We start from the raw sequence: 72089 nt of genomic DNA, 5'->3' as shown, positions 1-72089 counted from the left end.
AATAGTATAAAAAATATGTTGAAATTATGTTCGATTAAATATCCCCACACCTAACTTCTTGCGTGTCCTCAAGCATAAGACAATCTAGATAATCAAACCCCTTTTCTACTTGATCCTTGTGTCCACTTAGTTTACTACCTTAGAGTCCTAAACTGAAGCATCAGAGTGTTGTGTACATGCACTAAGGTTATCCATCCCTTTTTTGTTTCTTTTCACTAACAGTGGTTGAGAGGTGCCTTCCTCAAAAGAGAGAGAATTAATATTTCCATTTATGCACAAATTTTCTTTGGTTTGATTATGTAGCTTTTAGCACAACCTGCCCTTACCATTTCAGCATATATTCAGCTTTAGGCACTTTATTCTTGCTTGAAAAAGTCATCAACCTTTTTACGCGAAGGTTCATATTTGTGATACCCACCACCAGTTACTCAGTTGGTCATATTATTCAAGTGGCTACTAGCTCTGCTCATAGTTTTTGACTAGTGGAGCAAGTTTTAATTTGTGCTATGCACTTAAATTTTATGCTTTTCTTTCCCTTTTTGTATATATGATTTGACTGTTGTGGTTTGGGCAAATCAAGGCGCTAATTACTGCATAAGCCATTCCTATCACACACAACTTTAGATTTGCTCATCTCTCTGTTGATTAATGACAGCTATCTAAAACATGTTGAGCAAAAAGATTCAATTAAAAGGAGACTCCTAAAATGAATGCAACCCACTGCAAGCGATTCAATAGAGGATTAAAGGGTGAGCAAACAAATGGGGTCATGAGAGAGAGGCAAAACAAAATTTGGTAAAACAAAATATGTGCCATTCTGTGAAATTCTATGCATGTGTGAAAAGACAAAAAGAATTATGCATGTGTGAAAATAAATATGTGAAAGACTGTATATACAATAGTGTGTATTAGTAATATCAAAATAATATACCCCCACACCTATTCTAAACATTATCCTCAATGGAAAATAAAATATGTAGCAGGAGAGTAACTTCCCAGGGATGTGGATTTGGGCAAATCCATTGGCCAAATCAATGGCGCTGGTGAACTCCTGGCAGAAAGTGATCAACCAGTAGTTGCAACATGTAGATATGCTGAATACGAGCATCAATTCTATCCAATCGGGCATTTGTAGAGGGACTTGAAGGTGCACCAATAGGTGCTTCTGCTGGATCTACTGCTGGTGGAGCTATGGCTTAAGATGCTTCTGCCTGTGTTGCTGTATTCTTTTAAAACACACGCTCATGGCATGGCACCACTGGTCCTGCAGGTGTTAGAGAGAAAACACCACCAACCTTACAAAGCAACCCCATGTCATCTAAGATAGACAAATCTAATGGGGTTGGTTCACTGGTTTGGTGAAGGTCAGTCTGCTTAGGATAAAAAGTTTTTAGATTAACAATAAGCAAAGCCATAACATGGCCAAGAATGAGGGGACAGTGATAAGACAAGATTCCAAAAATCTAGGTGGTAAACCAGAACCCAAAGTTAAGCTTTGTCCTAAACACCATGCACCAAAGGAAATATAGTTCAGTTTTGGTTAAAATATTTGACGCGTCCTTACGTCTAAAAAAATGTAAGCCAAAAATTTGTGCAAGTATTTCAAACATGGATTGCACAAAAACAAGTCTTTTGACTTATTAGGGCAGTATGCATCAGGAGGACTATCACAAAGTTCAGAATATGCAACAACAACATCAAAATCAGAAGGGAAATAGCAAAGAGCATTTTGGGAGTCAAAACCCAGTGCAGAATGAAACTCAGCCATAGACATGCGAAAGCAATGTCCTAATAGCCACAAGCTAATAATGTCCGGTGTGTGGACAGTGAGCATAGCAGTTTTATCAAAGAAGGTGCAGAAAAACTCATGAATAAGTTCAGTGAAGGCAGGCATGTGCAGGTGAAAGAATGGTTCCCAGCCAATGCCAGCAATTAGAGTCTCTACCTCTTCCCGAATTCCCAATGTATGTAGTGTGTCTAAGTGCAGAAACTTACCTGGTATGTAAGGCAAATAGGAGATAGTGTCGTACCTAGTTCATTCAGTTTGTTTGTTAAAAGCCAGGGTCTTCGAGGCATGACCTGTAGGTGACGAAGTGGGCAAATTGTTGTTGCAGCTAGGGGTGCCATGGTTCTTAGAAAACGTGGTTTGCCCGCTGGTGGAAGAATCGATGCGGCGCCTAGTGCTGGGGCACTGGGATGAGAGTGGTAGCACAAGACACTTCTGTCCGTGCTTAGCTGAAGGAGGAAGCGATGGTGATGGCGTGTCCTAGTGTGTCTCTATGCTACCGGCTTGTGGTGTAGAATGCGGCACCATAGATGGTGCCCATGGCCGGCATCGATAGGTGTTGGTGATAAGTGGTTGCAGCGATGAAATGTTCAGGGATGGTTTAGCCGTTTAATCAATTTTGATGGTAGTGTCTGCAATGGGTTGGGGATTGACGATTGGCTCATCATCACTATCCATGGGTTCACGCACTGGTTTGGGGAGGCTTAGGCGATGCCATTGGCCTTGTCCAGTAGCGGCCACCATCTTGCTTCGCACCATGTTATTCTGGGGGGTGGTGTGTTTGCCTGAGAGAAAACTTGGTGAAGAAGGTAAGGGAGCAAAAACGAAAGTAAGGAAAATGAAATAAAACAATTTAAAGTGATAGGGGAAAGGGGTTTTCCCGGAATAATTAAATATGGTCTCACAGCCATTTAGTTTGATTTGGTTTGTGATTTGGGCAAATCACTGTGCAAATCGTCCCCACTAGGTTACGTTTGAATTTTAGAAGGAGGTGAATTAATTTAGTTTTAAGCTCAAAATGAGTTGTCAAAGGTGGGTATATGATGTACAATGGTGCTTGATCTCCCATGAGGGTTGCTAATTTACGAAGATTTCTTTCTTGTGCCATTGGAACTCTTACCCCAACATTTTCAGTTTCAAATTGAACTGCTACTGGTTCGGCTACTGCAGATATTCTATTTGGTGTTTCTGGTGCAGCAACTTATGTATCAGTTGCGATTGGATCTGTCACCTCTACGGCAGATGGTGTAATAGGATCCAGAGCTGCTGCTGTCTCTTCACTAGTTGCAGATGAAGTCGGTTTTGAGGCTTGGTTCCTTGTACTTGCTTGTCTATTCAAGTTCTTGGCAGTGCATTTGATTTCTGGATCATAAATCATATTTTTCTTACGTCTAGCCCTAGTCATGAAAGGAAATACGTTAGTTTAAAATAAATTCCCAGCACCGGTGCCAATTTTTGATGGGTGTCGAAGTCACAAAAAATAACCTATTAAATATCAACAATTATGAATTGTGTATAGGGAGAATAGGATCGAATCCACAGGAAATTGATACTAAGAATTTTCAAACAATGACTAGGAAAATAAACAATAAAAATAAAAAGGGGGTTTTGATGAGTAAAATAAAAAGTAATTAAAGAAAGCGATAATTAAAAGAGAAATAAATCAATGTAAACAAGTTCAAGTTCAAGTGTACGATCCATTTTAGTTTGGGAACTGATCATGGATACAAAAATATTTTTATTTGTTTTAATAAATTAGTTATATTTATGGAAGACGCTCCACATAATCAATCTCTCCTTATATTTAAATTAATTAAGAAACATTTGCTAATTAAACTTAGCCAACAAATCGCCTAAAGAACGTCTCTGAAATTTTATTTGTCAACTGTTTTAAGCATTAGGGAGACCTAATTCTAATCGACCTGTCGCGTGGTGAGTTTTGCTAGGAAATCCAGAGATTACTGCAATCCAAACACGCAGCGAAAAAATTAAAAATCTCTGATTTCCTTCTCGGGATCCGTATGCTTCATTTAATTCGAAAGGAAGGATAAGCTACTAACCTGTCAGACTTGACGAGAAGATACAATCCCGGACTTAAGGTGCTGCTTTTTTAACGAACACCCGCTATGGTATCCACACGAACGTCTCTTATCCTTCTAGAGTGCTAGCTCTCTCTGATGGATAAGCTATGTGCTCTCGATCTGCAACTCAAAAATGAATTCTCAAAAAACATTACTTCCACTTTGCAGAAGCGGTTTTTATTCGTTTTTTTAGTCCTTTGTTTTCCCACAACTCTTTTCGTGAAAGAGTTGTGTTCATAACTCACTATCACGATCTCGCAGATACTCAAATATCTTATGTGATAGAGTTGTGTTCATAACCAACTATCACAATCTCGCAGATACTCAAATATCTTATGTGATAGAGTCCTTTATCTGTAACAGTTACAGATAGACTGCAGATCCTTTTAAATATTATTATCTTATAATAATAAATAATTAATATTAATAATAATAACATCTTTATTATTATTAATTATACTAATGGGCTTTTAGCCCATTAATATAGCACATCAATAACGTTCTTTTGTGTGTGACCCAATAGGCTCATATTAATTGGCAATAGGCCCAGTCCCACAAGACCCATAAATCATAAGCGGCCTCTAGCAAGACATTATGACTACTCAATTAATATGAGGATCGATAGTCCGATAAAGCCTAATAAATAGAACATGTATTAATCCCTTTGTCACACGATATCTAGTTTGAACATAAGTCATGGTCAATGTCAAACTTATAATGTTCAAACTTATGATTTCTCGATCTCTAAGTAGACTGATAAATTCAAATGATATTGATCACATTATCAATTTATTTGAGCACGACCATGCATTTCTCAGTTTCACTTATCGAGGGGCCTAGAAGATATCTCTCGATCTCTAAGTAGACTGATAAATTCAAATGATATTCATCACACTATCAATTCATTTGAGCATGACCATGCATTTCTCAGTCTCACTTATTGAGGGGCCTAGAAGATATCTCTCTCAAAGAGAGGGACAAATTCCATCTTGATTGTTCAATATCCTCTACATAATTTCTATTATGCTCAATCATAACCTTTATGATTGTCTGATTAAAGACAATGTTTGGTTATGTCAAAACATAACAGTCCTTATATTGGAACCTATGACAATCTCAAGTCAAAAGATTAAGACATAACTACTTTGAGATTCACTTATGACAATAACCCATGTAATGATCTCAGTGCAGGTCCATCCAATACTTTGTTCTCTAACAAGTATCTATGATTATTGAATTATATCAACATATAGATAATCATCTCATGATTATCAATCAATAACCATACTAGTTATATTTTATTATTATCAACGTAATAATAAGTAACCAGGGATGTTAATCATTATTATGTAATATGCAAATAAATAATAATGATAGTAAAAACCTCTTTTATTAATAACCAAAACGACATACAAAAAGATTCAAGATAATGGCCTAGGGCAAATACACTAACAAGTTTGAGTTAGATTATGCAATTTCTTTATGGTTACACTAATTGTTACTTGTTGTTGAATAACCTAAGTAATTACGGACTTTAAAAATTCAAACTAACAATATATTATTTTAAAATTAAGAATAATGGGCCCTATTGATAAAATAATAAAGCAATAATAATATGAAGAATAAAATCTGCATAAATATTAAAGAATAAAGGATGAACAATTGAGTTTAAATTTCCCAATTCATGTATAAACTGAAATTTCACCCTAATTTCAATTAAAAATAAAGAATTTAGCCACTCATAATTTTCAAATAAAATATAAAAGAGAAGAGAATTGAAGATGAAGGATCGGTGCTGGTGAAGAGAGATCAGATGCTGCGGATGTCCTTAATGCTTCGTTTTGATAGGCACTTAACCTAACAAAATCATTTTAGGAATGGGAATTCTTCTTTGTTTTGAATTAGGAATTCTTCCTTTGATATGTTTCTTCTAAGGATAGAACTGATGGAGGAGAAATCACGTGGCTCTCGCAGCTTTTAATGAGAAGACTTGGTCTTCTTATTTTCAAATATGGATTTTTCTCGCTCACTGTTTAATTCTGTGCAATAGTTGATTTGCCCCAGTGGTTTGGACAAAACGATTGGGCAAATCGACTGTCTAAAAATGGTTAACTTAGCCTGCAGGTCTGGACAATCTCTAACTTCTATGCAATATGATCATTTAGAATGTTTGCCCAAATCGCTGGTCAAGTCAGTTTCAGCGCTTCTAAACCACTTTTCATTAAATCTTCTTCTCTTTTTGCTTTGCTACGAAATATGGCTAAAATTATAAAATTAGCTAGAAAAATACTCAATTACGTACTAAGAATAGTATGAAAAATGCATTGAAATTACATTCGATCAAGACGCTATTTGCCTAATTAATAAATGTTATATTTTTATTCCGTGAATAATTATATAGAATATATATAATAGATTAAAATTATTATAAAAAATATCAATTGTGATAAAGTATAAAACAATTAAAGAATTAATAGAATTAATTACATAAATATTATCAAACTAAGATTATTCAATTCAAATAACTACAAAAAAATAAATAGATATAAATAATTAAATTATAATAAAAATAAAATAGTATGTATAATGCTCTAAATCAACCGGTACAAATATTGAACAACCGAGTTATTAATCAAGAATTACTGTAATTTATTATATCAATGATTGTGATAATTTTAGTTCTTTTACTTTCCATAAAGACATAAATTTCATATGTACATTTTATATAAAATTCATTAGCATAATATTCATTCCATATACTTGTTCACATAACTTTCTCTCCTTCATTTTTAAATGGCTCATGTTTTAAACCTTTTATTTCTTATTGTTCTCTTAGTATATAGCATTGGATGTATAGCTGCATAACTCTCACTAGCCAACTCAACTATCTTGGATAGATTTGGACAGACAAAAGTTGGACGGGAAGTCATCTAGACGTTGAAATTTTTTTATTCAAATTCAAGCATGTTCTGGAGAGATCATTCTATTCTTCCTCAATAGTGAAACATATTTAGGCTACGGTGATTGTGAAACTATTCCTACTATTATAAAATAGTGTTGGCCTAACATAATTGATACATTAGATTTTATCACTCAAGAAAGTGACATACTTGAAGGGTATTATGATAAAACAGATGATTCTCCTCCTCCATTCCCACCATCATTGCTGCCATCGCCACCACTACTACTGCCACTGCCATCCACCACTATTTGAGTTTAGTAAACTTTAATTTTTTTTAAGAGTGTAGTTTCTTGAGTATAATTTGTTATTGGATATTAATAATATATGATAGTAAATAATAAAATCTTTAATTTTCTTTAATACAATTAAGTTTGATGATGTATAGCTTTGTACTTGATTAATATTTGAAAATTTTAAATTTCTTTTTCTAAAATTGAAAATTATGCATATTAGTTGGATTTCTAATTCTTTTTCATAGTTATCTTCTTTGTTTGGATGCGATAGGTTGCATATTTACTAATATATAAAAGAAGATATACTGACAAAATTAAACATTTTGTTTTGTAAATTTTTTTTATATTATTTTGAATCCCTAGTGATAAAATAAAATTTTATGATTCATTCTCCATCAATTAATGATTTTAATTTCAAAATCTATGTATGAAAGAGTAAATATTTTGCTCTTCTTAATAAGCAGAGTGAATTTATAGAAAAAATATATAATAATAATGTAAAAAAAATTAATACCCGCACTTCGGTTATATATAGGATTTAAATTTTTCTTTCCTTTTTAACTTTAATTGTAAATTTTGAATCTCACACTAGAGTTTTGTTTAACTTTCTAATGTCAAGTATTGATGTTCCAATAAAATATGAAGAGAAATTATACTTGTCCTAATATTATGTTTTGATTGCATTAACTTGGAATTGAGTATTTAATCCATGATTTGATGTTTTGATATTTGTGATTATTTAGATAGGGTTTATGCAAAGGCTAGTTATTTTACTTCAACAATCTCACATGTAACCTTTTTAATTTATTGATGCAAAATATATATGATATACTTGAGAGAAATGAGACAGAAAATTTTTGTTTCATATATTCTTAATAAATCTTAGTAAATATACAATACTAAAAAATAAACATTATCCGCTTTATTTATGTAAATAAAACTTTTGAGCCACTGGTAACTAGGGGCATGTATAAACCCATATTTTCTTTTATATCAAATGATTGCTTAAATTATGAGCATGCAAAGTACTTTAAGTTTATGAGTTGCTTAGTAATCGAGTGTCGACTTCACCAATATTTGCATTCATGTAAAAGTATAATTGATGACTTAAAGAAGAGTGTATAATAAATAGTTGCTCTAAAGAGTCAATTTTAAATTTTAGTATGCATCATTTACTAAAAATTGTTTATTTTTATGAATTACTCACCATGATTTCTATATGATAAAACTCTTATTGTTGGAGTGGAAAAAACCCGATCTTTTAGGTGTATTTTTGTGTTAGCCTATATGAATTAACATAGTTACTTATGATTGGACAACGGTGGTAATGTTTTCTAAAAAAAAAATCATAATAGCTATTGATTGTATGAAACATATATTTAGATATGATTAGATTTCTAAATAATTATTTATATATTTGTGTCTAATTATGGGTTAATGTGTTGAGTTATAGTGCAATTGAGACTTTGATGTTTGCAACCATTTCATGAGATTGTATTATCCTAAGTGTTACATTTTTTGAAGGGTCCCTTTTAATCCTTTCATTTTATTTTTTTCTGGAGGACAAGTAAAAGCTATATGTGAAGGTATTTAATGTGATAAATTCTTATATTTAAATTTGGCACTTTTAAATACAATTTTATAGAACTTGAAAAGCATTTTACTATATTTTTATATCAATTTTTATTTGATAGGCATATACTTTCAAAATTTCTAATTGTTATTTTTCTTACTTTTAGGTGAAGTTAGGGATTATTTTGAAGATTTTGAAATCAAATAGATAGAAAATCTCATGGCTAAGCCATAAGAACCAAGCGAAACCCATAATCAGGTCATGAAAAAAAAAAAGAGAGGAAGTGAAAATGGAAGATAAGAAGAACTCATAGGAGGCCATGAGAAATGGGCTTCACACATAGGGGTCGTGATGATAGTTTTTATTGGCCAAATGTTAGTAGCTCTCACGGAGAGCTATGAGGGAGAAGTTTCGTGCATAGCCTAGTCTTGAAGTGCACTAAACACTTGAATTTCACACTGTTTGTGAAGAATTTTGGGATGAATTTTTTATTCTATTCCAATTGAATTAATCTTTACAAGGTTTGAGTATTTATAAACAAAGAATCAACCTAATTTAGAAATATTTATAATAAAATTAAAATCCCTATAATCAAGCCTAATTAGGACCTTAAATATCTGAATCCTCCTATAATACCCGGCTAGATTCCGGCATCAGAATCCCTACCTTTCGGCGGAATCTCCGTTGGAATCTGGAACTTTGACGATGCCAGAGTCTTCTAGAGGGGTAAAATGTGGTTTCTAAAATGTTTTTACCGATTTCATGGTTTTAAATGAAAAAGAATTGACTTTTGAAAATAAAAGACCAATGAGACATTTGCCAGGTTCGGCCGCCGAAAGTAAAGTTCGGCCGCCGAATATGGAAAGGTTTCGGGAGTGCTTTTGGCCTCCGAAAGCTTTGTTTGAATGAACCAAGGTTCGGCCGCTGAACCTCAAGTTCGGCCGTCGAACATGCATGAGTTTAGGGGGCACATTAGTCTGCCGAAGGTGGTTCAGCAGGCCACCTATAAAGAGCCCTCATATCGGAAATGGGCGAGTTTTCTTCCCATTCTCGAGCTCAGGTGAGTTTTGGTTCTCCTTTGGTCGTTTTCATGTTTTTCTCTACCCATCCTTCAAGTTTTCATGAGATCTACCCTGGTTTTGAAGTTTTGAAGCTTAAAAGGGAGTTTTGGGAGTTTGGAGGCTTTTGGAGCTTGGATCCTCCACACCTCAGAGTTAGGGATCGCACCACCCCTCGATCTTCAAGAGGTAAGTGTAGATCCTTGCTTCCCTACTGTTTTAATGAAGTTTTAGTAAGTTTAATGATGTTTTGATGGTTGAGTATGGGTAGATATGCATGTTAGGATTTATGTGGGTTTTATGCCCAATGTATGTTTATGTGATGTTATGTTGAAGGTTTAAGCTAGTTTATGCATGTGGGAGAGTGTATGCATGATTGGGAAAGAGCAAGTGAGATTATGGGTTGTTTTGATGGTTTTGGCCTATGTGGGTCATAAGCTATCTATGTATGCTTTGGATGTTGTTTTTGGAGTTTAATCTAGTTGTTAAGCTCCTTTATACATGGTTAAGGGTTAATGCTTGGTTTTGAGAAGTTTATGCATGTCTTAAGAGGTTGGATGCATGTTTAGGATGTTTGGAGGCTTGTTTGTGCATGAGGCTGAGTTCTGGATGAACTCAGGTTCGGCAGCCGAAGGGACTTTCGGCCGCCGAACCTGCCTGTGGTGGCTTGTTTTGGCTGCCGAACCCTGCCCCCGAAAGTTGGACTTTCGGCTATGGAGGGGAGTTTCGGCCGCCGAAGGTGCCACCGAACATGCATGAGTTTCATCTCTAGAAGAGACTTTCGGCCGCCGAAGGTGCCGCCGAAAGTGGCTGAGTTTTGGCTCTGGAGGGACTTTCGGCCGCCGAACCTGCCGCCGAAAGTGCCCTGTCCAGCCTTTTCTTGAGTGTTTTCTATGCATGTTTAAGTGATGTTTTAGGGGGTTTATGGGGAGTTGTTTATGAGTGTTTAGAGTATGTTTGGCACCTCACTAGAGTCCATCTGTGTAGGATCGGACCCGAGAGACCGAGGTGTTTGGCAGTGTTAGCTGCTTCAGAGTCAGTCCAGAGCTAGCCAGAGGTGAGTGGAACTAACCTTTATGTTTTAAATCAAATGCTTTTAGTATGTTCAAGCATGTTCATGCATCATGAATGCCATGTGATATCCTAGGTTGTTTGCATTAGAATTCACGAATACGATGCATTGCATAATACGATGATGATGATGTGGATGAATATTGAATGATCCTCTAGCCCTCAGTACGATATGATATGATATGATATGACATGGTATGATATGAGATGAAAAGACCAGGTGTGGCCTAATTGCCCCTGGCAATATGTTATATGTAAGAAAAGACCAGGTGTGGCCTAATCGCCCCTGGCATAGTCGAACATGTTATGATATGAGCTATGTAAGTAAGGAAAGACCAGGCGTGGCCTTATCGCCCCTGGCACAGTTGGACATGTAACGTTACGTAGAGGGCTATTGGTGACAATCTCATCCTTGATGTGATATGTTTGTGATGTGATGCATTCCATGATAGCATATGTTAAAATGAATTGTTTTTTTTATGGTTTCTTCTCACTGGGCTTTATAGCTCACCCCTCTCCCCTAACCCCAGGCTTGCAGGGTCAGAGGTAGTTCAGGAAGTCAACAGGCTATGGCTATGGTTATGATGTATAATAGAATAGTAATGGACATGATGTAATGTAAGGTTATGTAATGATGTAAAAGAGTTGTACTGTAAAATGATTTTATGTAATATGTTCAGAGTTATAGTATTGTGCTTGGCCCGAGTTGGATAATCCCTTTGTACATGAACTTTTATATTATGTTGATTTATGTGTTGGCCCGAGTTTGACATAGGGTACGCTGACCCTAGGGGTTCTATGAGTTCAGTCATAGTGCATACACAGGTCAAACTGGGTAAAGGTAAAATTTTAAATGTTTTATGGAAATGTTTGATCATGTTTGGGATTATACCAGCTGTACAGGACGCATAGTAGGCTTGCTACGGGTCCCGGCGGCCTTATGTCGATCTGGATCCTAGCGCCGGTAGCGGTCCGATTTTCGGATCGTTACAGATTGGTATCAGAGCCCTAGGTTCACATGGTCGGACCTATAGTGTGTCGGGCTCATAGAGGTTATAGAAGGGCAAGCACAATAGGAACGATCATGTCCACTAGGATAGGATGTGGAGTCTTGTCTTGTATGATGATGTGAAATGTCATGATGATATGCATATGCATTAATGTTATGCTATGTATGTAATGTATGTGAGGTAGGTTCATGTGTTTCCACATGAACCGTATGATGCTAATGTTTATGAGATATGTTATGCTTTCAGAAGTCAAGATGAGAGGAACTCGTCGATCTGCTAGATTGACTGGAGCTCCACCAGAAAATGAGGGCATGGATGCCCATTCCCCTGCTCTGCAGAGGGCAAGATCTTGTAGGACAATCAGGGAAGGTACATCAAGGGACCCTAGAAGGTCTTTTGATGCAAGTCGGAGGAGATCAGTTCATGACGGTATATCAGCGGATGTGATGGAAACAGAGGAGGATAACCAGAGAAGAGATAGTAGTTTGGGCATGAGTATGTTAGGAGAGGATATGGGAGAGTCCTAAAGAGGCACTCAGGCCTCGGGCTTTGTTCCACTACAGTATCTACCCTACCCGCAAGGGCCAGGATATCCGATGGGAGGTACATCGGATTTCTTTAGCTATAACCCATATCCCACCTTTATGCCTTATCCTCCCTTTTACCCACCGTACCCACAATACCCTATGTTTCCATCCTCATCCTTCTACCTAGGTCCAGCAAACCCTAACCCAGGGAATGCTGCACCTCCTCCACCGCCAGCAGAACTAATAGTCCCTGATGTCCAAATACCCAAACCTGGTTCATCAGTTGGGGGTAAAGTAAAGATGACAGATTACCTTAAGTTGGATGCCCCCAAGTTTGAATCAGGTGATGACCCTTTTGAGTACCTTAGAATGGTGAAGATGATAACTGATGAATTGGGAGCAAGTGACAGTAGAGCCATTCAGATGGCAGGGTTCACATTGAAATGCAAGAAGGCAAGGGAATGGTTCAAAAACTATGTGGACCCAAAGTTGGAAGGCTTATCCTGGGAGCAGTTTGCCAATGAGTTTGCAGGATGGGCTTTTCCAGATAGTTCCAGAGAACTGAAGATGATTGAGTTTGAGCAGCTAAGGCAGACGGAAGAGATGAGTGTAGATGAGTTTACAGACAGGTTCCTGGAGCTGTTGCCGTTTGCAGGATAGGGTCTTGACGCAGACCTGAAGAAGTCTAGGAGATATGTTATGAAGCTTCACTCCAGGTATTCCTCGTTGATTCAATCAACAGAGAAGGAGAGTTTCCATGCTATAGTGGATATGGCACGGAAAATGGAGGCTAGTGCCATTGTCCAAGAGACAGTTAAACAGTATGTGGCACCGTCTTTGGGTTCCCAAATCCCGGGGACAAGTGATGGTAATCTCTCCCCTCTGAGCGAGGTTGTCACAAAGAGTAAGAAGGGAGGCAGAGGCCTCAGAAGATCGAAAAAGAGCAAGTTCTAGGATCGGATAAAGTCTGGTCTGGGATTAGGTGATGGTTCGAGCTCTGGTTCGGGTAGCTCCAGATGTACGCGGTGCGGTAGGCCACACAAGGGAGTCTGTTTGATTGGGACAACAACATGCTTCAGGTGCGGACAGGAGGGACACATGGCACGTGAGTGTCCCACCGCGACCTTAGTGACACGGTCCCAGCAGACAGTTTCAGGCAGTGTAGCTCACCCAGTAGCTCCATCCATGATGCAGGGCAGTGGTAAAGGCGGAGACAGGGGGACAACCCCTTCTTTAGCAGGTTCCCGTGGGGAAGGTCCATCAGCTCCAGCGCGGATCTTCGCCATGACCCAGCAGGAGGCTAACACATCGGACCCGATGGGATCAGGTAATCTCACTCTGGTGTGTTCTGATGTGTATGTTTTATGAACCCTGATGTTTCTCTTTTCTTGTTGCCCCGAGAGCCGTAGATAGGTTGGGTTGATAGCTTTTGGGTAAGAGTATCCCCTTTGGGTCAGTGGACCCAAGTGTGATCCATCAGTGGCAGAGTCAGTCTGCCGGTATAGTTCAGAGCATGTTGTGAGTAGATGCCTTCCAGCTGACCTAGCGGTTCTAGATTTGACTGTTTGACGTCATTCTAGGGTTGGATTGGTTCTTTTACTAGTGGTACTACCTAAGTCTGCAGAGACAAGGTAGTCAGGTTCAGAGGTTAGGATGGATCAGAGGTAGTCCTTAGAGGGGACAGAATAGGGATACCTAGAGGTTCAGTATCAACCCTACAGGCTCGTAGGTTATTCAGGAAAGGTTGTAAGGGGTTCTAGCTCTTCAGAGAGAGTTTTATGGTCGGGTCAGGGAGCCAGCCTCAGTGCCCGTTGTTAGAGAGTTTTTAGATGTTTCCCCAGACGAGTTCCCAGGACTACCACCTGTCAGGGAGATAGAGTTCAAAATAGAAGTAATGCATGGAAATGGACCAATCTCTATCCCTCCCCACAGGATGGTATCAACCGAGTTAAAGGAGTTGTACGAGCAGTTGTAAAAGTTGGTAGACAAGGGTTTCATCAAATTGAGTACCTCGCCCTGCGATACTCTATTGTTAGTTATGAAAGTGAAGGATGGATCCCTAAGACTTTGTATCGACTACAAGTCGTTGCACAAAGTCACTACCCAGAACAAGTATTTGTTACCTTGGATCGACGATCTATTTTAACCCAGCTAGCAGGAGCTGGTTGCCTTTCCAAGATAGATCTAAAGTCCAGGTACCATCAGTTAAGATCAAGGAAGAAGATGTACAGAGAACAGTGTTTAGAACCAGATATGGGCACTATGAGTTCTAAGAATGTCGTTCGGGTTAATGAACGCCCCTACAGCATTCATGGATCTCATAAGCAGAGTTTTAGTCGATTTCTGGATCACTCCGTTATTGTCTTCATTGACGGTACCTCGGCGAGTTCTAGAAATACAGAAGAGTATGCCCATTATCTGAAATCAGGATTGCAAATCCTGAGAGAACATGGCTTGGATGCCCAGTTCTCCAAATGTGAGTTCCGGTCAAGGAGCATATCTTTCTTGGGTCATGGTATGTCGGAAAAAAAAAAAAAAGAGGTAAACCCGAGAAAGTTGAAGTTGTAGCTGACTAGCCCAGGCCCATTGTTGTAACATATATCAAGAGCTTTTTTGGGTTGGGCAGGTTACTTACTGGAGGTTCATCTAGAACTTCTCTAGAGTTGCCGCTCCTATGGCCAGATGGATCAAGAAGAACCAGAGGGTTGTGTGGTCTACTCAGCGTGAAGAAAGCTTTGAAGAGTCGAAGGAAATGTTGATGTCAGCACCAGTGGTGGCTCTGTCCGCCAGTAATGAAGATGTCACAGTGTCCTGTGATGCGTCCCGGGTGGAACTAGATTGTGTGTTAATGTAAAGTGGTAGAATGATTGCTTATGCTTCTAGGTAGCTGAAGAAGCATGAGTTGAATCATCCTACACATGATCTAGAGATGGCGATGGTAATCTTTACACTCAAGATGTGGAGGCAATACCTGTATAAGGTATGATGACAGATCCTTACAGATCGAAAGAGCTTGCAATACATCTTGAGTCAAGGGAGAAGAACCTGAGGCAGAGGAGATGGGTAAAAACTGCGTAGTGGTTATGACTTCAAGGTTCAATATCCGGGTGAGGCAAATATTTTGATAGATGCCCTCAACCGGAAACCACTTGACAGCTTATCCCATCCCTTAGTACAGTAAGAAGAAGGCCAGTAGTCAAATATGAGAAGAATCAGAACTGCTGTGAGTCAGCAGGAGAGTTATGAAGTTGTCCTCAAAAGGCATGTAGAGTTACAGAAGAGAGAAGAGTTTTGTCAGAGTGGGCAGCGGAAGCATGTTGAGGTTCTCGAGAAAGTTGAGGTTTGCTGGAGGTGTCTCCTAAAGAGAGGGTGATTCGTTACGGGCAGAAGGGTAAATTAGCCCTTAAAAATACATTGGACCCTTTGAAATCCTGCAAAGGATTGGGAATGTATCCCACGAGTTAGATTTGCCCACTTCAATGGAAGAGATCCATTCGTTTTTCCATGTTTCCACGGTATATGAGTTCGTGTCGGATCCGAGTGAGGTTCTTAAAGGAACCAGAGGTGGAGATCGTAGAGGATCTCACCTATGTTGAGCAGCTAGTACGGACCACAGACACACAAGTCAGAAAGTGTGGAAACAAGGAAATCCCGATGGTGAAAGTCCCTTAGAATCACCTTAAGATGAAAAGTGCACCTGGGAGACCGAGAGTTTATACTCTAGCAGTGATCGTGTCTCTCTTTTAGGAGAGAGGTTTTTAGGTTTTGCTTGCTTGTTTATGTATGTTTGATGTTTGAACATTCGGGGACGAATGTTCTTAAAGGGGGGAAGAATGTAATACCCGGCTAGATTTCGGCATCAAAATCCCTACCTTCCGGCGGAATCTCCGTTGGAATCTGGAACTTTGACGATGCCAGAGTCTTCTAGAGGGGTAAAATGTGGTTTCTAAAATGTTTTTATTGATTTCATGGTTTTAAATGAAAAAGAATTGAGTTTTGAAAAGAAAAGACCAAGGAGGCATTTGCCAGGTTCGGCCGCCGAAAGTAAAGTTCGGCCGCCGAATATGGAAAAGTTTTGGCAGCGCTTTTCGCCTCCGAAAGCTTTGTTTGAATGAACCAAGGTTCGGCCGCCGAACATGCATGAGTTTAGGGGGCACGTTAGGCTGCCGAAGGTGGTTCAGCAGGCCACCTATAAAGAGCCCTCAGATCGGAAATGGGCGAGTTTTCTCCCCATTCTCGAGCTCAGGTGAGTTTTGGTTCTCCTTTGGTCGTTTTCATGTTTTTCTCTACCCATCCTTCAAGTTTTCATGAGATCTACCCTGGTTTTGAAGTTTTGAAGCTTAAAAGGGAGTTTTGGGAGTTTGGAGGCTTTTGGAGCTTGGATCCTCCACACCTCCGAGTTAGGGATCGCACCACCCCTCGATCTTCAAGAGGTAAGTGTAGGTCCTTGCTTCCCTACTGTTTTAATGAAGTTTTAGTAAGTTTAATGATGTTTTGATGGTTGAGTATGGGTAGATATGCATGTTAGGGTTTATGTGGGTTTTATGCCCAATGTATGTTTATGTGATGTTATGTTGAAGGTTTAAGCTAGTTTATGCATGTGGGAGAGTGTATGCATGATTGGGAAAGAGCAAGTGAGATTATGGGTTGTTTTGATGGTTTTGGCCTATGTGGGTCATAAGCTATCTATGTATGCTTTGGATGTTGTTTTTGGAGTTTAATCTAGTTGTTAAGCTCCTTTATGCATGGTTAAGGGTTAATGCTTGGTTTTGAGAAGTTTATGCATGTCTTAAGAGGTTGGATGCATGTTTAGGATGTTTGGAGGCTTGTTTGTGCATGAGGCTGAGTTCTGGATGAACTCAGGTTCGGCAGCCGAAGGGACTTTCGGCCGCCGAACCTGCCTGTGGTGGCTTGTTTTGGCTGCCGAACCCTGCCCCCGAAAGTTGGACTTTCGGCTATGGAGGGGAGTTTCGGCCGCCGAAGGTGCCACCGAACATGCATGAGTTTCATCTCTAGAAGAGACTTTCGGCCGCCGAAGGTGCCGCTGAAAGTGGCTGAGTTTCGGCTCTGGAGGGACTTTCGGCCGCCGAACCTGCCGCCGAAAGTGCCCTGTCCAGCCTTTTTCTTGAGTGTTTTCTATGCATGTTTAAGTGATGTTTTAGGGGATTTATGGGGAGTTGTTTATGAGTGTTTAGAGTATGTTTGGCACCTCACTGGAGTCCATCTGTGTAGGATCGGACCCGAGAGACCGAGGTGTTTGGCAGTGTTAGCTGCTTCAGAGTCAGTCCAGAGCTAGCCAGAGGTGAGTGGAACTAACCTTTATGTTTTAAATCAAATGCTTTTAGTATGTTCAAGCATGTTCATGCATCATGAATGCCATGTGATATCCTAGGTTGTTTGCATTAGAATTCACGAATACGATGCATTGCATAATACGATGATGATGATGTGGCTGAATAGTGAATGATCCTCTAGCCCTCAGTACGATATGATATGATATGATATGACATGGTATGATATGAGATGAAAAGACCAGGTGTGGCCTAATTGCCCCTGGCAATATGTTATATGTAAAAAAAGACTAGGTGTGGCCTAATCGCCCCTGGCATAGTCGGACATGTTATGATATGAGCTATATAAGTAAGGAAAGACTAGGCGTGGCCTTATCGCCCCTGGCACAGTTGGACATGTAACGTTACGTAGAGGGCTATTGGTGACAATCTCATCCTTGATGTGATATGTTTGTGATGTGATGCATTCTATGATAGCATATGTTAAAATGAATTGTTTTCTTTATTGTTTCTGCTCACTGGGCTTTATAGCTCACCCCTCTCCCCTAACCCCAGGCTTGCAGGGTCAGAGGTAGTTCAGGAAGTCAATAGGCTATGGCTATGGTTATGATGTGTAATAGAATAGTAATGGACATGATGTAATGTAAGGTTATGTAATGATGTAAAAGAATTGTACTGTAAAATGATTTTATGTAATATGTTCAGAGTTATAGTATTGTGCTTGGCCCGAGTTGGATAATCCCTTTGTACATGAACTTTTATATTATGTTGATTTATGTGTTGGCCCGAGTTTGACATAGGGTACGCTGACCCTAGGGGTTCTATGAGTTCAGTCATAGTGCATACACAGGTCAAACTGGGTAAAGGTAAAGTTTTAAATGTTTTATGGAAATGTTTGATCATGTTTGGGATTATACCAGCTGTACAGGATGCATAGTAGGCTTGCTACGGGTCCCGGCGGCCTTATGTCGATCTGGATCCTAGCGCCGGTAGCGGTCCGATTTTCGGATCGTTACACCTCCTAATTTGGAATCTTCTATGTTCGTCAACACTCTCCCTCAAGTTAGTACATAGATATCATACATGTCCATCTTACAAATCAAGGTGTGATAGGTCTTATTGTTGAACCCTTTGGTAAACGCATCAGCTAGCTATTCATTGAAGTCACATGATCTAATCTCAAGACACCATTTATTAACTTCTCTTTAATGAAGTATCGATCAATCTCTATGTGTTTTGTTCGATCATGTTGAATCGGATTGTGAGCTATACTGATGGCAGCTTTGCTGTTACAATACAAGAGCAATTTGTCCCTCAATAACAGTTTCAATTCCTCTAGCAATCTCTGCAACCATCGCTCTATATTCCACTTCAACACTTGATCAACTAACAACACTTTGCTTCTTGCTTCTCTAAGTGACAAGGTTTCCTCCCACAAGTGTGCAGTAACCATTAGATGACCTCCAATCATCAAAGGATCCAGCCTAATCTGCATTTGTGAATGCATATATGCGGAGGTGATCGTGCTTAGAGATTAGAAGACCTTTTCCAGGAGCAGACTTCAAATATTGCAAAATGTAAAAAACAGCTTGCATGTGAGGCTCATGCATAAACTTACCGACTAAGCTGACTGTATATGCTATGTCTGATCAAGTATGCAAAAGATAAATCAATCTGCCTATTAGCCTCTGATATCTGCCAATATTCATTGATTCACCAATCCCTGCTTATAGCTTATGATTGCTCTCAATAGGAGTTTATGCTGGTTTGCAGCCTAACATACCAGTTTCTTCCAAAAGATATAGAATGTATTTCCTATGAGAAATAAATGTTTCCTTCTTTCATCTGGCAACCTTGATTCCCATAAAATATTGAAGTTTTCCTAGATTTTTAGTTTCAAACTCCTAAGCCATAAGCTTTTTCAATCCAGTCATTTCCTCAATGTTGTTTCCTGTCATTACTATGTCATCAAATATAGACTATGAGAAGAGTAATTTTACCTTTGTGATGTATAATAAATAGAGTATAATTAGCATTGCTCTGTAGATAGCTAAAGGACATCACAGCTCTACTAAATCGATCAAACCAAACTTTGGGTGATTACTTCAACCCATATAAAGCCTTCTTTAGCCTGCACACCTTTTTTTGTATTTTTTTCATCAGCAAATCTAGGAGGAATTTCCATATATACTTTTTCCTATAAGTCTCTATGGAGGAATGAATTTTTCATATCAAATTGTTGTAGGTCTCTGTAACGACCCCAAAATGGTCTGTCACCGGCGCTAGGATTCAGGTCGGCTTAAGGCCACCAGAACCCGTAGCAAGCCTGCTATACTCTCTGTGTACCTGTAAATCTCATACATGATCATACATTTTCTGTGAAAATAAAAACTCTTTTCTGAACCAAGGCTTAACCTGTGCATGCACTATCTCTGTACTCTGTACTCTGTACTCTGTACTCTGACTAGAGCATGCTCTAGATGGGTTAACTCATACCTGTTAAGCCTGGTTTTTCACATACTCAGTAAAACATATACATATACAGATCATGTACATAACCATAGATTTACAACACAAACTACTAAGTCAAGCACATCTGTAACTGAAAACATAACTATTACATCTCTTTAACAGTACATGTCCACTCTACACTATTACAATTCTCTTTTCTTTTTCTGCACTTTGTTGAACCTTCCCTGTACACTGTACATTGAACCTGCAAGACTGGGGTTAAGGGAGTGGAATGAGCTCTATAGCCCAGTGAGTAGAACAGTAAAACAATTCATTAAAATATGATCTCATGGAATGTGTCATAACACAGACAAACCACATCAAGAGTAAACCTGTCACCACATAGTCCCAGTAACTCTATGCCAGGGCGTAGAATCGAGCACCTGGTCTTCCTTTCATATATGTATATGTGTATATAACACCTCTGTACTTACCATTGCCAGGGCGTAGTCAAAGGCTCCTGGTCTTTACTATACCTGCCAGGGCGTAGTCAAAGGCTCCTGGTCTTTACTATACCTGCCAGGGCGTAGTCAAAGGCGCCAGGGCGCAGTCAAAGTCTCCTGGACTTCCTGTCTGAGACTATTGGATCATTCAGCATTCACCCACATCAGCAATAACTATGCAATGCAACATATTCGTGGATAGTAATGCAATCAACCTATTGTATAATTATGATGCATGAGATATGCTAAAACATTCCATTGTGCAATTAAAAGAGTTAAGTTTAGTTCCACTCACCTCCGGCTATCTGGGCTGACTGACTCTGCAGGCTCTGTACACACTGGAGCAGTACTCACTGCTGCTCTCTCTGGTTCCTCTGGTCTGTACCTATACAGATAGACGCAAATGAGGGACCAAACTAGCTTATGACCAACGCTATTAAACTCCCCAAGAATCCCCTTAAACTCACTCTAATATCCATGCAAAGCATGCAAAGGAAAGCTGGACAGAACACTTTCGGCGGCAGGTTCGGCGGCCGAAAGTCCTCTCTAGAGACGAAACTCAAGCACCTTCGGCGGCCGAAACTCTGCTTTCGGCAGCCGAACCCTTTCGGGGGCAAGTTTTGGAGGCCAAAAGGCACTCCAGAGACGAAAGTCTCTAACCTTCGGCGGCACCTTCGGTTGCCGAACTTCCCTCCAGAGCCAAAAGTCCAAAAGCTCGGGGGCAAGTTTGGGCAGCCGAAGCCACCTCCTCACACCTCTTCAGGGGTTCGACGGCCGAATGTACCTTCGGCAGCCGAACCTGAGTTCATCAGCAGGGCAGAAACTTGCCCTGCCTCTCGCCTAATGATCCTAACGTGGAGTTTTGAAGCAACTCTTCTTCAAACTCTCCAAACTTCACACCTTTGAATTTTTAGCTTAAAACCTTCAAAAGATCATAAAAACGAATCAAATCTTTGCATGATTTAATGAAAACATGAAAGACTACTCACAAAGGATAGAGTTTCACCTCAGCAAGTGAAAGAAACGGTGCTCTTACCGCTTCAACCAACTGAGGGCCATTTATAGGTGGCTGGCCAGACCACCTTCGGCGGCCACACGTGAAACCGAAAGCCATGCATGTTCGGCGGCCGAACCTCAACTTCGGCGGCCGAACCTGGCTTTTCTGCCTTGGTTCATTTCACTCAAAAACTCATTTCCTTATGCTTTAAAACTACCAAAACATGTTAGAAAAAACATCACTCTAACCCATCTAGAGACGTCCGACATCCTGAACTCCATCGGAAAGTAGAATTCCGATGCCGGACTCTAGCCGGGTATTACATTCTCCCCCCCTTAAGAACATTCGTCCTCGAATGATTCTAAAACAAATAACAACACATAAAAAGGAGGAAACTAACCTCAAAACAAATATGGATACTGCTGGAGCATCGACTCTCGCGTCTCCCAGGTGCACTCTTCTAGATTATGATGGTTCCACAGAACTTTCACCATCGGAATTTCCTTGTTCCTTAGCTGTCTGATCTGCGTGTCCAGAATCCGCACTGGCTGCTCTATATAGGTGAGATCTATCAGAATCTCCTCCTCAGGCTCACTCAGAACCTGATTCGAATCTGACACAAACTGTCGTAGCATAGAAACATGAAATACCGGGTGAATTCTCTCCATAGAGGCAGGTAAATCCAGCTTATACGACACATTTCCGATCCTCTGCAAAATTTCAAAGGGTCCAATGTATCGTGGGGCTAACTTACCCTTCTTTCCAAACCGAACTACTCCTTTCATTGGAGACACTTTTAGCAATACCCAATTACCCTCCTGGAATTCTAACTGCTTTCTGCGAACGTCTGCATAACTTTTCTGTCTGCTCTGCGCTGTTCTGATTCTCTCTCTGATTATGGGCACCATTCTACTGGTAATCTCTACTAACTCTGGCCCTGCAAGCGCCTTCTCTCCTATCTCTTCCCAGCAAACAGGGGATCTGCACTTCCTCCCATACAAAGCTTCATAAGGAGCCATCCCTATGCTAGCATGATGGCTGTTATTGTAGGCAAACTCTACCAAAGGTAGATGCTGCCGCCAAGAACCGCCAAAGTCTAACACACACAATCGAAGCATATCTTCTATGGTCTGGATGGTCCTTTCTGACTGTCCATCAGTCTGTGGATGGAAAGCAGTGCTAAAATCCAATCTCGTGCCCATCGCACTCTGCAGACTTCGCCAAAATCTGGAAGTAAACTGAGGTCCTCTATCTGAGACTATAGATACTGGAACTCCATGTAATCGCACTATCTCATCCAGATAGACCTGTGCCAACTTATCCACATAATAGTTACTCCGAACTGGAAGAAAATGAGCATATTTCGTGAGTCTGTCCACAATCACCCATATAGAGTCTATCCTGTTGGACGCTGTTGGTAAACCCACTACAAAATCTATGGCTATGTTCTCCCATTTCCATTCTGGAATCGGCAATGGGTTAAGCATTCCAGCTGGTTTCTGATGCTCTAGTTTCACCCTCTGGCAAACCTCACAGGCTGTCACAAACTGCGCCACTTCTTTCTTCATGGCTGGCCACCAATAGACCCGTTTCAGATCCTGGTACATCTTGGTGGCTCCTGGGTGAACACTATATCTCGCATTATGAGCTTCCCTCATAATGTCTTCCTTCACACTGCCACGATCGGGTACACAAAGTCGACTTCCATAATGGAGGATCCCTTTGCTGTCAAATCTGAACTCTACACTGTTGCCTGACTGAACAGTCCTGGTAATTCTCATCAACTCAGGGTCCTCATGCTGTCTCTGAGCTATCTGCTCCAGAAACACAGGTGTCACTCTCATCTGTGCTATCAACGCACCTGTACCAGACAACTCTAACTGTAACCCCTCTTCTAAGAGCTTGTAAAGCTCCATCACGACTGGTCTCCGTTCTGCTGCTATATGGGATAAACTGCCTAGTGACTTCCGGCTGAGGGCGTCTGCCACAACATTCGCCTTACCCGGATGATACTGGATCTTACAATCATAATCACTGAGCAATTCTACCCATCTTCTCTGCCTCAAATTCAGCTCTCTCTGACTCAAGATGTACTGTAAACTCTTATGATGGGTGAAGATCTCGCATTTAACCCCGTAGAGGTAATGCCGCCACATCTTAAGTGCAAAGATAACTGCTGCCATCTCTAGGTCATGGGTGGGATAATTCAACTCGTGCTTCTTCAACTGTCTAGAAGCATAAGCTATCACCTTATCACTCTGCATTAAAACACAACCCAAGCCCACTCGAGATGCATCACAGAACACTGTGAAATCCTCATTACTGACAGGCAGAGCTAATACTGGTGCTGTGGTCAATCTCCTTTTGAGCTCTTCAAAGCTCTCCTCGCACTGGTCTGACCAGATAAACTTCTGGTTCTTCTGAGTCAGTTTGATCATAGGAGCCGCTATCTTTGAGAAGTCCTGAACGAACCTCCTGTAGTAACCTGCCAGTCCCAGAAAGCTTTTAATCTCAGTCACTGTAGTGGGTCTGGGCCAGTTAGCTACAGCCTCTATCTTCTTGGGGTCTACCTCAATACCCTCTGCTGATACCACATGTCCCAAGAAAGAAATGCTCCTCAACCAAAACTCACACTTCGAGAACTTGGCATACAAACCATGCTCTCTCAGTGTCTGCAGAACTATCCGCAGATGCTGGGCATGCTCCTCTGCATTTCTGGAATACACTAATATATCATCGATGAAAACAATGACAAAGTGATCCAGAGACTCACTGAAAACTCTGTTCATGAGATCCATGAATGCTGCAGGGGCATTAGTCAACCCAAACGGCATCACTAAGAACTCATAATGCCCATATCTGGTCCTGAAAGCTGTCTTAGGCACATCTGCCTCTTTGACTCTCAACTGATGATACCCGGATCTCAGATCTATTTTCGAGAAACAACCTGCTCCAGCTAACTGATCAAATAGATCATCAATCCTAGGTAGAGGATACCTATTCTTGGTAGTGACCTTGTTCAACTGTCTGTAGTCAATACAAAGTCTGAGGGATCCATCCTTCTTTCTGACAAAGAGCACTGGAGCACCCCAAGGTGAGGTACTAGGGCGGATGAAACCCTTATCTACCAAGTCCTGCAACTGTTCTTTCAACTCTTTTAACTCTGCTGGCGCCATCCTATAGGGAGGAATAGAGATAGGTCTAGTACAAGGCAGCAATTCAATTTCAAACCCTATCTCCCTATCAGGTGGTAGTCCTGGCAAATTGTCTGGGAACACATCAAGAAACTCTCGGACTACTGGTACTGTGGCTGGTTCCCTAACCTGACTGTCTAGCTCTTTCACATGAGCTAGAAACCCCTGACAACCCCTCCTAAGCAAACGACGAGCCTGAAGGGCTGAAATCATACCTCTGGGTGTACCTCTCCTGTCTCCTCTGAAGACACACTCTGACCCGTCCTGGTCTCTGAGACTCACTAGCTTCTCTCTACAGTCCAAAGTAGCACTATATGTAGATAACCAATCCATCCCTAGAATGACATCAAAATCCGTCAAATCTAGAACCACAAGGTCAGCTGGAAGGCATCTACCCTCTATAAACACTGGACTGAAACGACAGACTGACACTGCCACTGATGGGTCACATTTAGGTCCATTGACCTAGAGAGGATACGCTAACTCAGAACTGATCAAACCCAATCTCTCTATGGCTCTCGAAGCAATAAAGGAATGAGAAGCACCGGGGTCCATCAAAGCATACACATCTGAACACCCAATGATGAGATTACCTGACACCACTGTGTTCGACGTGTTAGCCTCCTCCTGTGTCACAGTGAAAATCCGTGCTGGGGCTACCGGATTTCCACCTCGGGAACCTGCTGCTGAAGTAGAGGCTGCCCCTCTCCCTCTACCTCTGCCACTACTCTGAGGCATGACTGGAGCTGCTGGCTGCACCACACTGCCTGAACTCATCTGCTGGGATGGTGCAAAAGTCACCTGAGGACAATCTCGAGCAATATGCCCTTCCTGTCCACATCCAAAACAAGCTGTAGATCCCAACCGACAAACTCCTCCATGTGGTTTTCCGCATCTTCTGCATACTGGGGCTGTGCCAGAGCTAGAGCCACTACCTATTCCCAGACCTGACTTGACTTTACTCCAGAACTTACTCTTTGTTCCTTTTGCTCTATCCCATCTTTTACTGCCTGTAGTGCCTGAACTGGGGGCCTTAGAACCCGAAGCCTGTGCCTTTGACTGTTTCTGAATATTGGCACTAGCTTCCATTTTCCTGGTTGCGTCCACTATGGTGTGGAAACTCTCCTTTTCTGCTGGAAGAATCAAGGAAGAATACCTAGGATGCAATCTCATAGTATATCTCCTTGCCTTCTTCTGGTCAGTATCATAGGCTTGACCCACATACTGAAGCAAATCCAGGAACTTATCTGTGAATTCATCAACACTCATCTCATCTGTCTGTCTCAACTGTTCCAACTCTATAACTTTCATCTCCCTGGAGCTATCAGGAAAAGCCCACCCTGCAAACTCATTGGCGAACTCTTCCCAAGACATACTGTCCATCCTGGGTTCCACATAATTCTTGAACCATTCTCTGGCTTTCTTGCATTTAAGTGTGAACCCTGCCATCTCAATGGCTCTACTATCATCAGCTCCCAATTCACTAGTTATCATCCTAACTAATCTGAGGTATTCAAATGGATCATCTCCCGTGTTGTATTTAGGAGCATCCAATTTCAAGTACTCCGTCATTTGCACTTTACCTCCAGATGAGCTAGGTTGATGTCTATCAACAACAGGGGCTACTGGTTCTGGTGGTGGTGGTACTGGTTCATTTGGCTCTGGGTGTGCTGCACTTGGATGGGTAGGGGAGGGTGGATACATAGGATATGGTGGATAGTAAGGAGGATAAGGCATATATGGCATATAAGGAGGATATGGGACAAAACTAGAGTACTCCGACATACCTCCCATCGGATACTCTGGATAGCCAAAACCTGAGGTCTGAGCGACTCCCTGCGACTCTCCCATACCTTCCTCAAATCTGCCTATACCCATGCTGTCATCTCTAGACTGGTCACTCTCCATAGCCTCCCTCCTTTCCTCTGATCGTTCTCCTCTAGCTGTTCCTCTTCTGCTCTTGTCGACAGACCTTCTAGGGTCTATTGACGTACCTTCCCTGCTAGATCTCTGCGACCTTGCCCTCGGCAATGCAGGAGGACGAGCAGCTGGTCTCTCACTCTCTGGTGGGACTCCAGTCAATCGAGCTGATCGACGAGTTCCTCTCATCTTTACTCTCTGAAAAACAACACATAACATAGCACTTAGCACATAAACATCACATATCAATAAGGTACATGCATAACTCATGGCATGAAACAGATAGGACGCAACACCCTATCCTAGTGGACATGATTTCCTATTGTGCTTGACCACTTCTAACCTCTATGAGCCCGACACTGTCTCTATAGGTCCGATCATGTGAACCTAGGGCTCTCATACCAATCTGTAACGACCCCAAAATGGTCCGTCACCGGCGCTAGGATTCAGGTCGGCTTAAGGCCACCAGAACCCGTAGCAAGCCTACTATACTCTCTGTGTACCTGTAAATCTCATACATGATCATACATTTTCTGTGAAAATAAAAACTCTTTTCTGAACCAAGGCTTAACCTGTGCATGCACTATCTCTGTACTCTGTACTCTGTACTCTGACTAGAGCTTGCTCTAGATGGGTTAACTCATACCTGTTAAGCCTGGTTTTTCACATACTCAGTAAAACATATACATATACAGATCATGTACATAACCATAGATTTACAACACAAACTAGTAAGTCAAGCACATATGTAACTGAAAACATAACTATTACATCTCTTTAACAGTACATGTCCACTCTACACTATTACAATTCTCTTTTCTTTTTCTGCACTTTGCTGAACCTTCCCTGTACACTGTACATTGAACCTGCAAGACTGGGGTTAAGGGAGTGGGATGAGCTCTATAGCCCAGTGAGTAGAACAGTAAAACAATTCATTAAAATATGATCTCATGGAATGCGTCATAACACAGACAAACCACATCAAGAGTAAACCTGTCACCACATAGTCCCAGTAACTCTGTGCCAGGGCGTAGAATCGAGCACCTGGTCTTCCTGTCATATATGTATATGTGTATATAACACCTCTGTACTTACCATTGCCAGGGCGTAGTCAAAGGCTCTTGGTCTTTACTATACTTGCCAGGGCGTAGTCAAAGGCTCCTGGTCTTTACTATACCTGCCAGGGCGTAGTCAAAGGCTCCTGGACTTCCTGTCTGAGACTATTGGATCATTCAGCATTCACCCACATCAGCAATAACTATGCAATGCAACATATTCGTGGATAGTAATGCAATCAACCTATTGTATAATTATGATGCATGATATATGCTAAAACATTCCATTGTGCAATTAAAAGAGTTAAGTTTAGTTCCACTCACCTCTGGCTATCTGGACTGACTGACTCTGCAGGCTCTGTACACACTGGAGCAGTACTCACTGCTGCTCTCTCTGGTTCCTCTGGTCTGTACCTATACAGATAGACGCAAATGAGGGACCAAACTAGCTTATGACCAACGCTATTAAACTCCCCAAGAATCCCCTTAAACTCACTCTAATATCCATGCAAAGCATGCAAAGGAAAGCTGGACAGAACACTTTCGGCGGCAGGTTCGGCGGCCGAAAGTCCTCTCCAGAGACGAAACTCAAGCACCTTCGGCGGCCGAAACTCTACTTTCGGCAGCTGAACCCTTTTGGGGGCAAGTTTCGGAGGCCAAAAGGCACTCCAGAGACGAAAGTCTCTAACCTTCGGCGGCACCTTCGGCGGCCGAACTTCCCTCCAGAGCCAAAAGTCCAAAAGCTCGGGGGCAAGTTTGGGCAGCCGAAGCCACCTCCTCACACCTCTTCAGGGGTTCGGCGGCCGAATGTACCTTCGGCAGCTGAACCTGAGTTCATCAGCAGGGCAGAAACTTGCCCTGCCTCTCGCCCAATGATCCTAACGTGGAGTTTTGAAGCAACTCTTCTTCAAACTCTCCAAACTTCACACCTTTGAATTTTTAGCTTAAAACCTTCAAAAGATCATAAAAACGAATCAAATCTTTGCATGATTTAATGAAAACATGAAAGACTACTCACAAAGGACAGAGTTTCACCTCAGCAAGTGAAAGAAACGGTGCTCTTACCGCTTCAACCGACTGAGGGCCATTTATAGGTGGCTGGCCAGACCACCTTTGGCGGCCACACGTGAAACCGAAAGCCATGCATGTTCGGCGGCCGAACCTCAACTTCGGCGGCCGAACCTGGCTTTTCTGCCTTGGTTCATTTCACTCAAAAACTCATTTCCTTATGCTTTAAAACTACCAAAACATGTTAGAAAAAACATCACTCTAACCCATCTAGAGACGTCCGACATCCTGAACTCCATCGGAAAGTAGAATTCCGATGCCGGACTCTAGCCGGGTATTACATCAATCAAGATTGGCAGCGCAATATAGAAAACTCTTATTGAATTCATTTTGGCAATAGGGGCAAATGTCTCCTGGTAATCTACTCCATTGAGTTTAGTGTATCCCTTGGAAACTAGTTTAGCCTTGAATCTTTCAATTGATCCATCTGCTTTGTGTTTCATAGTGAATACTCATTTGCAGACAACTGGGTTTTTTTCAAGTAGAAGAGATACCAATTCTCAAGTCTCATTTTTAGCCAAGGCTTTTATTTCTTCAATCATTGCTCCCTTCCAATTAGAATCTTTGAGAGTTTCCTTCTAATCCTATGGGATAGAAATAGAGAAAATAGACAAGGTAAAGACTCTATTGGATGGAGATAAAGATCATAAGAGAGAAAGTTAGAAATAGAGTATTTTGTGCAAGACTTAACTCTTTTTCTTTAAGCAATTGGTTTATCTAAATCATCAATGAACTCAAGGTTTAGAGTTGACTTATCTAATGGAGAAGAGGAAGATTCATGACACCAAATAGGCTACACAATGGCTTTTTCTGCTTTTGTTGTATCTCTTATTAAGTATCTCCTTAAATTTGATTTATCCAAATATCCAATTTTTTTTCTAATCACCAATAGTCTCTCTCTCCCTGTATAGTAGTCTCATCTTGAGTAAAAAACTCTAGAGTTATAGGACTAGAAATTATCTTCTCTCTCATTGTCCTCCTCCTAAAGAGATGATAGGGTAGTGCTGAAGTAAGATTCAGTTTATCTAAATGTAGTATCCATACTGACAAAGTATTTTCTAGATGGAGGGTGGTAACACTTGTAATCCTTCTATGCGGGAGAGTATCCAAAAAACACACATTTAAGAGCCCTCGGATCGATTTCTACCTATCCTAGTATAAATAAAACACATGCACCTAAACACCTTTGGTGGAATAGTATAAGTATTTTTCCCTTATAGCACCTCTAAAGGTTTAAAGACTCTTCTTTAAGAGGTATTTACTAATGAGATAAGCTGCGGCTAAGACTGCATCTCCCCAATAGGTTTTTGAAAAATTTATGATGAAAAGGAGAAATATGACTGCTTCCAACAGATGTTTATTTTTCCTTTCAACAACATCATTTTGGGCACTGATGTAAGAACAACTAGTTTGATATAGTATCCCATTATAATCCAGATAAGCATAAAAATTACCATCCATATACTCTGTACCATTATCAGTTCTCAAAACTTTTATCTTAGCATCAAATTGAGTAAAAACCATCTTTGTGAAAAGATTAAAAGCAAGAAAACACGTCACTCTTTGTCTTTATCAAATAAATCCAAGTCATGCAAGTGCAGAAATCAATAAAGGTAATAAACCAACGATTAACAGATAGTGAAACCATTTGAGTAGGTCCCCAAATATCAAAATGGATAGTCACAAAAGAGATCGTACTCCTATTATTACTTGAGGGATTAACATACTCACAAGCATCACAAACTAAAGATCACACTAAGTCTTGAAAAATAAATCAAGATAAAGTTTCTCTAAAACAACGAATAATGAATGTCCTAACCATTAATGCCACTGTATGATTTCTTGGTTGATATTGTGATTTCTTCCAAAAAGAGTCCGAGGTGAATTCAAACTCATATTCCCTTCTAACATATATAATCCATCGTGCAGTCTACCATAAGTAACCATCTTTCTAGTTTGAAGGTCCTGAATAACACAATAGTCAGGAAAAATTTTAATTTTACAATTAAGTTCTTTTGTGAGAGTATTAACAGATAAAAGATTAATAGGGAAACAAGGAATATGAAGAATAAAGGATTGCTTGATACTTGGAGTACAAATAATATAACTAGTTCCAAAAATTGCAGTGAAATAACCATATGCTATTTTGACAGTATCCTTTTATAGACATAGAAGATAATTAAGAAAATCTTTAGATGAGTCTGTCATATTTCTATTTGCACCAGAATCAATAATTCAAATACAACAATGAAAAGAGATTGCCCAACTAAAAGGAATACCCAGTCAACACCCAACTTTAACAAGAAATACTTTTTGCTTCTGCAATGGTAAGAAGCAACAATAAAGCCAAAAAATACTCAAAAAAGAGGGTAAAGGAGGCTGTCCACACCAAGTAAGTACCTTACCGACTCCCAACAAAGCAAGGAACAGTAGCAAAAGGCCGAAAACAAAAGTTCGAGGTCAACAGCGGCGGACAAAAGTGAAGATCCTTGCTAGAAACAAGGTCACGCACTAGCAATCAGTGACACATGAACGGCAAATGACTCACCGGAGATAAGCGGATGGCCAGCGAGGAGGCTGCGATCCTTCTCGGAGTGGTGGTGATGAAATAAAATAGTGTTTTAACTTTTAATTTAGGATATTTGATGTTTGAACCTTTTTGGGGTTATGCATTAATTTTTCTTATTAATGCAAATATCTATTATTGTGTTTAATATTTTTAAATTTCATTGCGTTACTTAAATGATGTAATTCATATCTAGTAGTAGAAAGAAATATTGTGATTTATATTAATATAATTAGCATTTTGAAATTTTAACTTGAGCTGAAGCAATATAGTTAAATCCTTGAGATTTAAAGTTATAACTTATACTTAATCTACTAATTAAGTTTTATATCACTATTGAAAAATGAGATTTAAAGGAAAAAGGTATTAAATAGATAAGTATTATATTTTCTTATATAAAAATTAAATTGATTATTAAAAATAAGTGTCAAATTTGATATTGAATTAAGTGGAGTAAATGCTCTAAATATCTATTTTATTAAATTTTTAATTCTATTATATTTAGTGTCTTTTAATTTTTTTTAGACTATATTATTTTATTAGATTTTAATTAATTTAATTCTCATTCCATTTTTATTGTCTAAATATTAAATAAATTATTATAAATTTTTGATACTTAATCTCAATTATCATAAAAACAATACTCACTCATAACTTTATTATTTAAAACAATTCCATGCCCTTATAAATTTTACACATAAATCCTCATCATATTTTTTTTCTAATAATAAGCCCCTCCTTTTAAAATGGCAATGGACTGGGTTTTACATATATTTATAAGAATTTAGTATTTTAATTCATATTAGCCAAAGATTGTAGCTAGAGTTTGAGTAAAAGGAGATTTCGTGTGAAAAGAAGGATTTTGCAAAAAATTTATAAATATCTAAAAATCAATGTGTAGGTGGGAAAGGGCTAAACCTCTAAACTTCTATTTGCAATATTTTCTAACAATACTCTCTCTATTTTTATTGCACTTATGTATTGCTTTATATATACTGTGATTGCCTTGCTTATACTGTGGTCGCTGAGTATTAATAGGAAATTATCTTTAGAAGATCTTATTATATGTTTTGTGTCAAATTTTTCAGAAACATAATTTACTCCCTTCTTGGGTTACCTTCGAGCCTTGTAATTGCCATGATAAATGTTTCTAGTCTCATGGATACCAACTATTAAAACCTGTAAAAACTGCACTAATCTCAAAATCAATATGATGGTGAGAATAAGATAAAAGTCACAGTGAGAGAAGATCATTCCACAAACAAGCCAAAACACCACCCAAATTAGAACCCCTGATGACAAATATATTCTTATACCCAAATATATACTTATTACACCTCATCCTCTCTTAGCCAACTTGAATTTTCATGAGAAAGAGAATATCAGAAACTTGAGGCAAATACAAATGCCGAAGCTTAGCAACAAATCAATAGTATTCTCAATTGAGAAAATTGAAGAGAGACAAGAGCATAGCAAGACTTGATAATAGTATCAACATATGGGAAAAGGAACAAATAGTTGAATATATTAATAGCAGCCAAGGCTAAGGAGACTTGATCATCTTCGTTTGCAGATCATTTTGCATCCTTATATTAACTTGTTATGCACTTAATATTGTGGCCCATCCTTAAGGTAAGTGTTGTCACTGTGTATCCATATACTTTCTGATTTCATATTTCCTTGTAAGACTTCAACAATCTGAATCAAGTAAGCAATATTAGTTAACAACTAGGGATGACATGGATGATAATTAACTTAAACAAATTATTTTTTTTTTAATTTCTGTGATTTTTTAGATACTAATAATTTTGCATCAACTTGCAAATTATGTATAATTGTTTTCGTATATATGAATCCTGTAATTTAAAAAATAGTAATAATATATTTAGCTAATACTTAAAAAATAATTAAAGGCAGGTCTATTGATTTTATCATACCTGACTTAATTTTGGACGAGTTTTTGCAGGTTTGTATACACAAGCCGCAGCACAATGAATCATTTCAATTATTTCACAATTGTTCTGCAATTCGACATCAATAATACTATTGTAATTATGTGTATTAAAAGCTTGTGTGAGTTGAGGTGCCACCTGAAATTTTAAGATAAAAAAGTATTAGCGATAATTATATATCTCTTATCATAGAAATATATAACTTTATTCAAACGTTAATATAAAAATAATTAAAACAATACTAACATAACAAAAAATTTCATGCCTGTTTACATGTTTAATTTCAAAATAAATCAATTACAACATTAAAATGGCAGAACTAATTTTGTTTTAAAAAAATAAAGGATAACACAAAAATTATATTACTCTTAAATTAACAACACTGTAATGCTAATATTCTATCCAATCAAACATATTTCTATTCGGTATACAAGAGTCTAAACTTAATGTGTATATTTCATCTTAGTTTTGCTTATCTTGAGGCCCTTACTCTTAAGAATCCTTATCCATAACAACAAAATTAACTCATTGATTAAATTTATCCACTAAGACAACAAAATTATAAATAATATACATCATGGAACATCATATTTAAAATATCAAATAAGTTCATCCATAACTAAAATTATTATATCGAGACTTAAAGTTGATCTCTAAGGTAAACCTAATATTATTCTCTCATACATGTCTTTAGTAACGGTTATAGGTTATAAGAAGTAAATATGTTAATATAGGAATTAAATATTGATAGATGTGTTAGTGTTTAATCTTAGAGATTGCATGATCATAGGTTTGATTTTCTTTCCTTTCTAGATATAGTTTCTCATGTATAAATATGTTGTAATCTCTATTATAAGAAGAACAACAAATATTACCTTTCTACATGGTATCAAAGCCACTCCTGTGAGATTTGAATTTTTTTTCTTGTTCTGTTTGGAGACTCAGGTTTAGGTTACTCATATAGAGTAACATTTATCTCTCGCCGTCCACCCAGGAAGGACGCTGGAGCACCGGCGAAGCTTCCCTAAAGAGCCAACGGTTGTCCAGCCGACAACTGAGTTTCATGTACCACGACAAGGTTACTAACGCCTTCCCACTCGCAGGCACGTGGAGGCGCATCGCATATCCGTTGCTACTCCGGTCACCCTCGCTGGAGTCGCCTCAAAGCCGTCTCATTAATTCTATAGTCTGTTTGCCGATTGGGTGTTGGGTAGAGGTGTTTTTGGGTTTGGATCGCATTCTGGTATTGCTCACCTCCATTCTCTGGTACTGTTTACGTCCTATTTCTTTTGATTGCTATTGCTTTTAGATTGGTTGTTTTCATAGCTGAAATTAAAAACACTGTAGCTGAGGTGATTCCAATGATGACTAAAATTATGGAACACAAATTAAATGGATCTAATTTTATAAATTAGAGTAAGACTATCCGTATTTATTTATGAAGTATCGGAAGGATCCTCCAATTGATGAAATTAGAAAAGATTGTATGAGGGATGATGCTCGATTATTTTTGCAGATCCGAAATTCTATTCATAGTGAGGTAATCAACCTTATTAATCACTGTGAATTTGTTAAACAATTAATGGATTATTTGGAGATTTTATATTCTGGCAATGGAAATATTTCTCGTATTTATGATGTATGTAAGACATTCTATCGAGCCGAGAAATATGATAGAACTCTTACCTCCTATTTTATGGATTTTAAAAAGTGTATAAGAAATGTCTTGATACCTTTTAGTACAAATGTGAAAACTCAACAAGCTCAACGAGAGCAAAAGGTTGTTATGAGCTTCCTTGCAGGTCTCCCTCTAGAGTTTGAGACAGCTAAATCTCAGATTCCTTCTGACTCTAAAATATCATCATTATATTATGTTTTCACTAGAGTGTTGCGTACAGAGTCTTTAATTCCTTCACACACCACTAGTGCTTTTGTTAGTCACAATGACAGTGGCAGATAGAATAACAGAGGTAGGCATAGGGGAAGTTTTAATGGTGGTAGAGGATCTCAGCGTCCTGGGGAAGCAGTTTCTACTTCTGACTCCAGTGAAATCATTTGTTATTACTACTGGTAAACCTGGACATACTAAGAAGACATGTTTGAAACTTCAAAATAAAAATCAGCGCTTACAAATGGTGCACATGGCAGTTGAGGCCTCTTCTGATCAGGAAATTTTGATATCTGTAGATGAGTATGCACAATTTACTCGATTCCAGACATCTCTGAAATCCTCTAACTCCTCTATCACTGCAATTGCTAAGTCATGTAACTCTACTGCATGTCTTGTATCTTCATCCTCCAAATAGGTTATTAATTCTGGTGCTACCAATCATATGTCAGATAATTCTACCATTTTGTCCAATCTTAAGTCTCATTCATCATCTTCTTATGTTACTTCTTATGTTACTCTTGCTAATGGCACTAAATCTTGTCATAGGTTCTGGACATATCAACTTAACCCCTTCTCTTTCTGTATCCTCTGTGTTATGTCTTTCTAAGTTCTCCTTTAATTTACTTTTCGTTAGTAAACTCACTCGTGCATTGAATTGTTGTATCTCATTCTTTCCTGATCCTTATATTTTTCAGGATCTTTTAATGAAGCAGATTATTAGTAAAGGGCATGAGTTAGAGGGGTCTTTACGTTTTGGATCAGTAACTACCTACATCTCTTGCATGTTCCATGAGTTTAACACCTTTTGATGTTCATTGTCGTTTGGGGCACTCTTCTCTTTTGGCTTTGAAGAAGTTATGTCCACAGTTTCACTCCTTATCTGTTTTAGATTGTGAGTCTTATCAATTTGCCAAACATTATCATTTATCTACAGTGTTTCGAGTCAATAAACGAGCTTCGTCCCCCTTTGAGTTAGTATATTCAGATGTTTGGAGTCCTTGTCCTATTATGTCTAAGTCTGGCTTTAAGTACTTTGTTACTTTTGTTGATGATTTCTCTCGCACTACTAGGTTATTTTTAATCAAGAGTCATTCAGAATTATTCTCTATCTTTTGTGCTTTTTATGCTAAAATCAAAATTCGATTCAATATTTTCATTTGAATATTGTAAAGTGATAATGCTAAAGAGTATCTTTCTGGAGAATTTCAATCTTATTTGTTACAAAAAGGGATTTTTCATTAGTTTTCCTATGTTGACGCTCCTTCACAGAATGGGGTTACAAAAACAAATCAACATCTTCTTGAAGTAGCCAGAGCCCTCTTATTCTAAATGAAAGTACTTAAATGTTTTTGGGCTGATGCTGTATCCACTACTTGTTTTTTTTATTAATTGCATGCCCTTCTCCGTCCTTCATGGTGATATCTTTTATAACATTTTATTTCCCACTAAATCTTTATTTTCTATTGAGCCACGTGTCTTTGGTTGTACTTATTTTGTTCGTGATGTTCGTCCATGAGTTACTAAATTAGATCCCAAATCACTCAAATGTATCTTTCTTGACTACTCTCAACTTCAAAAAGGATTTCCTTATTTTTTTCCTGATCTTAATCGGTACTTTGTGTCTAAAGATGTAACATTCTTTAATTCCACTCTGTTCTTTCCACCATCATCTATTTATAACACCCAGAGGAAGGAAGATAACCTCTTATTATACACTGTTTGCTCTCTGTCTCCTCAGACTCTTCCTGCACCTTCTGCTCATGTGCCAGGTTGCCCTCTCATTTTTCATGTTTATTCTATACGCTTAGAGGACTCTGACTCCGCTCTACTACTAGCTTCTTTGTCGATAGACCCTACTCCCACCGATCCTTCACCGTTTGATTTGGATTTGCCCATTGCTCTTCGCGAAGGTAAGCATACTTGCACTCGTCCTATTTCATCTTTTGTCTTTTACAATCAATTATCCTTTTCTTCTTGTTGTTTTTCCACTGATTTAGATTCTATTTTAGTCCCTAAAACTGTTATTGAGATTTTATCCTATCCTGGTTGGCATGCTGCTATAAAAGAAGAAATAATGGCCCTAGATACAATGGTACTTGGGAGTTGATGTCCTTGCCCTAGGAAAGCAGACTATTGGGTGTAAATGAGTGTTTGCACTGAAAGTAAACTCTGATGGATCTATTTCTCGCCTCAATGCCTGTTTAGTGGCCAAAGGTTATGCTCAAACTTATAAAGTTGACTATTCTGATAATTCTCTCCAATTGCCAAGTTCGCATCTGTTCGATTGTTTATTTTCTTGGCAGCTACACATTATTGGCCTTTGCATCAACTGGATATTAAAAATGCTTTTCTCCATGGTGACCTTCAGAAGGAGATTTATATTGAGCAACCACCTGGTTTTATTGCTCAAGGGTAGTTACGCAAGGTTTGTAGACTTTGAAAATCCCTCTATGGCTTGAAAGAGAGTCCTCGGGCATGGTTTGGCAGGCTTAGTGAGGTGGTCTAATAGTTTGGAATGAAGATGAGTAAGTGTGATCACTTAGTGTTTTATAAAAATTCTGATAGTAGAGTAATTCCGCTTGTAGCATATGTGGATGATATTGTTATCACAGGAAGTGACGTTGCTGGCATTATATCCCTAAAAAAATTTCTCAAAACACAGTTTCATAAAAAGGATTTGGGCTCCTTGAAATTTTTTCATGCATTGAAATTATGCAGTGTAAGAAAGGCATTTTTTTATCTTAAAGAAAATATATGCTTGATTTATTGGTAGAAATAAGAAAATTGGGTGCTAAGCCTTGAAGTGCACCAATGACCCCTAATTTTTAACTTACTACAAAAGACAATGAGCCATTTGCAGATCCTGAGAAGTATAGAATATTAGTTGGCAAGCTGAATTATTTGACAGTGACTCGTCCTGATATTGCATATTCAATGAGTGTGATAAGTTAGTTTATGTCCTCTCCTACTGTTACTCAGTGGGATGCTCTGAAATAGATTATTTGCTACTTAAAAGAGGCTCCAAGACGAGGCCTCTTCTATGGTAACCATGGGCACTCAAATATTAATACTTTTCTGATACTGATTGGGCAAGTTCGAAGGTTGTTAGGAGGTCAACCACTGGATATTGTGTTTTTATGGGAGGTAACTTGGTCACATAGAGAAGTAAGAAATAAAATATGGTCTCTCGTTTTAGTGCGAAATCTGAATATCGAGGCATGGCACAAGCCGTATGTAAAGTCTTGTGGATGCGCCAACTGTTAGAAGAGGTTAGGTTCATAAATTTGGTGTCTGCTAAGTTGTGGTGTGATAATCAAGTAGTTATCCACATTGCCTCTAATCCAGTATTTCATGAAAGGACTAAACATATTGACGAGATTAACTGTCATTTTATTCGTGAGAAAGTCCAATAAAAGATACTCTCAACCGGACATATCAAAACTAGAGAACAATTAGGAGATATCTTCACTAAAACTCGAAATAAGACTCGAGTTGATTATATATGTAACAAATTGGGCATAATTAACATCTATGCTCCAACTTAAAGGGAAGTGTTATACGTTATAGAAAGTAAATATGTTAATATAGAAAGTAAATATTGATAGATATGTTAGTAGCTTAATCTTACGAATTGCATGATCATAGGTTTGATTTCTTTTCCTTTCTAGATATGGTTTCTTATATATAAATATGTTGTAATCTCTATTGTAAGAAGAACAACAAATATTAACTTTCTACAGTAACATTACATAGTTGATATTAACTCCTTTCTTTTTTAACAATCACTAAAAATTTTTTCTTGAAATTTTATCATATGCCATTTTAACTCAATGAATAACATGTATAATTCTTCTTTATCTTCTTATAAATTACCACTAAACTTCTTAATAAGGAAATAGATTTTATTGTAAATCTATGGAATTTTTCCTACTTTTCCACTATGCCCTTTAGATGACAAATACTAATTAAGTCCAAGCAATGCTTGAAATTGCTCACAATGAGAGATTTATTCATCATATCAATTGGATTTTCTACAATACCAATTTTCTTAATCAAAATATTACCCTTACTGACAATATCACATACAAAATAGTATCTCACATCAATGTGGTTTTTCTTCTCTTGAAACATTTGATCTTTTGTCAAATGAATAGCACTTTGGTTATTGCAATGGACGACTGTAACATCCTCAAACCCATAGCTAGAGTAGTGCCATCATTAGATATGGGTTAGGCTATTTCACCACTAGAGTAAGTGGCATTAGAGGAGGTGCTAGCTTACCTCGAGCTACTTAGGGGAGGTGCTAGCATAACTCTAAGCTGCTAATAACTAAATCATAGAAAACTCAAATAAAGAAACGGACGTATCCAGAAATAAAGTAGACAGTGTGTTTAGCAAGTCGGGAACGAGTCACTTTCGGGAGGTGCTTAGGGTTTCCCGACGTACTTGCTTAAGGTGCTTGTTTAAATCCGTCATGCTTGCTTAAGTGAAAAGGACTTCTAAAGGCTAAATGTATAGTTTAGTAGGTCGATCTATGAATATTGAAAGTTTGAAAACTAAATTGAAACATGGTAAAGAGTTTAGTAGGTTAAAGTATAAATATAGAAAGTTAAAACATAAAATTTAGTTTACCCACCATGTGTCACCTAACTATGCATGAAAGAATGACAAAGCAAAGTTAAAAAAGGTGGGTTGTCTTCTCCACCCACACCATTGCCGTAGCTCACCCATTGAAAACCAAAGTTTTGTTTTGTCTTCCTTCCACCAAAGCCAAGCTAAATCTCACCCAATCAACTTATTCCTTTAACCACAATTTACCCTAAGACCAAGACCTAAAGGAACAACCATATATTGAAGGAATTGAAGAAGAAAATTTTAGGGTTCCATATACACCAAGCTTGAAAATCAAAGGTAAGTTTAGGAATGTGTAGGAAATAAAATCTACTCATTTCTTCATGCATGAATTTGAATTATAAAGCTTTAATTTATAATTTATTCAATCCTTCCCTAAGATATAACTTGACCTAGGTGAAGGAACATCAAAGGGAAAGGAGATAGCTAGAGAGTAGAGTGCAAAAGGGAAAGAAGAATTCAAGAAAGGTTTGGTGTTTGTATGATTTTCTGTTTTCCTTTGATTCTGCCATGAATAAGTGAAATTAGGGGTTGATTTTACTTGCTGAAAATGTTGCTTTGATTGTATAAATATGTTATATGAATGTTACAAGGATGGTTGAAAGGCTTAGAGTAAAGAAATTTAACATGAGAGCTAAAAGTGCAAACCTGGCAGAATAGGTTGTAACAGGCCAGCTTGTGTTTAAAACTTCATAACATATTTTGTATTTATTTAAATTAGGCCTAAGATATATCAAATGAAAGCTGAGACAAAGAGCTAAAACTTTTATGATTGACTAAATTCGGAATCTGTAGGTAAGATGATGAAAATTGCAAGTGAATCTAAACTGAACACAGTGGTAGTGCATCTAGAACAGAGTGTGTTGATTATACCATAACTAATTATCTACTCAGTGAAATTTATTAAGATTAGTGCCAAATGAATCTTAAGAAGTGTAACTAAAACTTTGTAGAAGAAACTTAAGCTTGACTTTGTATGAAAATGCATGAATCTGATATGTTTTGTGATACTATAAACAAGTACCAATACTGGACTGATTAAGACCTTATTGAGCAGCTTGTAAATAAAAATTCATAACTTAAACTAGAGTGATCAGATTTTCATGAATTATACCTAGTTGGAAAAATAAGACATAAATATACATTTTTTATGAGAAACTGAAGTCAAATTGTAACTCTAAATTGCTTCAAAAGTTTATGCAATATATGGCAGAATACAGTTTTTCTCAAATTTGAATGTTATGTTGACAACGTTTTGCAGTATTTGCCATGAGTTTCTCATCTTGTTAACTTTGACACATGATTTATGTATTTTGGAAATGAATTCAAATATCTTCAAATGACATGCATTTACACTGAATTAATGATACTTGGCCCTGGTAAACGTAATAGGAGTCGAGATTAGCTTAAGGGTATGGCATGCCATATAAAAATACAGAGTTCGTAGTACTGCTACCGATACATGATATATATATATTTGAGGTTACATATCAGGTACCTCATAAGCACGGCCACAGAGCCCTGCTATCACAGTTTTGGCCTCTGAGCCTATCGTTCGGCACCCTGTGCCTACCGTTATAACTCCTTATCTACCTAATCGACCCTACTATGTGTTTATAAGGGCTGAGAACTTAATTAAGATTGATACTTGATTTTGAGAACTTATCACTGAATGTTAACATGTCTGCATCTATTACATGTACTAAGCTATAGTGATTTGCTATAAATAGAAAATGTGCAATAAAGGAAAAAGAAGATGTTTTTATCGAATATGAAAGGAATTCTTGTCATGCACAAGGATACATATGGCACTCATATTTTATACTTAGAAGTTGACAAGTATGCTTTGTATCATGTTAATAACATTTGACTAGCTTGTAATTGTTTACCTGATTATCTGTATACGTGAACTTGTTTGCTCTATGTTGTTATTTGTTTGCTATCACCCACTGAGCATTAGCTCAGCATGTTGGTTTTTACCTCACGCAGGTTGTGGATAAAGTAGGCACGCGAAGTTCATAAGAGGTCTACATCAGATATCAAGGCCATCATCATAGCTGGTTGTTTTGAGTCTCTGAGTCATAGTATATTTTTATTTTGGCATGTACATATTAAATAGAGTGAGTTATAAAGGTTATGTAAATCAAAGAATAGTAAGATGTCAAATAACAGTTGATAATTTTGCATGTGTTTTTCATATATGCTACAGGTTGAAATGTTAATGAAACAGATGAGACTCTGCTAAAATTTTGGTTTAAAATCTTCCATTTACCTTAAATGCTTTATAAAATTTACATGGACTATCTAACACGTAGTATTTACAGATAAAGGAAATTGTTGAGTCTTGATATGTCTAAAAAGATATAGTTTGTGACAGACCTTGCTCTATCTACACTTGATAGAGTAAGGGGTGTTACAGCGACAGTCACCTGTTGACTTATACTAAGCTCACCAAATAAACCTCTTAACCAAAGATCTTCCTTTATAGCCTCAGCTATTACCATGTACTTTGCTTCAATAGCAGATAATGCAACTATAGGCTATAAATAAGTTTTTCAGCTAATAGCAGTATTGCCAAGAGTAAGCACATAACCGAATGGATATTATTTTATCCAGATCACCTGTTATCATCATTCCGGGCCAATATAAATTTGCTGCAATTCTTTGATATGTTCTAAATGCATTGGAGTGTCCTTCCGAGGGAGAGTTATGGAATTTATGCAACAGACATGGAATACAAAAATAGGTTTGACCAATTCCAAAATCCTATTCTTATAGAGAGATTCCATCTTCCATTTCATGGCAATTAACCATTTAGCTTATTCATCACAAGAGATTGCATATGAGTATGTGGAAGATTCACCACTAGCTTTTATTTCTTGTCTCACTAACATTACAAGAGGAACATAATATGTATGAAGCAGCCTGCTAGGTACTTTTTTCTGTCTTTTGGGTCTTCGACTTTCTTCTTGTTGTAATGTTTCAAAGAAGATAACTAAACAGGGCCTTGTTGTGAAGAATGATCATGTGTAGGTGCAACTCCACCTCTAACTCAATCCTGTTAACTAGATCCATTGAACTCGTGTAGCTTCACAACTGAATCTTTTAAACCTGAATCTGATGAAGCAAATGATTCCTTAAACATCTCATATTCATTAAATTAAATACGACATCTCTACTTATCACTGACTTTGATGGATCATGATCTAGAAGCTACACTTTATATCCCTTGACACTAGATGGATAACAAATAAAAATACCTTTTATAGATCTAGGCTCCAATTTTCCACTATTGGTATGAACATAAACAGGACAACCAAATACCCTCAAATAGAATAACTAGGAGAGTTACTAGACCATACTTCTTCGGAAGTCTTTAATTCAATAGTTGTGGATGGAGAATGGTTCACCAAATATCAGGCTATAATAGTTCCTTCTATCCAAAAATCCTGAGACAAGCCAAAATTAGACAACATATAATTAACTTTTTCTAACAAAGTTTTGTTCATGTGCTCTGCAACACCATTATGCTGTGGAGTCCCACTGTCTCTGAGATGCCTAATAATGCCTTCATCTTTGAAGAACTTGTTAAATTCACATCACAATACTCTAGTCCATTATCTGTGCGGAGCCTTTTAATCTTCTCACCCATTTGCTAAAAGGAAGGAAAATAAGCAAAAATAAGTCGAGTTACAACAGAGGCATCATCTGTTAAATTCACCTCTCTATGAGCATGTTGAATACGAAAGGAAAGAAAGACTTTAGATTAGCTAATTATAGAATTATGCATTGAGAAAGCCTCCATAGATATTTATCTTGGGGTGAGACCCAAGAAACTGCAACAATAGAATTAGATTCCATAAGAACATCATGCATTAAGGACCAAATATCTCGATGAGGAGCTAGAATACTTAAGGCCTTTTCTATTGGAAGAAGTTCAGCTACATTTGAGTCTACAATACTAACAGGATAGGAGAAAACACATATAAACATACTATATGACTCATGTAGCACACCTCCAATAGCAGATGACCTAACTTCCCAATAGAGGAACCATCAACATTCTATTTAATCCAAAAAGGATCAAGCTTAACCCAAAAGGAATTAGGCTTAGGCCTAGGCCTAGAGCAATAATGACCACATCTGATAGCTTCAGAAGAAATTAGAAGATCTAAACTAGAATAAAGAAAAGAAGCGTCCAAAGCTTTCATCCAAGTGGATGCACGATGGAGGAAGAAATCCATACTAAGATCTTTTCCATGAACATTTTCTCTTTTCTAGTCAACTAGAGAGACCATACGATAGCATCAGCTAGTAACGAGCAAAACTTGGTTTGGAGCTTCCCATGAGCCAAGAATTTCTATTCAGATAAAAGCAAAGGGACTGAACTTGGTTAGTAAAAGTGAATGCCCCATAGAAATCATGTACAAATCTCCCAAGAAAGATGGCAATGGATAAAAATGTGAGAAACTGATTCTTGATAGAGCTCGTATCTAGGACCACAGTATTAAAAAGGTGGAGTATTTTTACTTTGGACAAAAATATTACTATAATGTTCAATATCATGGAACTAACATTTTAACTAGGAGGCTCCATTGCAGAGGTAACCTTTCATAACCTCTAAGTTCTCAAAGCTTAGAAGTACATGATCTCCACCTAGGGATTGTTTCAATGGAAAAAAACTCCTTCCTTAGCAAAAAGCTCATGCATAATTGGGATAAGGGTTTTATCATTTGCAGTTGCAAGGGCAGATTTTGCTAACCATTCATTATTAACAGATTTTATGTTCTCCGGAATCTCATACCTACCACAGAGAATATATGAACTGCCAGTGAAGGATCTCATCTCAAGACAAATATCAAAAGGTGGGACAACTCTATCTATCTTTGTTTGAGGAATAAAAAATTGTTTGTATTTGAAGCTCCACATTGATTTTGATTATGACTACCATTAAAATTATTGTTTGAGTTACCGATCTTACCATTATTGGTAGTAATGCTGAAGTGTGACTTAAAAGCTCATAATTTAAAGGTGTTGATGCAAAGAAGATTAAGGGTTCAAATAAGATTTAGAATTACTGAGGCAATATGGACTTTTATAAAAAAAAAAAAAAAAAAAAAAAAACTTTCCACTCTTGTTTAGCTTTCTCAGGATAAAAATATTTGCAACATGAGAAAACTTGAAGATAATCTTGCGCAACAAGGCTGTCACAGTAGGTAGGTTTTTAAGGTGGATGGTGAGAAAAAGTCTCCTTAAGGAAGGGGTTGAGATGACCATTATGGGACGATTGAGAGGAAAATTAGAGTTAATAGATAAGAAAGGAATTGAGTTTTTTTCGATCTATGATAAACGTCATACAAGCTCATTAAAAGAGAAATTGAAAATCTCTTGAGTTAAGTACTCAATAACTTTTGAAAAAAATTCTATCATGTCTTGTTTATTAATTTATTGCACTTAAATAGCAAAAAAAAAGATAGCCTCTTCTTACAAACAAGAAAACTCAAAAGCATGAACTAAACATGGAGGAACACCTTCCTATGATTAAGGAATTAAAAGCAACAACTAATCAATTGGAGAACATGGTTGAACTAAACCCATATAATATGGCAACAGCTCAATCATGTTGCAAGAAAACAAGAATTTCTCAACTGCCCTGTTTAGTGGCTTTGATTTGGTCTTGCATTTCAATATTCTTCTTCCTCCATGTGTGAAACTCATGTATATTAGTAAGGGTTTGCTAACAACTAGCTAATTGGGATGGACCAAGGGTGCAACACGAAGGTGTGGAGAGGCTAGGTTGGAGGTGATGCTAGAGAAAGGGTTGAGAGGGACATTATTTTTTTTCCTAGCTAAGATTATATATATGAGAATATGTGAATAAAATATTAAAAATAAAGATTCATGAAAGTAACATTATAGCAAACATTCGTTACTACAAAAAAAGTTTATATCAGTTGTATATTGTTACCTTATATATTTTAACTGCAACCATAGATTAATAACAACAGTTTGAGAATCTGCCTTTACTACTCAATATAAGATAGTAATTTACTTACTTTTTTATAATGAATAAAAAATATAGTTAAAATTATAACTTTATTAAAAATAAAATAAATTTTATATTAAAATATATTACTAATAATAAAACTATAAATTTTCTTTATAATAATTTTAATTGAACAATTTTACACTCACTATTATTGTCTAAACTTTAAAATGATTTATTTTGTCAGAATGAGTAATTGAATTGAAAAGTATAAAAGCATGCATGCATGAACCATCTAAACTCTAAAATGATTTATTTTGTCAGAATGACTAATTAAATTAAAAAGTATAAAAGCATGCATGTCTGAAACAAATAAAACCTAATATGTGAATGATTTAATGATTGTTAGAATAAATAAATAATAGTATTTATTTACTCTAACAATGATGCATGGATTTTTGTAATCAAGAATGTATTAACCGCGATAAATTAGTACTGGATAATGGAACAAAGATATACACGTACCCAAGCAACCAAGTTCATAGAAAAAATGCCTTCCCTTATTACAGATGGTTTTCCAGTAATCAACTCTAGAAGAACCACACCGAAGGAAAAGACATCAACTTTTTCATTAATCTTGCGATCTTTGAGAAACTCAGGAGCCCCATAACTGCAATTGGGGAATACAAACATGAGAAGAACCTATTCGATATATATATATATATATATATATGCACCTTACCCACGGTTTATCTTTGCCTCAGTAGAAATATGGGTAACAAAATTTGGAAGTTCTTGGGCAAGTTCAAAACCTGAAATCTGGAATGAAAGAATTGATACAAGTCCAATTATTTTTTCAAATAACATAAAAATCAAAATACAGGCTATATTTTATATTTCAAATTGAACTTAATGAGTTGATAATTGATAAGAATTACTATAAAAGAAATTTATTATAATTATTCTAATTATTGAGAATGAAAACCATATTATATGTTTTAACAATATACAATTAGACTCAGCTGAAAAATATTTAAAATAATTTATGCTAAATGTTTCATACAATAATATTGTAGAATACATCATTAACAAAGCAAACTTTTAGTGTATGATAGGAGCATGCATCAAGTTTTATCTCCCTTAAAACTTACCTTTGGTTCAAAGTTATTGTCAAGAAAAATATTATCAGAAGTGATATTTCCGTGTATGATCGTAGGAGTACCTAAAAATACACGAATTATAAAATTAAAGTGAAACATGCAATCTCAAACATGAAAATAGAATTTGGTTTACACTCACAAAATTCATGCAAATATGCCAATCCTTTCGCACAGCCTATGGCAATTTTCTTTCTTCTAGACCAATCGATTGTTTTCTTGTGTCCTGCATCTAATCAAACCTTATAAATGAGTACCCTTTTTCTATTTAGATAAATGGAAGGCCTTTGGATAATCCTTCACATGATTATCTATCAATTTTTGTATGATACGTATAGTCAAGGACTCACCATGTAAATTAAATCTCAATGACTTGCTAGGAACAAGCTCATAAACAATAAATTTATCAGATTCTTCAATGCAATATCCTATCAGCTTGTTTAGATATTGGCAATTGTGATTGATGTAATTAACCATTTGTTCACCTCCCACCTGTGCACACACCCAAAGAGAAAGCTTCTTAATGGCAACAGGCATTCCATTGAGTTCCCCCTTGTAAAGTCTACCAAAATCATCATCGCCAATCATGCGATTGTTGGAGAAAAATCGAGTTGCAATTGCTAGTTCTTCAAAAGAAAACATTCTCGGCGAAAAATTTTGTGCCCTCTCAATGCCAAGTAGAGATTCTAGACTAGTAGTAGGCCTTCCTGTATGTGCAGTAGAAATGTTATACAAATATATAAGCATGCATAAATTTATATATGGAGTTCTAGTTGGGTTTAAAACCTTTTAATCATGGGTTGGATAAACAACATGAATCCAATGTACATTTAAGTTTAATATATTTAGTCCCTCAATTGTATCAATAATAACAATTTGATTCCGTATTTTGAAATTAGTGTATTTTTTTTATTTTACTTTAGCCACACACTTAAATCCTTCTGTCATGTGCTGTTATTTTTTTAAAAATATACTATTTAATTTTTAAATTTTGTCATTATTTACAGTTTCATTCCTTAATTTTGTAATTAGTTATAATTTTATCCCTCATATTTATCTCTTTTACCTTTCTCACTTTCTTTATCACTCCCTCCATCTATATATCTCTCTCTTCTCAATGACAAAGGAGAGAAAAGAGATAAAATAGATGAATGGAATATGAATAATTTCAAAATTAAAGAATGAAATTGGAAATAGTTACAATATTAAGGGACTATATAGTAATTTTGTAAAATACTAACACAAAATGGACGAAAGTATCCAAGTATACGACAAATTTTTTTAGTGATAAATTTAGAGGATAAATTACCAATTTAATTAAACTTGATTAAATTACAAACTTTGATTTGTTCTAAATTGGAAAATTGTCATTAGAATAAATTAACGTTTTAAAATTCAAAAATAGATAAAAAAAAATCAATAACCATAAATTTAGGGGACAAGTCAGTCATTCATTTTTAATTTGTTACCACAAAATCCTTTATCTTGGAAAACATTACCACAAAATCCTTTATGTAATTTCAAAGGTGGAGATTTTTATACAAACACTTTTAAAGATGAGAGATTTTATGTTAGCAAACTAAAGATAAGGGAAATTTGAAAAGCTATGAGTATAAATTATCCAAAATTTATAAATATTATTAAATTCATGCATTTTAATTTATCATATGTTAATATTTTCAAAAAATAGTCAAAATTAGTCAAATCTCTAATCTTGTAAACTTTATATTATTAGTTTAAGTAAAATTTTGAAAATAAAAATAACTTTTTGAAAATTTATAATTTTAATGAAAAGTCACTAATTAAAAGTAATAAAGTCGCATATATAATTTCAATTACCCTGTATAGTTTTAATGTCTTTCCAGTCTATTATCTTCTCATGCGAAATAGTTCCTTCAAGAACTCCAATTATCTGCATGACATGGATAAGATAAACTAATTCATGAATGAAACAAAATACGATTATATTAAAAAAATACAATAATTTATAATCTTATCAAATTTCAGCAAAAGACCAAATATATTTACGTGTAAAATTATTTATTTGCATAATAAGAAAGAACATTTTTAAAATAAAAAATGATAATAATTGTGCATATGTGCAATATTTAGGATAAAGAAAAGCAAACCAACAATAATTTAAATGAATTAAATATAAAAAATATTAAATAAAAAATACAATAAAAATTGTTAAAAGATTATCATAAGAAAAGAAACATGTAAAAAAAAGGTTATGCAAAAAAAAAAAAAATAATTCTACAAGTGTAATTTTTTATCAATTAAATTTAGGTGTGTATATACCTACACCTTTATTAATAAGCTAATCCAGTACTTTTAGAATCTCAACATAATACACCTTTATTAAAGTTAAATACTTTAGTCTTTCTATCCATTTAATCGCTAATATTTAAGAGAAAAACTTAAAATGCCATAATAAAAGAAGGATGTTCACTTTTAAAAATATTACTAATGATAAAATTTAAGAATTAAATAGCTATTTAATTATTTGAAATTTAACTGATGAAATTTTTTGAGAAATACTTATAAAATGGATGAAATAATTAAAGTATCTATCGAAATCAAAAGAATGTTTTCTCTAACAAAATTTCTAAACTATATAAATAAACTTGTTAATAATTCCTTATTTTTGTAAATCTCTACATACATACACACTTTACCTGTTTCATTGTTGGTCGGGAGTATGAAGGTTTATATACCGAAGCTGCTGCACAGTAAATCATTCTTATCATTTCTTCCTTGTTATACATGTCTTCCAATTTTGAATCAACAAGAACGGTATAATCATCGTTGTCCAAAGCTTGTCCAATCTGAGACCTAGCCTAAATGTTGATAATTGAAAGTATTTGTTAATTTTTTTATATCAATAAAAGCTTTTTTGAATGCATATTTAGTCTAATGTCAAGAGCAATATATGATTTGATGAATTTGAAAAATTTTATAAACTAGTTACAAAATAAATTTAATAAATAGCCTTTATGGCTGATCTTATATAAACTAGTTTTTTTTCTTACTTTTCTTTTCTTTTTCTTTTTTTTTTTTGTTCAGAGAAAAAATTATAAAGAATACGGTAATTGCATAAATCATAAGTTATTCACTCATAGAGGCAAAATTTTGATAATTTGGATTATGTGCCACTCTTTGGCATAGAGTTGATACCAATGAAAATGTGACTACATGTTTTTCCAAAAAAAAAAAAAAATACATTATCCCCTTGTTTGGAATAAAAAATTTCATAAGAAATCAATTCAATTCAATTCTTTTCTACAATTTTCTTGTTTGGAGTGGAAGAATTATTTATTTTTTAACTTACAAAATTTTCATATTCAAAGAAAAATAAAATCATACATAATTTTATAAGAATTCATTTTTATTATTTTTTTGCAATATGAATATATCAATGGAGGGGATAGGCTTGTTATCAAGAGCACACATGCAATATAGCAATGAGATTACAACCCTCGCTATTCCAAGTGAAAAGCTGCACACAAACTATGGAGAGGGCTAAGTTTGTATTCTACAATCATGTGTGGCTTGCAATACCCCACACACACCAGGCTTGACATGTGAAAGTTTGTGAATAAGGATTTCTGGTTTGTTCATTGTGCAACAAAAGTGCACTAGACTACTATGAAGAGGATGTCGCACTACCTTTAGGCAACTCCAGAGTATAGGTTGTACATAATTAAATCATCAATCTCCTAGATCCCTACTTATATAGATGCTGATTGCAATTTTTGTCTGGACGATGACAAGTTTACAACAAGGTACTCCATATACTTAAAAAATAATATTGTGTCATGGCCATCTAGGATTTAGAGAAAAAAAAAAAAAACCATTGCAGTTCATCTATGAAAATTGAGAGTTGGGCTATTTTGGCTGCCACAACAACAGTGTCTTGGATACAATAGTTGCTCCATGAAATATTTGTGCAATCAAATGAAACTTCAATATGTGATAATGTAGGTTCAACTTAAGATAACATAAAGGGAGCTACAATTTCAATACATCTCCTTGCAAGGCTAGTTGGCCAATATTCTCATAAAGTTATTATCTAAGGTTGTAATTGAATAAAACTACTTGTGAGCTATTTAAGGCTTGACTCAATAAAGATTTGGCTTAACTTGATTCTTTTTCTAAGTAAGCCAAGTTGAAGACTTAAGTTTTAGACTCGTTTAATAAACTAGCTAAAATCGAGCTTTTAAATATTTAGCTCATTAAGACTCGAAAGCTCATTTGTTTATAGATTTACGAGTCAACTCATAAATATACATATTTAACTGAAATTATTTAGCTTTAAACTAATTATTTTTAAATTAAAACTTGTTAAGGTTGTAAATGAATCGATCTTCTTTAAGGTATTCGAGACTTGGCTTATCTGAACTCATTTGCTAAATGAATCAAGTTTGAGCTTATTAATACTTAATTTGAGTTGTAAAGGAGCATAGCTCTGTTAAATAATAAAAACTTTGTAATTTCTAGATGCATGAATATAGACTAGTCTGTGGTTAAGTTCTTTGTGTCTAGCTATTAATGTGGTTTCATAGATACGCTTAATGTTCTAAAATATCAAAAGTCACCTAGAATATCAAGAGTAAGAAGTGCTCAAGAGTCACTATTATGAATCTATAAATACCTCCATAACTTAGTAAAAAGTGAGGTTAAAAAGAGAACCTCCAAAGTATTTGCAGTACCAATGGAGAATGAAGAGCCCCTTGTTATGATTGTTTAATTTAAGGCAATAGTTAAAGAAATTCTAGAAAAGTTAAGATTAACTCTAGCAAAGCATGTGTGTGAAAAATTTGAACAAAATCATCAACTAAGTTTTCTGGCAAAGGTAATATTTGAATACAAATTTGGATGGCATGAACAACATGGTTTCAAGGCATACACCAAGAAAGAAGTTGAAAATGAAGTAGTTTTGCATGTGGTAAGATATTTAAAATGTTTCTATAAAGTGGTCATTAATAATGTAAATGAAATGCAATTATACGAAGCAAAAAATAACTTGAAATATTTGAAAGATGCAAATAAGGCTTTAATGAAAATTTTGGATGAAGTTATGACTGAGCTACATAAATTGAAGGCAAAAACAGAAGAAAGAGAATCAGAGGAATCTGAAAAGTAATAAAGAGGTGTTGCCAATTTAAGCCGAAAGAAGAGTAGCATTTCCAATCTAAGTTTTTCTTCCATGTTGCAGAGGTTATGACGAAGCCTCTCATATTTGAAGATTTTCAAAGGTTGAAATCATGTCTTGAGATGAAGGAGAAATTCCAAACTAAGGAGGAGTATTAAATAATAAATAATTTGTAATTTCTAGATATATGAATGTAGAGTAGTGTGTGGTTAAGTTCTTTGTGTCTAGCTATTGATATGGTCTCGTAAATATAGTTAACGTCCTATAATATCAAACGTTAGGAGCGTTCAAGAGCCACTATTGTATGCCTATAAATACCCCATCGTATTTGTGTTTTGGTGAAAGAGTGGAGCCTAATAGAGAGTGTTCTTATTGCTTGTAACATATATATGCTTTCATATTTCCTTTCTCTTCCTAATATTTCCTTGGGTAATATCTCTCCCCTCTTCAATAAAGTTGTATAAGAGGTTTTCTCTCTCTAAGAAAGCCATATCAAAGCATTTCTAACAAATTAGTAATAAAGCCCATCTTGTTTTCCTAACGAGCTCAAATTTGTCTTGATCTTAGAAATATTATGGTGAATCTAATTTAAACTCTTCAAATCTTAACTAAGCTTAGTTCATTTACACCTCTACCATTATCAAGAATTAAGGTATACTACTCTTTAAACCAAGTTAACATTTCTAATATTGGATAGTTACACATTAAGAGAGGCATAATAAGGTGATAAGGATAACTCACCTACGAAACTAGTATCTATTTTTTATAGACATTTTAACCATATAGTTAAGTTTCTTCCAAAAAAATATCTCTACATAAGTTTGTATTCATTTATTACATAATGCATCAAATAGCTTTTGCATTTTACGCTGCTCACTTCTTTGCAATTGGTTGGTTATGCCACAATAGTCAAGAGGCATTTATGCGAAGCTAGTATTCTCTGCTCAAGTAACTTTCTATGTATTCTTATGTCATTCTTCTATTTTTTTATAAAGGATTATTTCATCCTTCTATTTTAATAGTCTTCTTTTGATGTTTATTGTGTTATTGATATGGTTTTCCAGATTTTTCACCTAACATGCATCATCTTAGTTTGAGTGTATAGAGGTCTACCAAAATCTTAGTAGGATGTGGTATGCTAATCTTTTTCTATATATTATATTAATAAAATTCCTTGCCTATTGATATCATAGCTCAAATTAAGCATTAAATTAGATAATAACAAAACTCAACTAGAATTTATCTAACAATATTTCAAATTGTGTGTGATAACCGTAGGGCTTCTTCTACCTGGGGCGAGGCCGGGCTCAAGAGAAGAACACTAGCCCAAAACCCATCAAGCCCACCTTAAGCAGACCGACCCAGCGTATCGAGCCCTGATCCGGACATGCGGGGCAAGCCGGGCTTATCGTAGACTCGGGTCCAACAGGAAGTAGTCCAGCCCAGTGATGTGACGTGAAGGAGAAAAGCTAGCCCAGTCACTTCGCAGCCCTGCCGGCATACGCGTCTGGAGAATTAAATGGCTGCCTGGTATGGAGAGGGACCCTGACACACCTGTATGTACGGATCTTAGTGACAGGGACAGATGGCACAATAGCAGAGAAGCGGTTAGGCGTCACTAGCTGACAAAAGGAAAAGGGATAAAAGGGGAGGAACGTCTTCTTCTCCCTCCAAGCTCACACTACCACTGTAAATCCTACTTTTTGGATCTCAGAACATCAGTGTGCAAAGATTCTTCCTAGATATAATTGAATTCTTGATATCATGTTGGAATTGACTACAAGTAAAGGATTTTTAAGAAAAATACAAGAAGAACCAAAATCAAAAGAAGCTGGAAAGATACCTTTAAAGCTACAATAAAGATTATTGAACCTTAGAAAATAGGTCTATAAGTGATAGGACTAATGTATACAGGTAACAGAAAGTATTGCCAATGATATGTTAGCACCTCAAATTTCAAATTTGATCCCTTTAGCAAGTATTTTGGACCCGTTTTGAATCTTTTAAAGTCAAAAACATTTTCTCTTTGGACTTGACAATTAAACTCTTAGTTTGCTAACTAAATTGCTATTATTAGTTGTTTGCTAAGTAGTTTGCTACTGTCTTAAAATTCTATCTCTACACAAATTTACCATTATCCAAATGTCCTATAAATGGTCATAAATGCACTTGGACTATAAATACTTCAATTTTAAATCATTTTGTGCTTAATAAATGTCTTAAAATGGTCCTATTCTTTGAGATCATCAGTTTCGTTCAAAGTGTTTCAATTTTGTTTGTTGAGCTTCATTAGTAGACCTATTTTGTCTCGTCTTCATAATTGATGATTTTATTGAGTGAGTTGAGTGAAAATTAATCCACAATGTCATTTATGAGGGTTGTTTAAGCACCTAGAGAAATTGAAAAAGAGTGAGTTAGAAGTCACTTACAAAGGGTTGTGAGCACCTAGTGAAGGCTTATTAATGTAAAAAGCATATCCTATCCAATGAAAAGAGAATATAATGAAGTAAAGATTCAAAGTGAAGCTTTGAAAGAGTGGACATAGGCTAGTTATAGCATAAACAATAAGAAAATCTTTGTGTTCATTTCTCCAAGCCCTACTCTCTTTGCTTTATTTCATTTTATTGAGTTATATTGAGATTGAGGAATTGATTGTAATTAGATTTGGGTGCTTTAGTGAAAACTTCATTGAGTTAAGCATATTTATCTTAGTTCATATTGTTTTGTGCTGCTTTAGGTTACTTCCATATTCTAGATTGAACATCTTGTGAAATATATATGCTTGTTTGAAGTGATTGGCACATCTACCACAATTAAGCACACTTAATTGATTTTAGCCTCAATTCTTGAAAAGTATCAAGAAAGAGTTGAAAAATTGACCCCTAAGTAGTTTCATTGGAGTTTTCTTCTAATAAGATGAGTTTGAGAAAAATATTTCAACAAAATAGGTGAAAGGAAAAATACTTCCTTAATAAGGATGATTTTGGACAATAAATAATAAGTCAAGGGTCAAGTCACTCTTCAAAATCACGATTTGCCCTTTAACGTGTGATTGGCTAAAAAACTATTTGACCTAATTTTAAAGTTCTATATTCCAATAATACAATCATAATAACTATGACAGATTTAGAAGAAAAGACATAATGGCAACTTGTCCCTTGCAGGATCCATTACCCCTCTTCACCATGAGCCCAACAACCTAGGTTCCATCTACCAAAGTCATCATCCAATAATTTTGGTGCATGAAATTGTTTGGAACCTAAAATTACTCGTCTATCTAGCTTGCTAGACAACTCCATCTTTATCTTAGTGGTCAACTATTAAAGGGCTAGAAGAGGGTTGCACTACATGGCTTAAAAGTACTTTGTTGATGAGCGTTCGTGTGGATCAAAGGTCAACGTTTGAGGCTCTCGATTCTCATGGTGAGAGAAATGATTCTATACAACAAGAGATAAGTAGACCTCTAATTATAAAATAGGTTTTCTCTCTTTTACATTTCTCAAAATGGTTGATGGGCTTAAGTTTCAATTTGGAAGACATAAGAGTTGCATCTAGTTGTGTATTTGTAAACTATTTTTGTAATACCCGGCTAGACGCCGGCATCGGAATTCTGACTTTCCGACGGAACGCCGTTGGAATATGGAATTTGAGGATGTCGGAGGTGTCAAAAAGGGTTAAAAAGAGTTTTTTTTTTCAAAATGTGTTGAAGTGTTCTATGGTTTTGAATGCAAAGGATTGGAGTTTTAAAAGAAAAGACCAAGGGGACAAAGTGCAGGTTCGGCCGCCGAACATTGCATGGTTTCACCCGCCGAAGGAGAAATTCGGCTGCCGAACGTTGTATGGTTTTGCATGCAAGTTTGGCCGCCGAAGGAGAGGCAGTCAGCCAGCTATAAAGGACCCTCAGTCGGTGAAATGGATAAGAGTTGCTTCCCTTTCACTAACAGAGGTGAGTTCTTGTTCTCCTTGGATGGTTTTCATGGTTTTTCTTCAAATCTTTCAAAGTTAAGCAAGTTGTAAGTAAGTTTTATGTTGGTTTGAAGAGTTTAGAGCTTGGAGACTTTTGGAGCTTGGATCTCCATAACTTCAAGTTTGGGGTCACACCAGCCTTTGGTCTTCACGAGGTAAGTGGCGATCCTTATGTTTTCTAGTGTTTTATAGTATGAGTTTTATGATCCCTTGACCCAACCGTGAGGGAAGAAAGGGTTTCAATCCCTTTACCCACAGCGGTCAGTAGTCACTGGTGTAGGCCCTGAGGGCTGTTTCAGATTTATATATCTGAGTGATAGTAGTTAAGCCTGGTAGTTTTACAGGATTGTTGATTATGTTTGTTTGATCATGTATGGGATTTATCAGGTGCACAGAGTGTTTAGTAGGCTTGCTACGAGTTCTGGCGGCCTTAAGCCGACCTGGATCCTAGCGCCGGTGGCGGTTTGATTTTCGGGTCGTTACAATTTTATCATGGAACTTGAATTGGCAATGAGCTTGACACTCTAGATTAACTAAGTTACATTATTTTATGCATGCGCTCTCCATTGTGCGTTTTCATATATACACATATAAGAAGAAGTTTTTTCTATTATTATTTTATTTGTAAATAGTTAATATAATCTTTATGATCTAGATATAAGATAAGTAAGGAGATAAGTGTTGATAGGTAAGGGAAAACCCATATGTGCCTTCTTCCTCTAAAAGTCTCATGTCCCAATTAATCAAAAGCTACAAAGAGAGCAAAAGGATAAGGGCGTGCGAAGAGACAATGGTCATGGTGAATGGTACTAAAGAATTTAGTGATGACAAGACTACACTGATGTTGAAGTGAATGGTGCTTGAAGTTTTGGTAAAGAACAATTAAGATAGAGGCTTAAGAGAGTTAAAGACGTAATCAAGAGAAGCAATTTAGAGAAAGAGAATCCATATAGCATAAGAGGTATTATATAATTCGTTATAGTTCGTTTCGAACTACTCATCTTACAAATAAAAATAAAATAAAATGAATTATGCATGATTTTAATTTATTTTAGAATCAATTTTTTTAGTTAAAATATAGTTAAATTTTTCCATTTTAATAATAAGATTGATAAAAAAATCAATTGAATTTAATTTTAGTAATTTCTTTTTCAAATAAAGTGTTAGAAATAAAGGAGAGGAGAGATAAATGTAGAATTGATACGTTAGCAAGTAGTTACTTAAGGTATAACTTTATTGTTTAATCAGCTATTATGCAGGATGATGCTAAAATTTAGGTCATAGTATTGCAAACCCCTTAAATTTAGGAATACTGTTTAAAATTTATCAATGTTTTCTTCCACATGGCACATTTCACCATTTTTTTGATCGATATGTTTCTCCAGTTTTAATAAATGTGTCAGTTGATCCTAATTTTATTTCTTAAATCCTACACATCTATTTGAAAAATAAACCTCTCACGTCATCTATGTTTAACTAAAAACATATATACAAGTTTAGTGTATGCATGTATATATATATGTATCATACCCAATTAACAATAGTATTGCCTTGTTTATCTGAAAGTTCTCTTCCGGTAATCAGCTCTAGGAGTACAACGCCAAAAGAATAGACATCTGATTTCTCTGACACTCTTTGTTTATCACCATATTCTGGATCTGCATAACTATAATAGAAAAATTCACTAAGATTTTGTGTCATCTAATGTATCATTTCATCTCTGATTTTGATATAAAAAAACCAGTAGACATCTAAACCTTTTTCAGTTAACATTTAATAAATAATCTATATAAAAAAATATTACTCTTTAACTCCTCTATTTTGAGGTTCGTTATACTTCTGTAAAATATAATAGTTTAATAGTTACACTTTCATAAATTATGCATGTTAATTACTAGTCAAATAAAAGTTAAGACACTAAGGGACTTTGTGAGGTAAAAAAAAAAAGTATACCATATTTATTTTTTCTTAGAAAGTAAAAAATCTTCGCAAGATAAGCATTCAAATACTGTTAGTTACTATTTTAATTCATATTTTTTAAGAGAAATTTACTATTTAGTTTTTATAATATGAGAAAACTTATTAATTGATCATTCAGTTTTGAAATATATATTAAAACGTTTCTGACGTTTTAAAAGTCTATTAGTTAGCCCCTCCATTAATTTTAGACATTAAATGCCTTTAATACGGAGGGACTAATTAATAGACTTTTCATTAACATGAAGGAACAATTAATAAATTTTTTTCAAACTATAGGGACTAAATAGTGAAATATTTAACGGTTAAAATTAATAATAGGACTAAATAGTAGAATTTTTAAGATATCAAAAAAATTATAATGTATTTTTCAAAACTAAAAGACCAATTAATGAGTTTTTCCATATAATAGATATTAAGTAATATTTTTTTCTATTCTTAACTACTCAAAAATAAACTCCATCTGAATTTAGAAATTAAAGTAATTTTATTTTTTTTAACAAGAATTTAGTTTCTCTTATTTTCAAAAGAATTTTATCCATTTAGCTATTAAAAACGAAGTTTTCAAGTTGAAATTCTAAATAACCAGAAAAATTCACATAAATAAAATTTTACAAATTGAATCAATTTCTCACTTTATAATTTTTTAATTTGACTAATTTTACCTATTATCCATATAAAAACTATTTAATTTTATCTATCTTTAAGATTTTCTTAAAAAAAAAATAATTTAACTCATAATCTATTAAACTCATTGTTTTAGATTTTTGTTTTAAAATCTAAATAGTTAGAACGACATTGAATAATCTAACAATTACTCATATAATTCTTTTTAATAAATTAATTTTTATAAATTTGAAATAGTCTAATACATAATTTTTATCTTATAAACAGAGGTAAACAAAATAATAATGACTTCTTAACCATAAAAAGTAATTGTATTAAAAAATATATTAAATAATGAATTCATAAATAATTACCCTCTAAATATTTTGAAAAAAAAAAATATGTGGTTGAAGTTTAAGTCTTGAAAATTAGAAACAATTTTTTTGGATTAAAAGTAATAAAAAATTAGGATAGTTACTGTAAAAATAATATTTGGAATTGTAATTTTATTTATGAGAGAATTATTAGTTTGTCTCTATATTAAAATTATTTAGTTAAATCATCTCTATATTTTATACAATTAAATTGTTTAGTAAGTAATTGAAAATACATGTTAAGAAAATTTATTTTAATTTTGATTAAAGACTAAATACTATGAATATTTAAATTTATAAATATTAAATAATATATATAATTAAAATTATATAAATAAATTAATGGATTTTTTTATAAAAATAAAATAAAAAATTTAATTCTATAAAATATAAAAAATTTTTAATAATATAATTTTCAAATAAAAATAAATTAATGAATTTTGAAATTTAATAATAATTTTATTCTTATTTATTTAGAATTTGAAAAAATTTAGACTCTTGCTCTATATTTAGGTGCGAGTAGTGTTCGATTCAAACGGAAAAAATTGACCGAATCAAATTAATTTAAAAATTCAATTTGATTTTTTATTCATTTCGGTTCGATTCGGTTTAGTTTTTAATTTTAAAATTTTCAATTATTTCGATTCAGTTCAATTTTAATAAGAAAAAACTAAAAAAATCAAACCGAACCGATTAATAATAATAGTATATTATTTTCAATAATATAAAGAGATTAAATTATATTAAAATTAAAATATTTCAATTAAATTTTAAAATATTAAAAATAAAATATAAATAATAACAAAATTATTAAAAATTTAAATCGAACCGAATCAAATCGAATCAAATTAATTCAATTCGATTCAATTTCTGATCAAAATCGATTTGATTTAATTTTTATAAATATTAAAATTTTAATTTTCGATATATTCGCTTCGATTCAATTTTCAATTTGTCGTTGCTAACTACCAACTACCAACTACCAAGTGGTTATACTTCAATAAATAATGACTAAGAAAAGAATATTTTCTTACATGTTGGTTCACCTTAGTATACTGCTGATATGGTTAATATTACCCGTATCAGGCAAAAAATTTGCCAGTGAAAAATCTGCAATCTAAAACAATGATTTATACAATTAAGTAGATTTTTTGGCATATAATTTAACATTAAAAAATCGGAACATAATAAAATTAACTTACGTCCAGATATCAAATTAAAGTAGCACAATTTTTTTTTTAATATCTCCTAGCATTTAACTTATTGTATAAATGCTGAACTTATATTTATTATGAGAGTACTATACCTTTGGTTCAAAATTATCACTGAGAAGAATATTATCTGCTTTAATATCTCGATGTATAATTTTAGGTTTACTTGAAATAATAATTCGAATTGAAACATTAAATAAATTGTCTAACACATAAAACAAATTATTTTAATTAGTCTCAATAGCTAATTATAATTTACAAAGTAGTGAAATTACTCACATTCTTCATGCAGATAAAGCAATCCTCTGGCAGAGTTTATTGCGATTTTTATTCTTTTCGACCATTCCAAAAGCTTGTCTTCATCTGTATAAATATATGTAAAACCTCACTTCAAAATTGAACCAAGTCAAAAAATAATAAATCATTTTATTCAATCCCATTCAATTCTTGATTTTGTTGTTATTTTATCCAAGAAGCATTAATTATCTGGAATTTCTTTGGGGAAGTGAAAAAAATATATACAAACTCATGAGAATTGCATCAATAAAATTAAGAATCAAAGTTCAATTTCATCCAGAATTTACAATCGAAAGTTAATAATAATAATAATAATGATCATCCGTACTACTAAGGCATACAATCGAAAAGATTTAACTGATGGATGAGAAGAGATTAGCAGTATTTGGCCTCTGATTTCAGGGGCAGCAAGTTTGGAATAAAAATTTTCATAATAATTCAATTTTTTTCAATCAATTCTTTTAATTAGAATGGAAGAATTCATTCTTTTTGGACTCAGGTAATTTTAATTTTCAAAAGAAATGAAATTATGTATATTTTAGTAATAATTCTTTTGAATTATTTTCTGAAAAAATGAATCGGGTAAAAATTGAATCCGTCCGTTCAATTTCTTCATTACAATTGAAATAACTCAGCCCAATATCAGTGCATGACAAGGCACTCACCATGTAGATGATGTCTCAAAGACTTGTTGGGAACAAACTCTAAAACAAGCAATTTATCTTCTCCTTCACTGCAGTATCCAATCATCTTAACGATATTTGGATGGCGCACAACGCTAAGGTACTCAATCTCCTCCAATTTATTCTCCAGCTTTACTATTTTAAGTTTCTTTATAGCAACATCATCATCATCTAAGGATGCCTTATAGACTATCCCAAAACCACCCTCGCCAATGCGGTGTACATTGGAGAAAAAACGAGTTGCTTTTGCTAGTTTTTGGTATTCATATCTCTTAAATCCATATGATTGAGCAATCTCCGAGGCTGCTGGTGCATCACGACTTCCATTCTTATCAGAATATGGTCCACATTCAGCCGCATATGTAACCACTGACTGCTCACGCAACGGTGCTGTATTATCTAACCAAGTTGTAACATGCCAGAATTAGTTAGAGGAGAAAGCAAAAATCAGTGAAGATACTATCCCCAAGTACAGCTTCTAGTAAGAAATGAAATGAATCCTTCATGGAACCCAGCAAAAAAGAGCATCAGTTTAGTTATGGAAGAAATAACATAATTCAAGAGCCTCTACGCTCTCATATTACTTTGGATTCATTGAACAGTGTCAGCTAAAACAGTATACCTTTAATGTCATTGAGGCTATCTGCCTGCGCATTGCTCTTGCTCAAGAAGCAGCCCATCAAAACCTGCGGAGTAGCTGCAGTTTTTCTAGCGATGGGATGCGACAAAGTTGAGAACGAGAAGATGAGAGGGTGGACTACGGAAGAGAAAAGAGAGCTTAGGCTTTAGGGTGGGCTCTGGGCAGGGGAATAGTTTGAAATAATCTCAACCATTCAATCTCTAATATATAAACATTCTTTTCCAAGACCCTATCTTTTAGATCTCCTTCTCACATAGCCGCTCACCTTCTCTCTCATCATCTTCTTTTATTTTGTATCTTCTTTATTTTTATTTTCTACCTCGTCTTGATTTCTTGCCCCTCTTAATCTTCCACAGTCTCCTTTTGTCCGTGTTACTCTCTCGTTCATTTAAGCCCAACACAGCAATTAATGGCACCACCACCATAGCAGTGTTGTAAGCTCATAATACTAGAGTCACAATAAAGTCGCAGCCCTACATCATCGCAGCATCAACCCCGCATGCCACAACTCCATTTTGTTTTTTTTCTTCAATTTATTTTTTGAACATGTAATCTTGATATTTTATTTGGATGATGATATTCTGAGATCCAGAAATAATAGGATTTACGATAGTTGAGTGAGTTTGGTCTGAGAGGATGACCCTCCTCCCTTTTTATCCCTTTTTTTTGCTTGTTAATGACGTCTAGCGGTTTTTCTACTACAGTGACTTTCATCCCTGTCAGACAGGTCCGTACGTGTAGGAATGTCAGTTTTCTCACCTACGTCGAGCGATCATTTAATTTTCTTCAGAGCGCATGCAAAAAAGGGCTGTGGAATGACTGAGTCGGTTCATGTCGGGTCCTCGGGCTCAAACGTGACCTGACCCTCTGAGCATTTAGCGGCCCACGTCTGGGCTGACGGGCAGCCTCGCCTAAAATCGGTTTGAGAGTTTGGGCCTGATCTATTCTTGTGGATCCTGTCTCGGCCCAAGAAGGGGAGTGAGAGGGCCAACGGTTAACAATTGCCCCTTTACCTCCTCAGCAGTTATTGCATGATTGATGAGGGGGTAAATACCGAGGACTCATTATGACCGCCTGGCCCGGAGACTGCTTCTCTCAAAACGTCTTTTCTGCACTCTTATGCTTTCCTAAATTCAAATTCTCTCAGTTTTGACAGAGTCCTTACTCTCCTTCTGCTTTTTGCATGCTCTGTTCATCCTGCCTTTCTACCCCGATCATCTCTAAGGTACGCTTTTCATCTTGCCATGGATAGTCCAAAGCTTCCCGACGTCATAAATCTAGAATCTAATGTTACTCCTTCTTCCCTGGCGAGTTTCTTTTCTCAGGAGTACCTGGATACCCCTCTCTTTCGTATTCGGGCTCCCCTTCGCAACGAGAGAATTGTCCTTCTCAATCCTCCTCCTTCGGGTCTAATTGATCCCCAAAAAGACCGTAGCTTAGTTTTTTTTGTCAAGCAACGTGAATATGCTTTAACTTTTCCCTTCTCCCCTTTCTTCGTTGAAGTTTTTCAATATTTCGGTATAACCTCTAGAATGCTTGCTCCCAACTCTATACTGTTTATGTATTCTTTCGAGTCGATCTGTTTGAGTTGGGGCCTTACACATACGGCTCGTTTATTTTCAACCATTTTTTGACTGGTTCGAGCAGTCCAGTGTTTTTACTATTTTGCCCCTCGGGGAGGGTTGTCTACCTTCTCGGGTCAAAAAGACTCAATCAAAGGCTGGACAGAGGGATTTGCTGTGGTGGAGCTGAAAGGGAGTTCTGGGGCGTCTTGGCAAGTGGACCTCCCCTGTAGGGAAGTGCCTCAGGGCTGCAATGACCTCCCCCAGCTATCCCTCTCCGAGCAGATTGCGTTTCTCCGTCTAACTTCCTTTGAGCGGAAGTATGACTTCGAGAAATGCATGTTTGTGTCTAGTCTTCAAGACTGCAAGAACGCGGGTATTTTATTCCGCTTTTCATTGCCTTATTCTTCATTTTGTTTTTGGGTTTGAATGTTCTCCTGAACTGTTGGGTTTTATTTTTTTATTTATTTTATTTTTGTTTTTTCAGCTTCTAAACACCCAATGGATAAGATTAAGCCCCCGAAGAATTTCGTTCTGTCTCGGGAGAGCATGAGGGCGGCTCTAGATGCTTTCCGAGCTGGACAGTCGGTGGCTGATGTGACTCGGGAGGTCGCCCAAATCATCTCTCCCAGGTCGGCAGAACGGTCCATTCCCCTTGCTCCAATCTCTTCCTGTGCCTCCAGGCCGAGCTCCAAGGACCCGCACTCGAGGGCTCCCAAGTCTTCTCGTCACAGCAAGCTCAGTACGGCCCCTTGATCTCCTGCAGCTTCTAGGCAATCCTCGGCTCCGACCTCCCTAGAGCTCGTCATTATCGAAGAACCATCTGAAGTCGTGCCACCTGAGGGTGGAGGTGAAGTCGCTAAGGCAGCGCCCACCAGTGAGTACACTTCTAAGGATGGGTCCGAGCCTAAGCCTGCCCCTGCTGCTCCTCGCCCCAAGAAAGCTGACGCTAGCGGAGCTGTTGTCCTAAAGGGGGCTGCTGGCAAACGAGCTCCTCCTTCGGAAGCTATCACTGCAGCTCCGACCTCAAAGAAGGCCCGGGGATCTCAACAGCCTACCCTCGCGCTCCCATCTTTGGAGAAGGAGAAAGTGCCGGTAGGGCTTCTGTCTTCTACTCCTGACAACGAGGTGCTAAACGCCGAGGAGATCACTCCCCAATCCATCGCGAGCCTTGTTGCCGAGCTGCTACGGGAGAGGATGTTCGGTGGGGTTACTGAAGCCTCGGACCCATGCCTACTCGCTCTCACCGGTCTTTTGGCCTGCTCTACTCGGGAGTAGGTTGCCTTTCGCTCTCAGACTCGGGAGGAGCTCGGAGATACAGCTAGGGAGATGCTCCTTATGGTGATTTGTCATCTTTACTTATAGGTTGTACATTACTCTTTTTATTTTCTATTTTGACAGTTTTCTTTTCTTTGTTAGGTGATGGGTCTCTTTATGGAGATAGACGCCCGTGATCGGTCTCTCTGGAGCTCCGTAGATCGCCAGATTGAGGAGGCCCGCCGCGAGGAAAATCTCAATGCTACTAGTGATGCTCGGGGCCAGCTCACTGGGGCTCAAGGTCGTTTGAAGGACCTTGAGGATGAGCTGTCCTGGACCCGTGAGGCTATTAAGAGGGCAGACGAGAGGGCAGCTGTGGCAGAGTCCCGTTGTGCTGAGGTTTCGACTCAGCTGTCCTCTCTAAAAGAAGCTCGACGGGAGAGGGATGAGGCTATGGCCCAAAGGGATGAGGCTTGGCGCGAATACGAGGTAGCAAAGACAGATCGTGATTATGCCTAGGCTCATTTCGAGACGGTGAAATCCCAGCAGGAAGAAGCCTTAGTCCGAGTCGTTGTTCTCGAGCAAGAGCTGAGCAAACGTACCGAGGACCTGAACAGCTTGACTTTGACTATCGATGGACTGAAGCTTCAGAATCAGCAACTTTGTCAGGAGATACTTACTTAAAACATGCAATGAGCTCAAGATCGGCTCTTACCTCTTGAAGATCGAGAGAAAGACGACCTAAACTTGGAAACCAAAGGAAAGGAGCTCCTGTGCCTTCCAAGCTTCAAAACTTGCTCAAATGCTCAAAATCTTCAAAACAAAGTGAAAACTCATGAAAATCTTGAAATATCTGAAGGGAGAAACTCAAGATTTGTGAGGGACGGCGGAGAGCTCACCTTGGGCGAAAATGGGGAGAAAACTCGCCCATTTCGACTAAGGAACCCATTTATAGGTGGCTGGCCAGGCCACATTCGGGAGCCGAACGTGCCTCCGCATGCATGCCATGTTCGGCGGCCGAACCTGGACTTCCCTCACTTATGCTTTCGGGGGCCTAAAGCACTCCCGAAGTGCATGCATGTATGTTTGGTCCCTCATTTGAGTCCACCTGTGTAGGTTCGGACCCGAGGAACCGAGGACCCCAGCAGTGAATTCAGCTGCTTTTGTGTCTGTCGGAGCTAGCCAGAGGTGAGTGGAATAACTCTTTATGCTTTAAAGTAAATAAATCAGTTTTAGCATGATTCACGCATCATGAATGCTATGAGATATAATAGGGTGTTTGCATTAGAACTCACGAATATGTTGCATTGCATAATATGTTGATGATGTGGATGAATGTTGAATGATCCTTTAGTCCTCGTATGTTACGATATGATGATGATACGGTACGGAAGACCAGTGAGGCCCATTCTATGCCCCTGGTACCATGTAAGAGAAAGACCAGTGAGGCCCATTCTATGCCCCTGGCACAGTCAGAATGTTATGTTATGTTATGTTATGTAAGAGAAAGACCAGTGAGGCCCATTCTACGCCCCTGGCACAGTTGGACTATGTAGAGGACTATTGGTGACAAATTCATCCTTGATGTGATTAGCTGTGATGTGATGCATTCCATGTTATCATATGTTTTAAATGTTTTATTATTCTGCTCACTGGGCTCTTGTAGCTCACTCCTCTCCCTTAACCCCCCAGGTTTGCAGGTATAGGGTAGACCAGGAGGTCAGCAAGAGTAATGAAGTCTTGGTTATGTAATAGCTAGTATGGACATGATAAATGAATATGATGTTATGTAAAAGTACAGTATAGACATGTAATGTAATGATGTTCATGGATGATAGAGGTGTGCTTGACCATAGAATGTTGTTATCCCTTTTAATACATGATCTTAGATGTTTTATGATGTTTATGTAAACCAACTCAACACATGTTATGTCACCCATTGGGGCAATGATGAGATCCCACAGAGGGGTCAATGCTTATGATTATGTTATGTATAGTGCATGCACAGGTTGAGTTTGGTGAATGTATGAAAGGAAAAGTTTTAAATTTTTATGTATGTTGTTGATCATGTATGGGATTAAACAGGTTCACAGGATGAATGTTTGGCTTGCTACGGGTCCCGGCGGCCTTAAACCGATCTGGATCCTAGCGCCGGTAGCGGTCTGATTTTCGGGTCGTTACAGAGAGTCTGCTAAGTTGAAAACAGAAATTGATCAAGCCTGCCAAAGGCGCTTGCAGGAATATAAGGGCTTTTCAGAGTTGGTGTCTGAGATTGAGCAGGCCTATGAAGATCGTCTTCAATGTTACAAAGACTCTTTTGACCTGAAAGCTGAAATCGAGGAGGCCTGTGAGGCGCGACTTGCGGATTTTAAAGCTTCAGATGTGATGAAGCACGAAATATGGAGTAGAGGCTTCTGCATGTTCGCCTCTGGGTTTTACCAGGGCTTGAAAGAGGCCAGGGATGCACCCTCCGTCCCCTTAGCTCGACTCCGAGCCCCCGAAGTAGACTCCAATGGGGAAGAGGTGCGTTATGGGGAGGACGATCGCCCTTTGCCTAAGGGGGCTCCTCGTGTAGCAACTGGGCCTCCAAGGAGGGATGCTGGGCCTAAGGGAGGAGATGGTGGAGACACCGGGCTTCAAGGGGGTGGGATCGTGCCCTTTGTGGACACTGAGGGATAAGGGTTAGGGAGCGCCGGTCTCCCAGGGGGTAGTAGTGTAGGCAATGGTGTAAACGATGATGTAATTACTAATGTAAGTCTTTTAAGGACAATCTTTCCATGATTAAATAAATTAGTATTTTGTTCCTTTTATTTCTACATTGTACTTTTGTCTTTTTGCCTTATTCGCCTAACTATGTGTCCAATTTCAATGAATGAGATCATACATTTGCTTGTACTTGTGTTATTCTTGGTTTTTGTTCACTTTATTGGTCTTCCTAAACCGCGTAACCTATTAATGGCTTAATTTACTTCTTTCACTCTTTCTATGGGTACTCTTCCCAACTTCATTTATTTTAAAAGTTCTTTTTAAGCTATTTGTTCACTTGGCAAAATTTTATGAAGTTTTTCAGCTAATATAGAGAGCTCTGATGCACCTAGGGATGCCTTACCGCTTTTAGGCGCTTTATTCCTTATAGGCATAATCTTATGACTTTTGAAATGGATTGGGCTTTGTGCCCCCCACCCCCGGGGAAAACATGGGTCCGAGCTGGGAGCTCGTCCTTCTCGAGAATGTGTGAGCCTGGATTATTTTTTTTATGCTGATTTAAATCAAGGCTGTAGATTTGTTCGCATAATCACTCCTATCTGAGTCTACATTGCCTTTCTTTTGTTGTTTAGGCTTTTTCTAGGCTGGTTTCTTCTTTCTTTTAGTTTTCTAAGCACGGTTCTCGTTAGCCTTTGTATTATTTCGTGAATGAGATTCAGGCTTTTGGGCCTTACTGCTGCTTCATTATCTCAGCCGATTTTGCGGTGTCGGGGCCACTTTGGGAGCCCGGTCACCTACCTCACTGGGGTCTTGAACAAGATTCAGGCTCTTTGGCCTTACTGTCGCTTCGTTATCTCAGCCGGTTTTGTGTTGCCGGGGCCACTTTGGGAGCCCGGTCACCTACCTCACTGAGGTCTTGAACCGGATTCAGGCTCTTTGGCCTTACTGTCGCTTCGTCATCTCAGCTGGTTTTATGGTGCTGGGGCCACTTTGGGATCCCGGTCACCTACCTCACTGATGTCTTGAACCGGATTCAGGCTCTTTGGCCTTACTGTCGCTTCGTCATCTCAGCCGGTTTTGTGGTGCCGGGGCCACTTTGGGAGCCCGGTCACCTACCTCACTGAGGTCTTTCCTTTTTTCTTTTTAATGTTTGTTCTGTTTTTCTTTTTTAAGAGAAAACAAGGCGAGCCATAAAATAACATTTTCTTTTGATTTGAATTGCTTGGTCTATTTACATCGTTTTAGAATACAAGCGTTTGTATTTCTATCATCTATGTATTTTTAGGGAAAGTACATCTTTAGGTGTTGAATGTTCCACGCGTGAGGCTCTAGATTTCCTTGCATGTCTTCAATTCGATACACGCCTGGTTTCACCACTTTGGTTATTCTGAAAGGGCCCTCCCAAGTGGGTGCCAGCTTTCCCACTGCGGCTCTTTTCCCGGTGGCTTCCAGCCTTCTTAGTGCCAGGTCTCCTACTTTCAAGCTCATTTCTCTGACTTTTTGGTTGTAGTAATGAGCTGCTCTTTGTTGATAAGCGGCGGTGCAAAGTTGGGCCTCTTCTCGGACTTCTTCTAGAGCATCCAAGTTGCTCCTTAATTTATCACCATTGGTGTCTTCATTATTGAATTGGACTCGATGAGTGGGGACCTGCAGCTTGACGGGTACCACAACTTCAGTTCCAAACGCCAGTGCGAACAGTGTTTCCTTTGTTGGTGTTCTAGAGGCAGTTCGGAATGCCCATAGGATGCTATTGAGCTTGTCTACCCAATTCTTGTTCGCTCCGTCCAGTCGCTTCTTTAACCCCTGGAGGATTGCCCTGTTTGTGACCTTTGTTTGGCCATTGGTTTGAGGGTGGGCCACTGAAGAAAATTTGTGCCATATGCCCATATTTCTTGTGAATTCCTTGAAGGCTTTGTAGTCGAATTGCTTGCCATTGTCTTATATGAGCACCCTCGGTACCTCAAACCTGTAGATGATGTTGCCCCAGACGAAATCTAGCATTTTTCTTACTGTGATAGTGGGAACTGCCTCTGCCTCTGGCCATTTTGAAAAGTATTCCACGGCCACTATTACGAACTTCTTTTGCCCCGTAGTCTTGGGAAAAGGTCTCAGGATATCTATGCCCCATTGTGAGAACGGCCACATGCTGGATATGCTGGACTGTGGAGTGGTTGGAATGTTGATTGCGTTAGCAAACCTCTGGGACACATTGCATTTTCTGACAAATTCTTCCATCTCCTTTTTAATCGTGGGCCAGTAATATTCTTGTCTGAAAATTTTATTCGCTAGGGTTCCTGCCCCTTCGTGAGCTCTACAGATTCCTTGGTGAATCTCTTCCATGACCCTAGTTGCTTCCTCCGGGCCTACACATCGAAGCCATGGGCTGGACTTCCCTCTCCTGTATAGGATTCCTCTTACTACTTGGTAATTGGCAGCTCGGGCTACAATTTTTCTTGCTGCAGCTTTATCTTCTTGGAGCTTTCCCTTTTCTAGATATTCCAGGTAAGGAGCCATCCAGTTCTCTCCTTCCCCGATTTCCATTATCATAGCGGGTTTCCCGTAAGTAGGTGCGTTCATATGTTGTATGTATACTTCATTTGGGAGTTGTTCTGATTCTTCTTTAGACAAACGGCTAAGTAGGTTTGCTTCCTCATTTTCTTCTCTGGGTATTCTTTGATACCACACTTTAACTCCTTGTTTGCTGAGCTCGACTTCTATACTTTTTACCTTTGTCAGGTACTTTTTCATGGTGGGATCTCTTGCTTGGTATGCCCCAGTCACCTGGCTGATTACTAGCTGGGAGTCGCTATTTATTGCTAGGTCGGTTGTTAGTGTATATGCCCTAGGCCATTATCTTGGACCTTTTTGTATGTCATTTTGGTTATTAATAAAAGAGGTTTTTATCATTATTATTTGTTTGCATGTTACATAATAATGATTATCATCCCTGGTTACTTATTATTATGTTGATAATAATAAAATATAACTAGTATGATTATTGATTGATAATCATGAGATGATTATGTATATGTTGATATAAATCAATAATCATAAATACTTGTTAGAGAACAAAGTATTGGATGGACCCGCATTGAGATCACTACATGGGTCATTGTCATAAGTGAATCTCAAAGTAGTTATGTCTTAATCCTTTGACTTGAGATTGTCATAGTTTCCAACATAAGGACTGTTATGTTTTGACATAATCAAACGTTGTCTTTAATCGGACAATCATAAAGGTTATGATTGAGCATAATAGAAATTATGTAGAGGAAAATGAACAATCAAGATAGGATTTGTCCCTCTCTATGAGAGAGATATCTTCTGGGCCCCTCGATAAGTGAGACTGAGAAATGCATGGCCGTGCTCAAATAAATTGATAGTGTGATCAATATCATTTGAATTTATCAGTCTACTTAGAGATCGAGAAATCATAAGTTTGAACATTATAAGTTTGACATTGACCATGACTTATGTTCAAACTAGATATCGTGAGACAAAGGGATTAATACATGTTCTATTTAATAGGCTTTATCGGACTATTGATCCTCATATTAGTTGGGTAGTCATAATGTCTTGCTAGAGGCCACTTATGACTTATAGGCCTTGTTGGACTGGGCCTATTGCCAATTAATATGAGCCTATTGGGTCACACACAAGAACGTTGTTGATGTGCTATATTAATGGGCTAAAAGCCCATTAGTATAATTAATAATAATAAAGTGTTATTATTATTAATATTATTATTAATATTAATTATTAATATAATTAATAATAATAAGTGTTATTATTATTAATAATAATAATTTATTATTATGAGATAATAATAATATTTAAAAGATCTGCAGTCTATCTGTAAGTGTTACAGATAAAGGACTCTATCACATAAAGATATTTGAGTATCTGTGAGATTGTGATAGTGGGTTCTAAGCACAACTCTTTTAGGAAAAGAGTTGTGGGAAAATAAAAAGACTGAGGCCTATAAATACTCCTTCTACAGATTGAGTAAGGGGGTTTTTTTTGGGTTGTAAAAGTTTTGAGAAAACTCAGTCTAAAAGATTGTAGAACATAGAGCACATAATCTATCCATCTTGAAAAGAGCTAGCACTCTAGAAGGATAGAAGACGTTCGTGTGGATACCATAGAGGGTGTTCGTTTGAAAAGGCAGCACCATCAGTCCGCCAGTGTATCTTCACTACGAGATTAACAGGTTAGTCTCACATCTTTCTTTTGATTTAAACGGAGCACTCGGATTCTGGGAAAGGAAATCCAAAATTTTATTTTTCCGCTGCGCAATTAGATTGCAATTAATCTCCGGATTTCCCAACAGTGGTATCAGAGCCTACCTGTGCTTTTCGTTTAAATTAATTATGCTATGATTGATATTATATATGTGATATATGTTTATAAGAATGGCATGATAGTTACAGATAAATGATTAGATCATTTAAATAATTTTAATTTTGCTAGAAAATTAAATTAATTAAATAAAAATATTTGCAACTGGATTCACGATGAACAGTCATCGTGAACCCAGAAATTGGCGAGGCTGATGGGCGGACGTGGAGGGCGTGTGACGCTCGCGACCACCTGCAGAGAGTGTCTTTGCCGCCGCCGGCGAGGAACGACTGATTCTTCGGCCGTCAATAGCCTAGCCGGCGTCACTGCCTGGAACGCAGTGACTGAGAAGG

At 36.9% G+C, this 72089-nt stretch overlaps 1 protein-coding gene across 4 annotated transcripts; it reads right to left on the bottom strand.

The window, feature by feature from the left end:
- Positions 1-32641: 32641 nt before the first annotated feature.
- LOC110607770 (proline-rich receptor-like protein kinase PERK14) lies at positions 32642-61501 on the bottom strand. 4 transcript variants are annotated; one of them, XM_043960207.1, is made up of 13 exons: positions 61216-61501; positions 60533-60616; positions 60349-60419; positions 57616-57751; positions 49643-49804; positions 48804-48876; positions 47315-47671; positions 47107-47196; positions 46959-47029; positions 46550-46626; positions 46333-46477; positions 33284-33436; positions 32642-33044 (listed from the first exon to the last, which is right to left on the bottom strand). In XM_043960207.1, the coding sequence occupies exons 2-13, from the start codon at positions 60539-60541 to the stop codon at positions 32955-32957; spliced, it is 1434 nt and encodes a 477-aa protein (XP_043816142.1). In that variant the 5' UTR covers positions 60542-60616; positions 61216-61501; the 3' UTR covers positions 32642-32954. The 4 variants fall into 4 exon arrangements, with proteins under 4 accessions (XP_043816142.1, XP_043816143.1, XP_043816144.1 ...); XM_043960208.1 differs by having other exon boundaries at positions 47107-47190; XM_043960209.1 differs by lacking the exon at positions 49643-49804.
- Between the last annotated feature and the right edge of the window lie 10588 nt (positions 61502-72089).

This window comes from Manihot esculenta, chromosome 9 (genome assembly GCF_001659605.2).
Source record: "Manihot esculenta cultivar AM560-2 chromosome 9, M.esculenta_v8, whole genome shotgun sequence".
NCBI classification, from domain to species: domain Eukaryota; kingdom Viridiplantae; phylum Streptophyta; class Magnoliopsida; order Malpighiales; family Euphorbiaceae; genus Manihot; species Manihot esculenta.
The sequence above is the reverse complement of the archived record's forward strand: the minus strand, read 5'-3'. Positions and strand labels throughout refer to the sequence as shown.

Coding starts and splice junctions, on each gene's coding strand:
- LOC110607770 (XM_043960207.1), bottom strand. Junction 57,752..60,348: donor GTGATAATTTTGAACCAAAG/GTATAGTACTCT, acceptor TTTCTATTATAG/TTATGCAGATCCAGAATATG. Junction 47,672..48,803: donor AGACATTAAAACTATACAGG/GTAATTGAAATT, acceptor CTGCACATACAG/GAAGGCCTACTACTAGTCTA.